The 72,089-nt window shown below is 42.9% G+C and overlaps 1 protein-coding gene across 1 annotated transcript; it reads left to right on the forward strand.

Moving 5' to 3' along the window:
- Positions 1–10,072: 10,072 nt before the first annotated feature.
- Positions 10,073–25,380, forward strand: DBX2 (developing brain homeobox 2). The gene is made up of 4 exons (XM_061582747.1): positions 10,073–10,394; positions 17,786–17,881; positions 23,137–23,318; positions 25,081–25,380. Exons 1-4 carry the CDS (start codon positions 10,073–10,075, stop codon positions 25,378–25,380), a joined length of 900 nt encoding a protein of 299 aa, XP_061438731.1.
- The last annotated feature ends 46,709 nt before the right edge of the window (positions 25,381–72,089 follow it).

Below are 72,089 nucleotides of genomic sequence, written 5' to 3' on the forward strand. Positions count from 1 at the left end.
CCCTGTTCCTCCTTTTTGCCCTTTTTGAAGATAGGGACAACATTAGCTCTCCTCTAGTCATCCGGCACTTCACCAGTCCTCCATGATTTTGCAAAGATAATAGATAGCGGTTCTGAGAGTTCTTCAGCCAGTTCCTTCAATACTCTAGGATGAAGTTTATCGGGCCCTGCCGATTTGAACTTGTTCAAAGTGATTAGGTATTCCTTGACTATTTATGGCTTGGCTTCCTTACTACATTTTTATGAGGATTGTTACTGGTCCCTATTACAGCTGATCTCGCTGTTCCTGTGCACAAACCTTCATCAGTCATTACCACCAAATTTACGTCTCCCTCCCCCTTAGGATTCAGTTTAAAGCCCTCCTGATGAACTTCTCCATGCTGTGGCCAAACACATTCTTCCCAGTCCTTGTGAGATGCAACCCATCACTTGCCAGTAATTCATCTTCCAGGAACCATAGCCCGTAGTCCCAGAATCCAAATCTCTCATGTCAGCACCACCTTAGTAGCCATTCATTCACACCGAGTATTTTTCTTTCCCTTTCTACTCCTCTTCTAAGTACTGGAAGGATGGATGAAAAAACTATCTGGGCCCCAAAGTCCTTAAGTTTCCTTCTCAGAGCTTCAAAGTCTGATGTGATTTCTTCATAGCTCCGTTTGGCAGTATTGTTTGTTCCCAATGGATGAGGAGAAAGGGATACCTGTCGGTGGGCTTGATGAGTGATGGCAACCCTTCCATCACATCTCTAATCTGTCCTCCTGGTAGACAGCATACCTGGCGAGTCCACGGATCTTCTTGGCATACTTGGGTTTTGATCCCACGCAGTAGGGAGTCTCCCACTACTAGTACTCTTCTCTTCTTGTTGTGGGGTGAAGTTTCATTGTCCCTGCTTGATTGAGCTTCAGCCTCTTGCCCATTGTCGCATGGGATCTCCTGTAATTCTTCCTCCACAGGCTGTCCTCCAGTCTCATCCTTGAGTGGTTGAACGCTGTTCTATAGTTCCACTGGTGAAGGGTCTCTTCTGCTCCTAACTGTCACCCTTTCCCACGGAGTTTCCTCCACTTTGTTGTTCCTCTCCAAAGCAGTCTCCTCTTCTGCTACCACATGCTGTTGCTCTTCCACCTCCACATCTTTTTGCTGCTGTTGTTCCAGCGTTCTGTCTAAGAACTTTTCATCTTCTCTTATAGTCCTCAGTGTGGCCACCTGCCGTTCCAGGCCTCTCACTTTTTCTTCCAACAGTGCCACGAGCTTGCACTTGTTGCACATGTACACCATGTTGTTCTCAGGCAAGAAAACAAACATGGCACACACCTTGCAGGTCACAACCACTGGAGTATCCTTCCTGTTCATATTGTTGTGAATTTGGGGGTTGGAAAGGATGACCCCTGTGGGTCCCCTTTCCAGCCTCTGATTTGGAATCCCGTGCCTTGGAATGAGAAACTCACTCTGCTGGTCAGATGAGTCTCTTTTGTTAAACTAATAAAGTGGCCAGGTAGGATAACGGGTTTATCAGTTACCCAGCAACTGGTGAACGGGCCAGGAAGACCCTTTTGTCATTGAAACTCTTCAGGAGGGCCTTCCCTCCCCCCCGGGCTGCTAGGAGAGGCTTGTATTTTTAGTCATGAGCAAGAATTGCTGGGGACTGGAGGCAGGCAGAGAGGCTGGCTCTCTGCATCATGGCTATAGGATGCCTCCTGTAACACTGATGGAAAAACTGGATATTGGACTGCTGATGCCTTGAACCCCTCCATCCTAAGCTCAGGTTGGAATGTGTGTAAATAAACAAACCATATTTCATAAAGACACCACAGTCTCCGCTGATCTTCTTCCCAAAGGAAACCAAACCCTGGATGAGCGCAGGGACCCCTGAGATCTCACCGCTTGGAGATTGGGGAGGCGCGCAACAATATTCTCTTCTACCTTTTGTTTCTTTCTAACTACTTGTTTTGGAGTGGCCTGTTCTTTGTCCTGTCCTACTTCAGGGTAAATTTGAGAGTCCCACTGGTATGCGGTGCGCTGTACAAGGAAAATTAGTAATTTTGGGGGGGGTTAGGGACCTCCCCCTTGACCTCCCCTGTGGAACTCCTTTGTCAGACTCCTGTTTGCTCTCCCTGTTCGCTCGCTCTGTTCACTCTCTCTCTGAAAGCTGGCTTGCTTATATGTCCTCACCTGTAGACCAACAGAGACAGCTCCCTCTTCTGTTAGAAGTCAGAAATCAGAATAATGTAACTACTCATTGGCTTATTTCTAAACTGGAAAATTCTGAGGCTGAACCCTGTTTCAGAATCATTCCTTTTCCTACTGACAGTTCTTATTCCCAGGAATTATATAGGACTGAGGTAGAGGACCATTTTCAGCTCAAGAGCCATGTTCATATCTGGGCAGCCTTCCAGGGCAACATGCCAGTGGTAGATGGAGCACCCAAGACAAAAGTGGGCAGTGAAATGAAACAGCAGGCTGGTTTCTACACACACTCCACTCTGTCCTCCATCCAGGCAACCAAGAGGCATTATCAGTGTTTAAGGACATGTTTCAGCCAAGCAAAAACACTCAAGCAGTATATGAAATAGGGCTTGTGGGGGCATGGCTTGAGATGAGAGGGTGTGGCTTGAGATGAGAGGGTGTGACTTGAGATGACGGGGCGTGGCCTGGGGCAAGTCCTTAGGGCCAGACACAGAGGGCTGCATTTGGTCTCCAGGTCTGAGAATCTCCAACCCTAATGTAGGGTAACATTGCCTATCTGGGGTGAATAAAGGTAACTGGGAACCAGTTAGATACTTTGAGACTAGTTTTAATGGTCTAATGTGAGGGGAGATGGTAATATGCATTAGATCATTAATGTGTATTTCTTCAAAATGTGGTAAACCTGCTGCCTTTGGGGACCCTCCTGTTCATTCTGCTGAGTGGGACGCTGGAATTCTGATGCAGAGTTCTGGTGCCACTGCTGCAGACTGTATGTTTGCATACCTTCACCAGAGACCAGAGGAAACGGTAAGCATCTTCTTACATTTTCCCACCAAAGACCTGTTAGCCTAGCTGAGCCTTAACATTGCTTGAACCAACCTGGAGATAAAAGCATATGGTTTGGTGCCTTGTGGGCTTCTTAGTTTGGACACTGGTTAGGCTTGCAACCTGCTCTTTATTTCAAAGAAAAAAAATGCTTATTTAGTACTAAAACTTGGTATTCCTTAAATAGGGAACAGGTGGTAAGTCTAAAGCTGGCAGGGAAGCCTCTGGTTTCTGTGTTACCATTTGTAGATAAAGGAACATGGAGCTTGAGATGGAAAAATCTGAGGACCTCTCTAGTTCCCCCATGTGCGCAGTTTCCAGTAAACAGTTACTTGGGAGTAAGATCCACTGAATGCAGTGAGACTTATTTCTGAGCAAACATGCTTAGGATCATGGACTCGGTGAATCATAATTTTTGGCCTACTCTGAAGTCAGTACAATAAGTAATCAATACACATTTGAAATAATTTCCAAGGAACCTTGAACTGATCTTTACATGTACATAGTCATATTTAATTACCCAGTCCTAAAGATTCTATCAGCTCGTTATCTGCAAAGGCATTGCTGACTACACGGCTTTTGACAGGTTTATTATATCCCTATCCAATGTCTTTCTTTGTTCATGTAGCCAATGTAAGAATTTGATTGTGATGCTTTATAACATAGAAATAGATTGTGTTCTTTCTACAATTTAGATTTTTTAAGCAGTAAGAACAGGCTAGCATTTCTATGTGCCCACTTTTTTTCTTTTTCTTTTCTTTTTTTGTTATAGCTATTCATCTTTTATTCCTCTGGGAACCTTTGTCTGCAGTGTATTTTGCTTCACCTTTAAGAAAACTGCCAGCTCTCAGTTAGTCCATAACTGTCTTTCCATCTGACAGTCAAAGAGATCTGGTCTTCTGCAAGGAAAAGTCAGGAAACACTTTTTAGCAACAACAAATTGAAACATTTACAAGGAAGTAGCTCTTTTGGAAGTGATGGGAAACTTCAAATTTGATTACAAGCAACCTTTGGCTTCCTATCTGTTGAACAATAGGCCATGTTGTTAAGGGCAATTTCCATGCACAGCATGTGGGTCCCATTTTTTCATCCTTAGACATGGTTGTTTACTGTTCAGAACTGTTTATGCATTTTAATCAGGCTTATTCAGTAGTCCTTAATAAATCACCCCTAAGTGGATGTTCCAAAACAAAAACTGTTGTGCTGGGTTTCTTGCTTCCACCCTTCCCCTTTCTTGCATTCCCAGTGTTTAGTGCCTCGGGGACTGGCGGATATGAAAATAAAAATCAATGGCTGACGGAGTCAATGAAATGATCGTTAGGTGCATGACTTTAATGCCTCCCCCCCCCCCAACGTTTGCTTCCAGCAGCTTTTCTTTAGCCGCAGGAATCTGACTTTAAATTCAGCCCAGGCAAGGATGATTTCACAATTGGAACCTACCATTAGCTCCTGGAACTGCAAGGCTTTTAAATGGGGCTGAAATGGATGACCTAGTTCCTGCAAGAGAAAAGACTGTCTCTATAAACAAGCAGTTACAGGTATATTGGTTGGACAGAAGTGAGGGGGGAAAGCACAGGACAAGTAAGACTATAGTCAGTGGCAGCTGGTGGCTCCATGTCAGTGGGGCAGCGGAATCCACTCTGGGCTTTAGTCTGAACCTTGAAAGTTTGGACTAAAATCCGGAGCAGATTCCACTGTCCCACTGACATGGAGCCACTAGCCGCCACTCACTATAGTCTTTCATTGGACAGGTGGTTGCTCTCAATTCTGGAAGTGAACATTTGACTGACACAGCGTTGTTTTTATGCATTATTCATTAACATATGATAATTCCGGATAACACAAATAAGGAACATATGGTATGTTCCACAATAAGCTTTGGGCCTACACCCACACTTCTCGGACAGTCTCTTCTACAAGACACCCCAGCTTTGTCCCCAGCCCAGTGCTTTGTTTTGGTACAAGACCCTGCCAAATGTGCCATATCTATGCCAATAACTGCCAGTATATTTGTAAATCATAAGAAACTGACGGTGTGCACCCCACAATAATCTTTGGCCCACCCCAAATCAACCAGGATACCATTGACTTAAAGATGGCCTTATGGTGGCTGGTCCTTACAAAACCAGTTGCCCAATCCTCCCTGCTGCTCTGACTGGATAGAGAAAGGATGAGCAAGTCAGAGGAGAATCAGGAACTACTCTTGCAAAAGGAGACAGCCACTGTCCTGCTTCATCTGCTCACTTGCTCATTAGCACCAGTAGCATAGGGGCAAATGCAGAAGTGCAGGGTCCCTTCATAATAGTCAAGCCACACACCCTCACAGCCAGGCCCTCTTTCCTACCTTCCGTCATCTCTATTGCTCTCCCTGTTATCTCATGAGTCCATGCTGCATTACAACAGATATCCCCAGGAGCCAATCAGCATGAAAGTGGAGGCTGTGTGTTAGCTACTGAGAAGAGTCTTCTCAGTAGCTGAATCACCTCCTTTCATGCTGATGGGCTCCAGTCAGCACAAAAGGACAAAGACTCTTCTCAGTGGCTAACATGCTCTCTTTTCATGCTAATTGGCTCTTACATAGGGACCTGGCTGGGACCCTGCTCCCCCCAAAAATGCATCTATGAATCCCCCCCACGACCCCAAATGACTACAGCCCTGATTAGCACTCTCTCTCTGGATAGGACAGTGATAGAGATTGGGCCCACTGAGGCCAGTGCTCCCTTGTACTCTGCTCTTCCAGTCCAGATAACCTGTTTATGGATCATTCAGCCTGATTTGTTTGCATAAAATTCGCAGGGAGATTATACAGCATCCACTGTAAATTTTTAAAATTAATTTTGTAAAATACAAGGTTGCAAATCATAAATAATAAACACATCGGAGAAATCTCTAGAATTACAACAAAGGCAAGTAAAAATAAAATACAGAAGTCAGTGTTTAGTGTGATTATTTTCTGTCTCTTCACAAGTTCCACAGTGTGCAGCATAGAGTTCCCAAGATACTGGTCACTAATCTTCGTGTAGAGTCTTTTAGTTATTAAGAGTTCCATAAACTTTCATATCTTGTTCCCTCATTTATATATTTAATAAAGTCAAACCAGACTGGATAAAAAGTGTGTTTTCTTGACATCCCTCTGTGTAAATTACTCTTTTGCATTAGCTTTTCTGACATGGCCAGAAACCAGACTTTGTCATACAAATTTCCACAATGGCTTTATCCATGTACTTTCAAAAGTGTGCAATGGTCAGTTTAGCTACCATTAGCAAGTTACCAGTTAGTTCTTAGTTTTTAGAACCTGAGATGTTAAAAATGGCGAGGGTGGGAATTGGTACGATGTCTTGGTGGGTAATTGCTGGATTTCTTCAATACCTGACTCCCCAAAACTACCACTTTAGGGCAGTTCCACCATAAGTGGAAGTATGTTCCCTTTTCTTGTCCACATCTTTATTGAGCACTTATTCTGATTTGTTTGCAGGGAGGTTATATGATATCACAATTGTTATCTCACACTTCCCAGTGCAGTTCCCTGTCACTTTCCTTACTGCAAAACATCCCATTTCTTATGGAAGCGGGTTTCTTGTGCAAGAGTGCCAAATTCTCTGTAATTGTGCAACCTGAATGTGGTGATACATGCTTGAATCTCACCCATAAAAGAGTAAGAGTCAGGAAAGGGCCAGGGAGACACCGGTCTCTTCCATTAAAAAAAAAAATGGAAATGGACTGCCTTCAAGTCAATCCCAACTTATGGCTACCCTATGAATAGGGTTTTCATGGTAAGGAGTATTCAGAGGGTTTATCATTGCCTCCCTCTGAGGCCTTCCTCCCCAAATGGCTAGGACCTGCTCAGCTTGCCACAGCTGCACAAGCCAGCCCCTTCCTTGTCTGCAACTGCCAGCTGGGGGGCAACTGGGCTCCTTGGGACTATGCAGCTTGCCCATGGCTGCACAGGTGGCAGGGGACGTAACCCCTGAGCCACTCACTGTGGGGGTGATTTTTAGCTGGCCCTTTATACCCAGGAGACACAAGTGGGGATTTGAACTCACAGACTCTGGACTTCCAGCCAGGCTCTCCTCTCCACTGTGCTATAGTCTTCCATATGACCGGTTTATTGAGCATTCACCCTGATTTGTTTGCAGGGAAGTCATAGGATATCTACTGTTTATTGAGCACCCCTTTGGATTTGTTTGTGGGGAGATTATACAACATTGTCAAATCAATTGTAATTCCACACTTTCCAGTGCATTTTCCTGTCACTTTCCGTAAAGAGTCGAGTTTCTTTTGGAAGTGAGCTTGTGCAAGAGCACCCAATCCAGTTCAATGGCTCACCCTGAACTTCCTGATAGGTGATTGAATCTCACCTGCACAAAGAGACAGTCTAGAAGCAGCCAAGGATGTGTGCAAGGAGAAGGGGTGGCTGTTCCTGCAAGGAGCAGCCACAGTAACCTCTTCCTTGCTAGCTTAGACTGGGCAGCACCTGGAAGGTGACAGTCTCCCATTTGTGTGTCAGGGTATGACAAGTGGCAGCCCAAAGCTTATTTTTGGGTGCACACCTCTAGTCCCTCATTTATTTCCTCATAATGCTGGCAGAGACTGGCACGGTGTCCTGTTCAGAGCGGGATTCATGAGGCTGAGATGCAGGTGCAATCAAATCTTGTTTTATTAAAGTAATGGATACATCAAAAGCAGTGCGCTTCATAGAAATCTCTAAGCTAGCTCACTAGAAGTCCCTAACTGCACTCTAGACATGCTCTGCAATGCGTGTAGAAAGTTGACTCAGCAACGTAACCCAGAGAGCTGTAGTCTAAGTAGGGAAAGTTTTAGATTGTAATCTCTGACTCCTTCACAAGTCCTGCCTCTGTCCTGTCCGCTTCTCGCGGTGTCGAGAGCTGGGTGACGGGGTGTGTGCTTCCAACGGTTCGTCCGAAAGAAATGTCTCCTTAGCAACCGGCTCGAGGTCAGGGGGCGGTGACGCGCTTGGGGCATTTCGAGAACCGCTTGGTAAAGGGGGAGTCAACACCCCTGCTATGACATCTTCCAACGGCTCCTCCAACCTGTCGAAGGGAGGTGCGCTCTCCGCTTCCGAGACCGTGCCATCCGTGGGAATTGGCCTGGAGTCAAACTCACTCCCCCTCCCAAGGTCTTGCTCAGACTCAACAATTCCTTGGTCTTCCATGCCCTCTGACAGCTGGGAAACCTGGAACTCATGTCTCCCCCCTCTCTGGCCCTCGTGGGGCAGCGGAGGCTCAACGCACGGGAGAGTGGCTTGAGCAAAAAAGGAAGCACTGGGTGGCCAGACAAAGGGCTAGGAAGTCCGATAGGATCCCAGTGGCATATGCCATTTGAGGTATCCCACTGCTGCTTTGGGGTGTGTGTGTAAACCACCCAATTCTTTATGTTTCATGATGGCCCCGGGATCAGTGGAGGCTGGTGGCTCCTATGTCAGTGGGGTTGGGAATCCGCTCCAGGTTTTAGCCTGAACTTTCAAGGAACTGTCCAAGGTGTTTTAACAGCTCCTTGAAAGTTTGGACTAAAACCTGGAGCAGATTCCCAACTCCACTGACATAGCAGCCACCAGTCTCCACTGCCTGGGGTATCATACTGTTATAAGCATGGGGGTTGGGATGGATGATTCCTGTGGGTCCCCTTTCCAGCCTCTGAATTGGAATCCTATGCCTTGGGGCTGGCTCTGCTGGCCAGATGAATTTCCTTTGTTAAACAATAGAGTGTCCAGGTAAAATAATGGGCGTATCAGTTGCCCAGCAATGGTGAATGGGCCAGGAAGACCCTTTTGTCATTGAAATTCTTCTGGAGAGCATTCCCCCCCCTTCCTGGAGCCCAGCAGAGGCTTGTAGTTTGGGTGTGTCTAGAAAATGCTTGGAGACTGAAGGCAGGCAGAGAAACTGGCTCTCTGCACCATGGCATTTGGGGTGTCTCCTGCAACCCAGATGGAAAAGCTGGATATTGGACTGCTGATGCATTGAACCCCTCCATATTAAGCTCAGGTTGGAATGTGTGTAAATAAATAAACCATATTTCATAAAGACACCGCAGTTTCTGCTGACCTTCTTCCCAAAGGAAACCAAACCCTGGATGAACGCAGGGACCCCAGAGATCTCACCGCTTGGAGATTGGGGAGGCGCACAACAATATGTTAAAGTACACTGTGGCCACCAGCTTGGATGGCTTTAAAAGAAGATTAGACAAATTCATGGAGGACAGGACTATCAATGGCTACTAGCCATGATGGCTGTACTCTGCCACCCTAATCACAGGCAGTATGTTTCTGAAAACCAGTTGCCGGAAGCCTCAGGAGGGGAGAGTGTTCTTGCACTCAAGTCCTGCTTGCGGGCTTCCCCCAGGCACGTGGTTGGCCACTGTGAGAACAGGATGCTGGACTAGATGGGCCACTGGCCTGATCCAGCAGGCTCTTCTTATGTTCTTATGTTCTTAAAAGGGAAGCCTTTTGACCAGAGCAAATGCTGGTGCATCTGGAAGGAGGCCGTCTCCCTGTCATGGGAAAGGATGGTGCTGGGTACTTAGCGTTGCAGGGGCATAGAAACTTCAGGCTGTTGTTCCAGCTCTCTGTGTGAGTAAGGAACTGGGAATAAGGGACTGAGAAGCAACCTCAGCCCTGGCCAAGGGGTTTTTAGGAACATGAATGCCCATCCAATGACGGATGGCGCCCCCCAGCCGGCAATTGGCCCCCATCAGCCCCTTGTATTGTCGTCCTTGTCGATCATTCCTTAAGTCTACTTGACATAATTAATGAGACTGGACACACCTTCCAGCCTGGAAGAAACCCTCTCCGGATATCGAGAGGGACCCTCCGATCTCGCAGCTGCACTACAGGAAAGAAGCCATCGGGCAACCTCCTCGAACGCCAGGCAGGCCAGGAATAGAAAGTGGGTGCCTGGAGGGGAGGGGGGACCTATGTCCCCCCCTCCAGATCACTTTTGAGTGGCGTGGGAAGGGGCGGCGGCGGCGACGACAGGAGATTAAACTTCGGTCGGTGTAGGGAGAGCCCAGCACGTCGGATCCGGGCCAGGTTCCCCAAGTCTCCAGCTATGCTTCCCAGCGCCCTAGCTTGGCACTGCGGGAGCTCCGCGGCGCTCCTTAGCTTGCCCGCGACTCCGGGATTTGGCAATTTCGGCAAAAGTTTCCTGATCGAGAACTTGCTGCGGGCCGGCGGAGCCCCGCAGCAAGCCCCCCACAGCTTACCTGCCGCTCCCGTTCCACTCAAGCTGTGCCCCTCCGCTGCGGAACAAATCAGCCCCTCCGGAGGTGCTTTTCCGAGCCGTGGCTGGCCTTTCCAAGCGCTTAACTCTTCGGCAGCGGACAGCAGGGCTCCGGCGGACAGAGAAGGCGGTTTTCAACCAACAGCCACAGGTGAGCCAGCTAGCTAGCCAGCCAGTTCCCCGAAGCCGAAAAGGATCGGGGCTGCTTCAGATCCCGTTCTCCGGTTGCGCAAGCTGCACTCCCCTGCAGTTTCTTCTAGTCGATTTCAGGCTCTGGGACTGGTAGATTTCAAGCGCCCGTAAATTCCAGGTTTCAACTTCCAGGTCTTTTCTTCTCTCTAATTAGGATTCCCTCTGGGGCGCCGGGAAACGCAAAATTTTTACAGGCAGACACCGCGCGCAAGAACTCAACAATCGTGTACTCCTCATCAACTGAGCTGAAGTAAAAGCCACTCCCAGGATCTAAATAAGATCAGATTCTGGACTTCACTCAAAAGCCTGCGCTGTGAAGCTATGGGAAAACCTTGCACTTAAACCATTTCTAACCAGATGCTTTTGCCCCATTTTTGCCCTAAGACATTATATCTATTAAGCTATTTATATCCTTCCCTTAATCCAAAGATCTCAGGTAACAATAAACTCAATAAAATAACTAAGGCTGCAAGCCAATGCATATCTACTCAGAAGTAAGCTCCATTGGGTTCAACGGGAGTTACTCCCAGGTAAGTGTGTATTGGATTGCAGCCTATGTCAACATTCATACAAACCTCTACAATGCATTTGAAAGCTCAGTAAAAATAATTCGTGAGCGTGAGTAAGGAATAGGGAGTGATAGTTATTATTCCGGATGCACTGATGATGAGCATAGGGGTGTAATGTATATTATGTAATATTTGTGGTGTGATCTCCTCGGTATGCCTTGCAACTTGCGAGGGGCAACTCTGTACCAGCTACCTGCTATCTCACCATCAGGACCCGCACAGCAACCTTTTCTACGGGTCTACTACTTTATGGACCTATTCAGCTGTCCCTTGCCCTAGCTAATCTTCAAAACAAGCGTTGCATGACGTGTGCAGGCACTTCTGTATGATGAACACACCCATACAGAAGTGGCTGCACAAGGAATGCAATGTTGAGCTAGTTCCCTAAATGGATATCTGGAAAGAAAATTTGGTGGTAGAGCTACTGTCTTAAAACTACCACTTTATATACAGAGCAGACAAAAGTATCTCTTTTGTTTCAGTGCAAGGTTTATTCTAACGTTTAGCTAGACACATTTTGTGCAGTGTTTAAAAAATTGTGCAGTGTAAAATAAGTTTTTGTGCTGTTGATCATATCGGATTTAATAAGGAGCTAGGTAGTTTCTAAGAAAAAGGTGAGCAAAGAGAAAAAGAAATAGAAAATGAAGATAAGTACTGGTTCCTTTCAAATCTTCATAACTTTATATTCCTAGTCAGTGCTTTTTCATTAAAAAAAATGAGGTGCGAGTATTCGTTTATTGGTTATGGTATTGTGGATGCCAGCACAAAATGGCTGGCATGGGCAGTAGAAAAAGAGGTGTTGGTACTAGTGAATACTGTCACCAAGGAAAGCCCTGCAAATAGTATATTATGGAACAAATTCCTTGACTAGTTTCAGGGTGGGCAGTGTGCTGGCTGCTTGTGCAGTAGGAAAAAAACTTAGAACAAACCCTGTTTCAGTGGACTCTCTTTAACTCACACGTACAAACTCTTGATCTGTTTCTCTGTGTCCTCCATCCATGATCAAACTCAACTCAAGTTTGACAATAAGAGACACTGAATTATGAGGTTCACTTGATAATAGGTGACTGACAGTTTATAAATCCTGAATTGGTTATGCATGCCAATATGGTTATATGTAATTATTGTTAATACTAATGTGTAGTATTTATATACCATTTTAAAGAGAGGGATTTACATACATTATCTCAGCACTTTAATTAATACTGGTGGCTTGGTGGCTTGCCTTACAACCATGTAAGACAACCAGGTAAAATTGGCTACCATTATTAATTAATTAATTAATTAATTAATATGTGGCATAATATTTGATTGACATCAGAGTGGCATAAATCTAGCAATTTAAACTGGTATCACACACAAGTGCGCACATATTTATTTATTTATTTTCACTGTTATGCTAGATTTTTATCCCACTCTTCCTCCAGACTGGAGCACGGGGTGGTATACAACAATTGTAATAAATGCTAATACTCATAAGAAAACAATTTTTAAAACCAACAAATAAAATACAATACAGTGAACAGCAGTGATAAAACTCTCTGAAAAACTGCCCTGCAAATAATACTTCAGGATCCAAGTGCACAGACTAATAAAAATGAATTCAAGCTTGCTTGTTTGCTTGCTTATTTATTTATTTATTTATTTTGCAGTGAGGGCAGATTAAATATTGTTTGGGAGGGAATTCCAGATGTGAGGGGTCACCACTGGGAAAGCTCTGTCTCATATCATTGACTCCCAGCCTGTCATGGGAGGGAAAAGGAGCCGGACTTCTAAGGATCATACCACGCAGGTTGGTTAATAACAGAGGAGATGCTCCCTCAGGTACTTTGGTTCCATGTTATTCAGGGCTTTATATGCTGAATTGGATCCAGGAGCTCACTGGCAGCTTGTGTGGTGCTTTCAGGATCAGGATGATATGATCCCTCACTTTAGCATCTGCCAAGATCTGAGCTGCAGCTTCTGGACCATCTTCAGGGGTAGCCTCTACATAAAGTGCATTGCAATACTCCAGAGGTCACCAATCTTTTTAGACCAGAGGGCACATTTTAATTTTTGAGAGCATGCTGGAGGCATGTCACAAAATGGCTACCATGGAGCCTCAGGGCTCCTCCCAGACCACTCTCCCTATTACCATCCCTGCCCCACACTCTCCGCGAGTACCTTTGCCTGGCTGAAATATGCTGTGGAACTCTGATCATGCCTTTTGCTTGCTGGGTGGAGGGATGACTGTGCTGTTGTGTGTGTGTGTGTAAAAACCCAGCAAAGGTCTTCCACATCATTTCCTAGCTACTGATTCTTTTAACTGGAGATGACAGGGATTGAACCTGCATCCTTCCACATAGAAAGCCTGTATTCTGCCACTGAGCTTTGGCCCATTCCTAAGGCGAGGTGCCTCCCAAAGGTAGTTCCTATTCAATGTGGCATGGGGAAGGCAATGCTGTTTGATGGAAACAAATCCCATGCCACACTGAAGCTACTATTTGAAATTTAGGGAGCTCCAAAGGCTACATAGCTATAGTCTCCATACCAGAGTGGGGAACTTTAGGCCTGTGTGCCAAATGTGGCCCTCCAAGCATCTCTAACTGCCACTTGGAACTTCTCCGTGGTCCTGCCTTTTGCTTGACTGGAATGTGCCTTGAACTCCAATCATGCCTCTTCCTTGTTTGGATGGAGTGGTGGGTATGTGAGCATGTGTTGAAAGTAGCCTCCTGGATGACATTTGCATCCATTGCTCTGCCCATTTTGCCTTTGGCTCTATCCACCACTGCCATGTACCTCTTGCTCAGGAGGGAATGCGACCCTTGGGCTGAAAAAAGTTTCCCGCTCCAGCTACATGCACACACTTAAAAGCAAGCTACATCAAGGTTTGTGGGGTACTGAAGTCAGCATTATTAGGAGTGGGATACTTTGCTTTAGCTGGGTTGTGGGTCAGGCTGTGCATGGTATTCTAATTCTAACATACTACAGCATCAACCTTGCATGAGTCTAATTAGTGCGTAGATGGGAGATTGTCAAACAGGAAACCATGTGCTTTGGGCTATGTTGGAAGAAAGGTGGGATAAGCCTAGTAAATAACGAATTACTAGCTAGTCAAGGGTCACTGAGCGATAAAGGGACAGGGGAGAGCAAGATGATCAGGTTGTCATTTGTTTCCTTGCTTAAAAAATAAAAAGGTGGGTGTTTTCATTTCATTCCTTTCTATAAACTGTGGCTGCGCTGTGGAGAGCTAAAGCAGTGGCTCAGTGCTAGGATTTTTTTAAAAAATGAGGGTCAGAACAGAAATACAAGAAAGAGGGAGGATCAGATAATATGCATGAGGAATAAAACAGAGAAAATTCAAGGTTAGATGAAAATCAGAGCACTGCTCCATCATGCCTTTACAGCAGGAGACTCATGGCAGTGTGTGTGTGGCTTCTTGCAGGTCCACAAAATTAGGCAAGCAACCTTCTTGTATTTTTAGGACCCACCTTATTCTTGTGTCTATAATTTGTTTAAAGCTGTATTTGATATTGTATGTTTTAATTGCTGTAACCTCTCTGGGGATCTTATGGTGAAGGGTGAGTAAGAAATGCTGCTGCTGCTGCTGCTGCTGCTGCTGCTGTTGTCATTGGGACAGGATGCTTTAGAATTTGTCCTTCACTGAGAGATCTCCAGAGGTTGCTCATTCCACTACATGCAACATTTCATAAATGTCTCTAGAGTCCCTCTTCACACTTTGAGATGGACTGATTTTACTTTAAGATGGATTGATTTGTACTTTAAGAACTATTTTCTGATGTATCAATCAGAAAATAGTTCTTGTACAAATCAGTCCACCTGTCTGTCTGGGACAGTTGTAAAATCATTTCTTCTGTATGTTTCTAAGTTCAGCTTTTCAAAATTGCCAACTGAAAGACTTGGAGGCTCTTGTGATGATATATAATGATTCAGTTCTTGAAGTCCTTTGGTGGAGGCACTTTGAGAACTTGTGTGCCTTTAAATAACAGCAGGCTCTCAAGCTTGCAAAAGCTGAGAGGCACTGTCAAAAGCATATGTGGAAATCCATGCTCTACTTCAGGTTTAGTCACTTGGAACTGTGAAATGGCTTTTGGCAGATCTGCTGTAAAATAAATGTCATGGGACTTGCAGCCTGTCTTAGTTGTTGATTTTCATCTATTTATGTTCTCAACATTGCAAGTAATTAGGTTCAATGGGAGTCCTACTGCTTATTAAATGAGAGCAGATCTGGGTTATTTGTGGGTGCAGTGTTGGGGAGCATTTTTGAATGCTTTGTCAAGTCTTATCTGGGTGCTGCACTGGACATAACACATTTTTCAAGGAGCATGAACTTTCTTATTCAATACATCAGCAGTTGGCAATATGATACCCTCCAGATGTTGTTGAATAACTCCCATGGACCCCAGCCAGCATGGTCAGTGGTCAGAGATTATGTGAGCTGCACTCTAGCAACATCTGGAGGGCCACATGTTCCCCTCCCTTGCTCTAGCAGTCTACAAAGCAGTAGAGCCAGAGTTATTGACTTGGACCTTAACTTTTTGCTCCACAGACAAAAGGAGCTTCAGTTAATGGGAGGAGAGATGTGCAGATTCTTCACTGTCTGAACATCCTTCTTTGGGTGACAAGTTAGAATTCATGCCCCTGGATTTAAACTGATTTAATTGGTAAAATATAAAACACTTAAGAGCACACAGGAGCGCTAGAAAACCTGTGGCCCTCCAGATGTTGTTGAACTTCAGCCCCCATCACCCCAGACTGTTAACCATGCTGGCTGGGGTTGATGGGTGCTTGAGTCCAGCAACATCTGGAGGGCCTCAGCTTCCCCACTCCTGGTGTAAAAGCTAATCTGAGAAGAAGCCTGGTCTTTTCCCTGGCACCCTGGAGTGGGGTGGTGATCACATTGTATCTGAATGTGCTGAAAGGAATCAAGACATCAGGATGAGCACAGAGCTGCATGTTGAATCCATATGTAGGGGGCAGAGTCAGAAAGAGCTATATAAAAGCCTGCACTGCCATTTTACCAGCCCTCTTTGTATTGCCTCAGCATCCATCCGATTTAGGGATGCAGCACAGGAGCAGCTGTTGCTTAAGAATGGAGTAGAAGTGTTTTTCTTGCAGACCAGATTGGTGGAGGGAGCCTAGCTCTTCCCTCCCTCCCACCTACTATACACTGATGCTGTCAGAAGGGAACCTTGATACAAGGTGGCATCATATAATTAGGTAGATTGGTCACAATAGCAGTGCCGTGCAAATAGATCATAAAGAGAGTCACTGCTGGTCATTGCCCCGAGGCACTATTATGATGAAAGGAGGTTTCCCTAGGCTTGCCACTCAGGACGTTGGGACCTGGGGCGGGGAAAGGAACCCCCTTGGGGCTTTCTGGAAGCACACACCCAGAGTCCTGGCACTTGAGCACTGTTGAAGGAGATATTTGATTCCTTCAACATTTTAAAAGTGTGGCCAAATGGGGCAGAAGCAGACAGGGCCAGGCTTGCCCTTAGGAAGTTAGAAGGAGAGCACAAGGTGGATCCTGCCTGCTAATAATTTCCTCTGGAGATCTCCTTCTGCCTTAGTTTACCTAATCTATGTGTCTCAACTTTTTATTCCAGGCCTTGGCACAAATGTTATTTCTCTTATAGAAGTTTAGCTTTAAACAAGTTCTAGAGGGAACTACAGTCAGCCTAACTCCATCATATTGATCATGTTGATATTAGCAGTCATCTTCCAAAGTGGCTTCTCAGTGCATGACAAGGGAAGATAACTGAAATGGAAACTCAGTAACCACAAATCAGAGAAGATAGTGCCGACAAATAGCCTTCCAACATTATGTCTCAAACTGCTTTTGAAATGTGGTGGATATTGTGGGGATTATATTTGGAAAAGGCAAGGATGAACACTGCAATCAGTTCCAACTGTTTGATGCATCATCCTAAAGCATCCTTATTTGGAAGTTAGATGAACGGGAACTCACTGAGATTTCTCAGTTGTAAAGTAGCTGAGCAGAGGCAGCTTAAATCTGTCTGTTGCAAGCTATTTGCCTGCAACAGCTCACTACGTAGGTGTTTTGCCAAGAGTGGTTTGCGCAGTGCCATGGAGAACATTCCCCAATCCATGTGGCAAGTCACAGTGCACAAATGACTTGCATGCAAACAGCCCCTTTCATCTGAATAAGCTATTATTTCTAGGTGTATGTATTTAGGGTTGAAGTACCAGTAACTTTCCTTTGAATTATTAAATTTAAAATGCACCCAATGAGTATTAAAACAACCTGCATGGTTGGATTTCTTAATCTCAAATGCTGGTATTTTAGAACCACTAAAAATCACCCAAAGAAAACAGTACATTGGCTTAAATGGGCTGTCGTTTGGCTATTCTGAAAAACCAGTTATCAAACTGGAGATAATGTCACTCCAGCTTCTGGAACTTAAGAAGCATTCATGTTCTATAGAAGTGAACCCAAGCAGCATATGACTGACTAAATAACAGCCATGAAATAAATGCATTGGGATGTTTTATCTGCTTATACTTTTAAGTAATCAATGAGATGAAACAGATTTTGATGAAGTTTCTTAAATAGGAGGTGGCTTATCATTTTTCATTGATTGCATTTTGGTAGAGAAAATCCTTCACAGTACATTTGGAATGGAATCCTCTTTTACTGAGAAATCAGTGGCAAAACGCTAATTGGCTTTAATAGATTTCTATTGTAGCATTACCTATACTTAGAAGTGTTGTGAATACCAGCAACATTCATCGGACTCACTCATCACTGTGTTTGCAGCTCTTCCGAAGCACTTTCTCTTGAGAGCCCCGCCGGTCTATTCAGTATGCTGCGGTGGGTCCTGTCAACACCCTGCATCTCCCACTGCTTTTCCAAGTAAGTTTTTTATGCTTCATCAGTAATGCTTGAGTTATCCTGTAAACCAAAGCAGCAGGATTTAATGTGCTCTGGGGGAAAAAACTAATTGGTGATGCAACGGCAAAGAGCTCAGTCCTCTGTAAAAATCACAGCAATCCCATTCAGAAGGTTTCCAAAGATTTATCAGACTTCAGTACACTGAGTAATTGTGAGAGATTTTAAACCCCATTGAGAGAAAGTGCCAGCCAGGGAAGGCTTCTGGCTTTCAGATAATTGGGAAAAGATTCTCAGTTTGCTTTCAAGACCTGAATCAATGCTCGTTTGCAAATGGGAAATGTAAAAACAAAACACCAGTCTTTTTAAAAAATCTGTTACAGTTTAGGGGAAATATTGCAATTTTGTTTTGTAAAAGATAATCCCCCTCTATGTTTTAATTTTGGGGTATTATAGAGCCAAAGATGAACACATTTTAAGTCCCACTGATTTCAGTGGAAGAGTTCTACATATGAAGAAATCTCAAAATCGGTAGGACTTAATTTTTTTAAACTGTGTGGCTGAATTATGTCTTTTATTTCTTTGAGTTTTCCATAAAACACAAAAAGCTCACAAATAATTCACAAATAAACAGATCTGTATCCAAAATGGCAAATTACAGATCACAAAAGTATCAGAGTAATTTGGAATAATACATTTTATATCCAATTAAAGCCATCACCATTACTAGTACTATTTGTCTGTACCGTCAGGGGTTCTTGAAATAATGTATCAAGCAGTCTGCATATTTTTGAGAAATCATCATTTGCTGTATTGATAAGCATTAGTTTAACTAATCTGATTGAATCCTAGACCTTTTTCAAAGTTATTCAGATTTCATTGATTTTCATAAGCGTTTCCAGTGTTTTTGGTGCATACTTCTAAGTAGATGTAGTTACCAAAAGTGACCTTTGAATGTTTATAGGTGTAATATAGTGTCTTATAACATTTTCTGGTATTTGGGGGCTATACTACAATATGCCTTTTATTTCTTTGTTACATCTGTAAGCAGTGTGTTAACTACTGCAATGTCTCTTTGTTATTGATCTATTCCAATGCTTTCTCACTTAGACCCCATCTGCACCATATATTTAAAGCAGTTTCATTCCACTTTAAACAGTCATGGTGTCCCCTAAAGAACGAGCTGTAGTTTATTAAGAGTGCTGAGAGATGCTAGGAGACCCCTATTTTCCTAACAGAGCTATAGTTCCTTGGGATGAGGGATTGACTGTTAATCTCTGGCAATTGTAGCTCTGTGAGGGAAAATAGGGGTCTCCTAACAACTCTCAACACACTTAAAAAAAACTACAGTTCCCAGGAATCTTTAAAGTGACACGATACTGCTTTAAATGTATAGTGCAGATGGGGCCTTCATCTCACTTTTGTAACAGTATGACCCAATGCAGTTCATGCTGAATTCACACAGAGCAGGGGTGAAGTGATGGAAAATTAAGATGAAGCATGAGTGAGTGGGATAGAAGAGCTGAACCTTTCGTCAATCACTGCTTGTCCTCCTTAAAATGCTTGTCCCCGGCCATCTTTCTTTTGATGGGTGCCTTCTGGTCTCAGCAGGGGAAAGCCATATGCAAAGGAAAACATTCAGATCCACCTTCCCATGCTGGGCGTTATATGGCCCACGATCCTGAAGCTTGAAATGACTTCAATGGTATTTTTACACAAGGGCTTGCATCCTAACATGCAGTTTGGTCCCCAGTGTCTCAAATGTCATGTATAATATTTTATGGTTTTTCATGTGTTCTTCAATGCTGTTACAGTATTGTACCACTTCAGTTTTACTTGGGGTGCATTTTTTTCCTGAAACTATTCCAGTGTGATAACTGCAGGACTAACTTGATGATAATATCTTTTATCCCAAGCCTTTTCTCTAAAGAGGGACTTTCCATGATTTTAATTACTTTTACACCACCACCCTGACTGTTTTTTTTGGGGGGGGCACTACTCCAATAGTTTGATGGGTTCTCTTTTCATGACATTTGTTTAGTATCCAGATGTTAGGAATCCAGAAGCTACCATCCCAACAATGTCTGTTGATTCTCACTAGAATATCACAAGAAAATGAATTGTGATCAAATGCTCTCAGAAAGATATAAATTAAACAAATGTAGTGGAATAAGAACATAAGCAGAGCTCCGCTAGCTCAGACCAAAGGCTGATCAGTATTGTGGTGGTCCCAATTCTGCGGAATTCCCTCTGGGTTAATAGGCACCCCTCCCTGTTTGTACTTCTTGACCTTTCTATTTCAGCAGGCATTTTAAGTAAGTTGTACAATGCCTATTTATGGGACTTACATATTTTCTGTTTAAACACTGTTTTATTTTGATTCATGGATTATTTTAAATATTGTTGTCTGAAAAGCTTTGTTTCTGTGATGAAAAGCGGTCTATAAATATTGGAAATAAATAAGTATGGACTGGATGAGGGCTAATAAACTGAGGCTCAATCCAGACAAGTCTCGGTGGCACAGAGTGCCTTCTAACAACTTCGGTTGGTGGCCCAGCTATGCCCCATTCTGGACAGGGATAACCTGGCTTCACTTGTCCATGCTCTGGTAATCTCCAAGTTAGATTACTGCAATGCACTCTACATGGGGCTGCCTTTGAAGACGGTTCGGAAACTGCAGCTTGTGCAAAATGCAGCGGCCAGATTGGTAACAGGGACCAGAAAGTTTGAACATATAAAACCAATTCTGGCCCGCTTGCATTGGCTGTGTGTATGTTTCTGAGCTCAATTCAAGGTGCTGGTTTTAACCTATAAAGCCTTACATGGCTTAGGACCACAATACCTGATGGAACGCCTCTCCCGACACGAACCCACCCCTACACTATGCTCAAGATCAAAAGCCCTCCTCCAGGTGCCTACTGCGAGGGAAGCTGGGAGTCTGGCAACAAGGGAGAGGGGCTTCTCAGTGGTGGGCCCCAAATTATGGAATGATCTCCCTGATGAGGTGTGCCTGGTGCCAACACTGTTATCTTTTCAGCTCCAGGTCAAGACTTTCCTCTTCTCCCAGGCATTTTAGCATGTTTTAAATTGTTTTAAGTTTTTAAATTGTGTTTTAAATTGTTTTTAAAATATGTGTTTTAAATTTGTATATTTGTTTTAATTTTTTTGGTTGCTGTAAACCGCCCGGAGAGCTAGTAGATGCCAATGTGAAGCCCACAGGCAGTAATCTAAACATATGACTGCTGGTCCATCTCCTTGTGCCATTAGAGAATTGTAGGTGGTGGCTGCCTATGTGGTTGGGGGTGGAAGAGGTTTCTTTATGAATGTTTCAGAAGGCCAGTGGCTAAGTCGAATGATTCTTGACAAGTGAGGCAGCAAAAGCTGGCAGTTTAATGAGCTGCAAGTTTCAGAGCCCCTCTTTAGGGAGTTGACACTTTCCCACAGAGCATTTTACATGGGCCCAGCTATCTCACAATGGGTGACAGCACCGTGACCAATCGCCACTTTCACTTTACTCATCCACACGCGACCTCACCACCATTTTTCACTGTGCTGATGAACTTTAGGAACCATTTCAGGCTGAAAAGGCCTGGCCAAGGGTCAGTTGCCCTTTTGTGTGGCCATAAAGGGGGGCTCTGTGCGCCAATCTTTTCTCCTGTCTCACATTCCGTGGGGATTTCTGGACATTATTTAAAACACTTGACTGAAAAATAAAGCAGTGAATGAAACTGACTTTTATAGACTCATTCTAGCTCATCTTCCCATATAACCCTGTCTACCTGAAAAGGGATTTAGTGAGCTGAGCTGAGTGCATACAGGGACTTGCTGAATACACTGGGCCCATTATCAACTGCAGCAATTGTTTATTAACCAGGACTGATACACTACTATTTTGGAAGTGACCTATTAATTGTCCATTTAACTAGAGTGTATTGAATTGCAATGGAAAAAATGGAAACCATGACGAAAGCCTTTACTCGCTCCTTCAAGGTGGTCTGTGCCACAAAGGCAAATGAAGATTGTTCCACAGATTAAGGAGACATTTATCACCATATACTAGAATACGAAGGCTTTCCCCCCAAAAAAGTATTTGGTACCATATTAGCGTTTGTGTCAACATGGTATTACACCCTTCAGGGGTGGAGTTCATTTGGATGGGGCTGCAAGCTTGTTGCAGTTTATTTGTTTTGACAAAACCATTGGAATCTATAGGTAAGCTTATTCTTCCTCCTGCAATAGATCAGAGGAAAAATTCCATACATTTCACTGCTACGATTAGGTCATTGCTCAGAATGTAACATCCTTTTTAAACCTGTAATTTATGTAGTGCTCAACAGTTAGTTCTAACATGACTAGTTCTCTCTTTCATGATAAAACAAGTAAGATGTCCCCTTTGTCTGAACTAATCTGAACCTATCAAAGTCAACAGGATTCTTGTGAGTTATGACTGTGACCTGTGTCAAGCACTTTACTGGACTGGCATTCTGATTCATGGGTTAGATATGCACGTCTCACTTAGGAAAGGGTTGTAGCTCAGTCGCAGAACATCTGCTTTGCATGTGGAAGACCTGGGTTCAATCCGTGACTTCTCAAGATAGGGCTGGGAAACATGCCTGTTGGAACTCTGGAGGACTACTGTCAGTCAGTCTAGACCACTATTCTTCAATCTTGGGTCCCCAGCTGTCAGACTACAACTCCCATCAACCCTAGCCAGGTTAGCCAATGGTCAAGGATGATGGGAGTTGTAGTCCGACAACAACTGGAGACCCAAGAATGAAGAACAGTGGTCTAGATGATACTCAAAAACAGAGAGCGTAGAGGGAGATGGTTCAAACTGGACCATCATGCAAATAAGCCTCTGGTTGAAGTGCTTGCATCACACATTAGTTTAGGTGGAGGGCCCAATAAAGCTGGGCCAGTAAGGCAGCAGTCTTGTACACAGTTACTTGGACGTAAGCTCACCACTGAACTCTGTGGGACTTACTTCTAAGTCATGTATATGAGTGTACCATAAGCGTCTAAGCTGACCCTGTATATGAGAGTGGACCGTGATACATAAGAACTAATGCAAAGCTTGGGACACCTCTCAAAGTCCAAAAGGTCTCAGGACGATCCACATCAGTTTTTTGTGCTGCACCAGCATTTCTGAAACAAAGTGGCATGAACTCTGAAACCAACTAATCAGCCTGCCACATTATATACAGGATTTTTTTAAAAAAATCTGGCAAATTCGATTAATAGCACTGGTGTGGAATGTTATCATATTTCTCTAGCTCTAGGACAGGATGGTGTTCTGCCTCTTCTAACCCAGGATTCCAGATCCCGGAGAGGCATTTTAAGAAGAGCTGTCTTTTCTGAAGATCAAAGAAAATCATTGGAGAAAATGTTTCAGAAACAGAAATACATCAGCAAAACAGACAGGAAGAAACTGGCCCTCAGTCTGGGTCTGAAGGAGTCACAGGTACAGTGCACCACTCATGGTGCAAATATTGAAACTTTTCTTTGGGAAGGGTTTTTTTTTTTTTTTAAGAGATCTGCACCACAAGTGTACAGGGACAAAAATCTTAGCTGCGCTGTGGAAGAATGAAAGGAAAATGAATATTATGGTGACAATTACCACAAAATGTCATATAAAAGGGAAAACGTGTATCTGATTCTGAACATACTGGCTTCACAATGGGCCATCTGAATCATTCAGTAGAAAACCCCAAGTGTGACTGTGTGATAACATATTTATTTAATTGAAAACTTTTAAGTTGCTTAATATTTAAAAAATCTAAGCGATGTATAAAATTCAATATACAATACAAACTAACAATAGAAAGTTACTAGTCAACCCAACAGTTATAGAAAATAAAATACAACATAAAAATACCTATATAGGGTCCAGCTAGGGATAGATGAATCTGACAAATACAGTTTCCCTCAGTTACTCATTTTTCCCCACTCTTAAGTCCAGTTCCCCACATTACCACATCAGTTTGTGTGTGTGTTTTTAAGTCTTCATGAAATTCATCAGCATTTTAGTGTGAATTCCTCCTAATTTACACACTTTTATATGAAAATCTCCCCAATATACACATTTTTGCAAAGCAATCTCCCCTTATATACTGGATGTTATTTTTTTACTTTATATGCATTTCTATGCACACTTTACCATAGTATATGCATTTTTGTAGACATTCCTTGGCTGGACAATTGCATTGCAAAATTCATAGAAGTATAAATTTTGAAGGATAGCCGTGTTTCTGTTCTTGTATTGTTTTGGGTAAGTTTGGATAAGTTTGCCTTTAGATGCAAAATGAATCAAATTTCTTCCCAACTCTAAGTCCAGCTTCAGCAACCAGGGAAAGCCAGAGCAAAGAAATAGGTCTTTAGAAGACATCTAAACCAGATAATAAAGGACACCATGTATATGTTTGATGGAGGGGCTTTTCCAAGTGCAGGAGCAATGACATAAAACACCCATTTCTAAATCACCATACAATGGTAATCTATAGGGCATGGTGCCACCCATAAGGTTTCTAACAGCACTTTACTGGGACATGCCATGTTTCACGTAACCTGGTCTGGAATTGTTCAGGGTTTTATATGTAAACAGCAAGACCTTGAATATGGCTTGATATCTAATTGGCAGCCAGTGTGGTTCTCTCAGCACAGGTTTTATATCTGCATGCCCAGGTATACCACTAGACATGCTTGCAGAGAATGATTCAGATGACCCATTTCCCCCAAGTAAGGAAGGTCTCACTAATTCTATGGTTCTTTGGACCTCTATGGGTAGGTACCACTGCAGATCTCAACAGAGGATAGCAATATTCAGCCACCCAGTGTACAAAATATAGATGACACACAGAGAGGGCTACTTCTGAAGCTTGATCACATGTGATCTGAAGGACAAAGAGGGACAACTGCCTCTCTGCCCTAAATGATACATCTGCTTGAGTCCCACCCCACAGCTCAAGCTTTTGGGACTCCAGTATCACAAAAAATGTCCATCAGCCTCATCAGCTATGGTCTGAACCTCATTCCTGATGCACTACTTCCTTGTTTGAGCAGCTGTATGACAGAATATTGCTAACCCTTTAAAGTGGGGTTCATGTTGGTGCATAGCAATGCTTTTGGATTAAGCTCAGAGAGGGGAATGTATAACTTAAGATGTATAATTTTAGGTGGCTGTATCTGAAGAAACCATCAATAATAGTGTGAAATTATCCTGACAGGTCAAAATCTGGTTTCAAAATCGAAGGATGAAATGGCGAAACTCCAAAGAAAAAGAAGTGCTTTCAAACCGATCCCTGCCAGAGGAACGTCTTCAACAGACCTACCTTTCTAAATCTTTGAATTTTACCTCCTCACCATGTCCTGCCTGGGAAATATCTCAACCACAGCCCAGTCCAAGATGGCAGAATCTTCCAGAACATTCAGAGAGACAGAATAGTAGAAGCGGTTTGCGGCTATCTACCCGAGCAAACTTGTGTTCTGACACGTTGCATTTGTATCAGGAACAAGACACCACATAGAAGGATGTTATATTGTAAGGGAGGTGGGTGGAAACTGATGGGGCAAAATGATACTTGACCATTGATTGTGAATTATTCCCCCTGCCTCCCAAGACTAACTGTATTTTATATGGACACTGAACTAGTTTCTATGCTGTGCCATTTGCTAAAACAAAAAAGTAACAAATTTATATTGGCAAAAACTAATGCTTTAAGAAAGATTCAGTAGTCAGTCTTCCCTCATGCCCCTTTTAGCCTTGAACATTACTTATAATTGAAATAGGAAGGAACTGATGGTAAGTGAAGTTGAAATGATGAAATTTTGTGTGTGTGTGTGTATGATACACATACATGCAAATAGTTTTTACAATAATTCCCTCCAGACCATTTAATTTAATATTTCATATTCTTTAAAGCTGGGATGGGGAACCTGTGGCCTTCCAGCTATTGTTCGACCCCAACTCCCATCAGCCTTGTCAGCATGGCCAATGGTTAGGAATTATGGGAATTGCAGTCCAACCACATCTGGAAGGCCCATCTTTGTGGTAGAGTATCAAGTCACTTATAAAGCAGTGCAGAGGGACAGGAAGTAAGATCCTAGCTTTCTCTTTGTCTTTCACACTGAAAAGGGCAGATAATTCTTTGCCATGTTATGGCTGCCGATATAATGGCCTTATTGCATTGCTGTATGATGAGGTCAATGTCATCAGTGCAATAAGACTGCCTTAAAAAAAGCAGCTACCACATGACAAAGTGTTCCATATCCCATTCCTGTTCTAAAGGCTATAAGGGTAGTGAGAAAATCTGTTGTGGACTCATCATCTCTACTAAAAAGGTGATGTGGTAGAAGTTGTGGGGTTGAGGTTACAAATGGTGGTAGGATTAGAGTCCAAGCAGCAAACCCCATCACAGGCATTTGCTTATTTGCAATTAAGTGGGCATAGAATCATCTGCACATCTATAGTGTAATTGTGCTCAGACACAAAATGAAAATGAGAAGCCATGAAAAAACAAATACAAAAACAGGGGAAAGGGCTGTAGGCCATCCTGACAGGCCCAATGATGTGTGCTTGGAAATAAGAAAGAATGACGCAGAAGCACAGGGAATTTAAATTGGAAGTTGGTTGAAGCTGATTTGCATGTTACCACTTCAGTATGTAGACTACCAAAAAGCACCTATCTCTGGTTCCATTCCATAAGGAAATGACAAATGTTTAAAGGTTCCCCTCAACATTATGTGCTGAAGCAAGGCTCAAGTCCTATAGTGCCTGACACACACTCATTTCCATATCACACATTTCCTCTTCTTCTGCTCTTCACATACGTAATACCTGCTTATCACACATCACTGATTTTATCAGACAAACACCCTTTGCAATAATTTGTCACTGCACATGGTTTATGTACCTCTTCTTGTATTGAACATTTATGGCTTTTCGTCAACATGCCCCTGCAGAAAGATTTCAGTGGAGTTTTGAAAATTAGACACAAAACTAATTTGGTAAAGGCGAACAATGGCTGCTGCAATCCTATACTTACCTCAGAGCAAGACCCATTGTACTCAGTGAGAATTGCTTCTGAGCAGACATATATAAGATTGCGCACCACCTGAAATCCAATTGTTCATCTGTCCTTACTGCTCTTTAATAGATCAAGTTTTACATTTAAAAATGGGTATAATAGCATACAAAATCTCCAGCTTTTAAACAGTTCTGAAAAGTTGAACGTACTACAGTTGCTTACGTTGTTTTTGAGGCTGATGATTTAATATGACTTCCAGTTAAATTGTACTAGTGTATATTTTCTATACAGAAGTTTCAAAAGTAACATCAGCTTAATAATGAAGTGTTGTTGTTATGTGCCTTCAAATCAATTACGACTTATGGTGACCCTATGAATCGGTGACCTCCAATAGCATCTGTCATGAACCACCCTGTTCAGATCTTGTAAGTTCAGGTCTGTGGCTTTCTTTATGGAATCAATCCATCTCTTGTTTGGCCCTCCTCTTTTTCTGCTCCCTTCTGTTTTTCCCAGCATTATTGTCTTTTCTAGTGAATCATGTCTTAAAATTTATCCATTCTCAGAAATTACATTATCTTGAAGAATCAATTATAGTTGGTCTATGAATTCCACAGCATTTTTTTGAACTAGAAAAACAATATTCTGTATTTTTTGCACCTAAAAGTTCCAAATACTGCAACCACAACACCTCTAATGTTGATTGTGCAGATTATTAAATTCCACTGAAATAAATGGGGTTTACATGCTGAACTACAGTATTATATCCAATTGATTTATCTTCTCTGACTTCTGTGCTAAACTACCAAATATTAGGGGGGGAAACCATGTTGCAGTCAAATAGCCATATAGATTGATCATCTGGTCAGGCCTCAGATGGATCACTTTGTTCAATCCTGGGCACTGCAGGTTACAAAGGATGTAGATTCAGAACAGAACAATGAAGAAGGTCAGGAGTATGGACAACAAGTCCTATGAAGCGAGGTAGAAGAAACTGGATATGTTTAGGCTGGAGGAGACTTAGGGAGACATGATAGCTGAATACCTGAAGAACTGTCAGATGGAAGAAGACTTGTTCTCTCCTGCCCCAAAGAGTAGGGCTTGCTCTAAAGGGCTTAAGTTACTGGAGGGTAGATTACAGGTGAACATTTGGGGAAACTTAACTGCAACAATAGTTTGACAGTGGTACCAGTTACCTGGGAGAATGGACTCCCTCCTCACTGGAGAACTTCAGGCACAGGCTGGACAACCATCTGTTGGGGATGCTGTAGCTCTATGATTCCAACTCTTGTACCAGCTGTGTTTTATACTGATGTGAAAACTCAGAGGTATGGAGGACCTGCAATTGCACCATGTTCTTCAACTTGAAAGGCCATTTGCCTTAGGTCAAGTGAAGAAAGGAGAAGTATGAAATTACCACAGTTATATGTAATAGTATGACCTTGGCTAAGACACCTTCCAGTCACTAATACCACAGTGTTATTTTACAAATCTGTCAAAATTTCCTTTCTCATTCATGTACAAGGAGAGGATCAGTCTTCAATCACAGTGAATTGTACTCCTGGAAGCAGGGAGAGGGAGGGGGGGCATCTAAGCATGAAGAAAGGTATACATCACAGCTCTTCACAAGTAAATGACAGCCTATTTCTAAATGTTATGGAATACAAAGCACACATGCCCAAAAGAAGATCAACAATAAGTGGCTATGAACTTCTAAGCAAGAGAATTTAAAAATATGAGTAGTTTGATTTATTTATAGTTCCTTTTGTTATCATTTATTGGAACTTTTCCGCATTGCATGTATATTGGCACCCATCACAGCTAAGCCTGATTCAGATTACTAGAGCTTTAGAGCTTGATATTCACTAAGAACATGACAGGAATTCCAGTGCATTTACAGACAAGTGGGGAGAGTGCTGTTGGACTCCGGTCCTGTTTGCAGGCTTCCCAGAGACATCTGGTTGTCACCGTGAGACTAGGATGCTCTTCTTATGACCTCATCACCTGCAAAGGGCAGGGCTCCACCTTCACTTCATATCTTCTTGTCCAAAGGGATGTGTGTCCTATGCACAATGTCTCTTCCACTGAAGTGAATGGACAACCCTGGTTCTGCAAGACCTCTGTGTGTCTTTCTCTCTGTGCCAGGAGTATAGTGAAGCCAGTGCTTTTTTGTGATGGTACTCACTGGTATGGAGTACAAGCACCTCTTATTTTGGCTCCCCATGTCACTCACAGCACTTTGATCAAAGTATGAGTACCAGCATCTCATTTTTTTTAACCAAAAACACTAAATGAAGCTAAACCATTTTTAACCCCTAAGCATCTAATCCATCTGATATTATGTGAAATATTAATACAAACAAGAAAGACAAAAAGAAAGAAAAGAATATTTTATTTAAAACCAGGTATGCTTTCCAGTGTAGTGATTTCTTATCAGTTATGCTCACATTTTAAAAAATGAACTATTTAAAATAAAATTTTATGCAGCATTTGATTTGTGAACTATTACCAAAGTGCATTTCATCTGCTCTGCTGAGCACAAATATTCATAATTTGTCTTCTTTAATTTTTCAGCTGATTACATTCAGGGGTGTAGTCGTCCAGGGTCTCAGGGGAGTGTTTTAGACCCCTTACTTTTTTGGGAGCAGGGTCCCAATGTCCCCAGAACCATATCAGCATCAAAGCGGAGTGTGTTCACCACTGAGAAGAGTCTTCTAACTTGCTTCCTTGTCCTTTCCTGCTGATTGTAGCCAATCAGTGAAAGGAGCTGACTCAGCTACAGATAAGACTCTTTAGCGAACACTCTCTTCTTTCATGCTGATTTGTTCTTAGGGATGTCTGTTGTGGTTTGAGAAGGCATTAACAAGGATCTCATTCTTAACCCAACAGCAAAAGAAAAAAAAGGGGGGGGAGCATTCGAATACTGTAAACAAACTACAGTACCCAGGATTCTTTGTGTGGGGAGGGATGCACTTTAAATGTACAGGCAGCCTAATAAGGGAACACGGAGGTGCAAAGACACAGCCAAGAAATGTATCAGATCTAAGGAGACAGCTGTGGCAAACCTGTAGACCCTGTTGGAGTGCTAGATTCCACGGTTGAAGAGTTCAGACTAGGGTTGCCAGGTTCAATCCCTGAGACTGATCCTATATCTTTAGGAGAAAAGAAAGTCAGCCAAGTGCAGGTGTTCTTGCAACCCTGTAATGGGAAAAACCACATGGTGGAATTCTCCCTCCCCCCTGCACGTGTTTTTTCCCATTACAGGGTTGCAAGAACACCTGCACTTGGCTGACTTTCTTTTCTCCTAAAGATACAGGATCAGTCTCAGGGATTGAACCTGGCAACCCTAGTTCAGACCCAGGCAAAAAGCGGCAGGCGGAGTCTCCCTGGGTACATTAGGCCACTGAACACCCTCCTCTTCGGGCTTCTCCAGCGCCCACAGCAAGAGGAGAACCTGCCAAGCGACACTTGCAAAGAGCAGAGATGAGAAGTGGGGCGCACTAATTGTGCAGCCCTGAGGCTGGAGATGCACCAATCGCAGCCAAGCTGCTCAGTTTCATCCTGTTTCCTTCCTTGCAGACGTTCTGCGCAGGCTGCATGGTGTAGCGGTGGCACCCCATTGCAATCCCCTCCTGGAGAGTCCGTTTATATGCATACGAGCGGACTGGAGAGCAGTGGGTGAGCTAAGGCGACGGGAAGGGAGGGGAGAGGTAGGTTACACAGCATCCGAACAATGTTTACTCATGCCATGACTGCCTGTCTTGCAAGGGTCTCTCAGGCTGACTGCCACCACACTTCCTTTGTGCTCCTTCTAATCCTGGGCAGAAGTGAAACCCGAGGGTGCAAGACAAACACCTATGAGGGGAGGCAGACAGAGCATCCAGCTTACTCCTCTCTCACCAGAGCCCAAAGCTTTGGTCTGTTAAATCCCACTGACACACACATAGCTTGAAGTTAGGTGTCTTGGCATGTGAAGGGGAACTCTTCCTTTGGGTCTGGCATGAAACATCCAAGAACCCCAACAGTCATCTTTTAAGGGCAGAACAGTGAGTATGCTTCTACTCTTCTCAAGAAAGCTGGAGGGAGCATGGTATGTCACTGCATTACTCCACTTCTGGAAGTAAACATGGGTAGAGAGGCACAGAGGCCTGCTGGGCACCCATCCTTTTGCTGCAGCTAAGTAAAAAGCAGTCAGCAGGAGAGGAGGGACAACTTTGCAGCCAGAGAGAACACGTCAGCAACGGGAAGTGCTGAGCTGTGGGATGCCTCTCACACCAAGCTCAGCTGCAGCCAGAAATTAAGCGGCAATTAAGAGCATTGTACTCTCTGCCTCAGGGGATGGGAGAAGTAGCACAGGAGAGGCACGCAGAAGGGTGATGCCTTCAGTTTCTACAAGAGACTGGTGGCAGCATAGGATCCCAGGAGGGGTAGATTCTGGGACAAGGTACCAGAGGTGAGCCAGATAAAAGGGGGAGAAAAGAGAGTAGCGAAAAGGGAGAAGCAAACCTGGAATCTAATGATGGAAAAGGATCCCAAGCTCTCATAGTAAGGGACTCCCTGGGTTTACTCTGAAGTAAGAGTCCTCTTGGGGCTCTGAGGATCCTCTCAAATACAGAATAACAGGGAAGAAAATAGATGAAAATTTGAGAAATATATTAGCTATTTATCCTATAGAAGATCATTTAGCAAATTACCTTTTCTTGTACTCTTATTTTTGACTGACTATGTTGCTTTTCCTTTGTTCTTGCTTAGTGCTCATCTTATTCTGTGTTTCTACTTTGGTGGCTACTGATTTATTTCTTCCATTAAGGCTTTCAACAAGTAAGAGGGCTTAGAGAAAATCAATTTATCTATGTGAGACAGGAAGGGTTTTCAATGTTTTGTATGGCATTTGTCAAGAATATGTTGCCTGTGTTTCTGCAATTTTGTTTTGTAAAAACAAAAATACAAAGGGCGAGTGGTATTCAATTTTATCTCAGCTCTGAGGGCAGACAAAGCAAAATTAATATTGGGGTATGTATCATGGATGAAGGCAAACAAAGGCGGGGGGTAACCAAAGAAAGTAAAATGGTCCCTAAAAGCAGGCGCAAGATTTTGAAAGTTTACTATGGCCCTATATTTCTATGTATTTTCCCTTTCTTTCATCCCATTATGGCAGCATCATGGTTGGATAAATAACTTGATTACTCATGGAAATGTTGGAGAAGAACATTTATAGTCTGGCACACAGAAATAAGCAATAACTGTGTGTCATCAGATATCAGTGAGCTTTAAGAACAAACAATTCCTAATCAGCAGAAATAGCCACAGACTTGTTACTGGAATGAGCCATTAAAGGCAGAATTATTACCAATATTCATTTCTTTAAATTATAGACGGAACATGCTGATGAGGAAACTTAATTGTCAAGAATGATTGAACCAAGTAGAGAATGGGAAAGACATTTGTAGGGAAGTAAATTTTCCTTTACTTATTTTGAATTAGCTATACTATGCAATTCCTCCACCTTTTGACACTTACAGAAAATTTATTTATTTTATATCTGCCCTTCCTCACAGAAGAAGTCCAGGGCAGCAAACAAAAACACTAAAAGCACTTTGAAACATCTTAAAAACAAAAAACTTTAAAAACATATTAAAATAAAACATATTAAAACATTTTTAAAGAACAACTTGAAAAACCTCTTAAAAAGCAATTCCATCACAGAGGCAGTCTGGGATAAGGTCTCAACTTAAAAGGCTTGTTGAAAGGGGAAGTTCGCCAAAAAGATAACAGAGATGGTGCCTGTCTAATATTTTAGGGGAGGGAATTCCAAAGGGTAGGTGCCACAACACTAAAGGTCCGCTTCCAATATTGTGTGGAGCGGACCTCCTGATAAAATGGTATCTGCAAGAGGCCCTCACCTGCAGAGCTCAGTGATCGAATGGGTATATAAAGGGTAAGATCTTTTTTTAAAGCTTGTTCATACTTAATTTCAGTGCATTTTTATATGGTCATATTTCATTGTGCTTGCCCATCCTGCAACAGTGGAGGTTGGAAGTGATAGCAGATTGTGAAAGTAGAGGCAATGGGCATAGGGCAGGTGGTGAAGGAAACAATGTGGTCATAAAATTAGTAGATTTCATAGAATTGTAGAGCTATCCCATATCAGTGGCTCTCTGTATCTTTGCCAGAATCTACAAAATCATTGTCACGGAGAAAATGCCTAATTTAATTCATGGGTTGCCAACACAGCATCCACAGGCACCGCTGTGCCCACAAGTATCTCCTATGGAGCCCATGAGAGAACTCAGTAAATATCCCTTCAAAAATCCACAATGCACAAGAGATGCTTGCTCTTCCTGTTTGCACTAGCTCAGCTCCCCTATATTAAACACCCATCCTTAAACATGCCCATATTTCATGGATGCCAGGATTGGAACCTTTCCTCCCTCCCATTCTGAACAGAGGAGAGGTGCAAAGAGCTTGTCTCTGCAACCAAGCATGTTGTAGCTGGCATGGTCCTACGCATTCAACTTTTGGTGTAAGCTATCTTATGGCCCAGTAAGTGGTTTTTTAAATGCAATCTGGAACGATTCATTTATATCTAACTGGACGAATGCATTTCATTCCAAACTGCCAAAATTAGGGTACTCATTGGCATACATATCCCAAATAGAACCAGCAATGGCAAAACATATAATTGGAACCAGACTCAGGGACATAGATAGGCAAACCGCAAATGCAGCAGCCACTAAAGTATGCTCTCCGCTTTACCACAATCTGAGCTTTGTTACAAATTCTCACACTCATTACCTGGAATTTTTAACTATTCCCAAATTTCGACATGCCTTTACTAAGGCAAGATTTAACTGTCTCAACTCAGCAGTCCTGGATGGAAGATACCGAGGCATCCCGCAAGCCCAACGGATTTGCCCTTGTAAACTGGGGGAGATAGAAACGTTGTCCCATGTTTTATTTGCATGCCCAATATATCTTATGGAGAGAACCAAATTCCTTTATCCCTTTACTAAACGGTTTCCTAACAGTCCCCTTGAATGGCTGTTGGAACAATTACCGAATGGCTCAAATAGGTATCTCACTCTATCGGTGGCCAAATTTATCCATGTAGCACAACTCAAACGCGCTAACTTTGTGCCCTGATGTCCTATCTGACAGCTATAGACTGTTTAGTCTTTTTTACTTATTTGTCTTTTAATATTTATTTTACCATTTTTACAATTTTCTTCTTGTATTTTATGTTCTGTTCTGGGTCTTTGACTGCAAATAAAGATGTTGTTGTTGATCTAGGTGCCATTTTCCTCATTGATGAGGTGGGGGGCCTGCCTCTTTTTCTGCTCTTTTAGATGTGCTAGAAGTGCACTGATTTATCTCCAGCGAATGCTTTAATATATTTCCAGTGAGTATTTGGGTAATGGGAGGTATGGCGTTGTGAGGAGGACATGCCGGTTGAGGAGAACTCGGCACAGACAATTGGTGGCTGTACCGTGTTCCGGTCCTCCCCACATCCACAAGATTGCTGGTAGTTCTATCAGCCAACTCTCGGATCTCCAGTTGCTGCTTCTTAATGCCAGATCGGTAAATAATAAAGCTTCCCTCATCCATGATTTAATTGTGGATGAGGCGGCCGATCTGGCGTTTATTACTGAGACATGGGTGAGCGATCTGGGAGGCATTAATCTCTCCCAGCTGTGCCCACCTGGGTACTCGGTTCAGCATCTGGGTAGATCCGAGGGTCGGGGAGGGGGAATCGCTGTGGTCTATAGAAGTTCCATCCCTCTCATTAGGCATCCTATCCAGGTAGCTAATGGTCTGGAGTGTCTCCATATTACGTTGGGCCAGCGAGACAGACTGGGAATACTGTTGGTGTACCGTCCACCCTGCTGCCCAACAGCCTCCCTAACTGAGCTGACGGAGGTGGTCTCGGGTTTGGTGTTGCAATCCCCCAAATTTATGGTATTGGGGGATCTCAACATTCATGCCGAGACCACTTTGTCTGGGGCGGCTCAGGACTTCATGGCCTCCATGACAGCCATGGGGTTGTCTCAATTTGTTACTGGCCCTACGCATATTTTGGGGCACACTCTAGACTTAATTTTTGCTACTGGAGCAGGGGATGGTGATCTGGGAGTGAGGGATTTTACATCTATTCCTCTGTCATGGACAGATCATCGCCTATTGAGGTGTAGGCTCACAATGTTTTCTCCCCTCTGCAAGGGTGGAGGACCTATTAAGATGGTCCGCCCCCGGAGACTAATGAATCCTGAAGGTTTTCAGAAGGCTCTGGGGAGTTTTCCGGCTGATAAAACTGATGCTCCTGTCGAAACCCTGGTCAATCTGTGGAATACGGAAATGACCCGGGCAGTTGACACAATCGCCCCGGTGCGCCCTCTCCTCTGCAGAGCTCAATTGGCTCCGTGGTTTACCCCGGAGCTAAGAGTGATGAAGCAAGAAAGGAGACGGCTTGAGCGCAAATGGAGACGAACTCCCGACAGCTGTGGTCTTGCACTTGTGAAGATCTCTACCAAGCTCTATGTGAAGGCGGTGAGGGCAGCGAAGAAGCAGTACTTTGCTGCCTCCATTCAGTCATCTTCTAACCGCCCAGCGGAACTTTATAAGGTTGTTCGGGGACTTTTACACTCTGGTCCTCAGAACGCAATAATACCATCAATAGCCCGCTGTAATGAGTTTGCGAGACACTTCCAAGATAAGATCGCAAACATCCGCCGGGACCTTGACTCCAATATTGTAGCAGTTGAGCCTAATGAGGTGTCCGGAGCACAGTCCTGTCCTGTTTTATTGGATGAATTTCAGTTGGTTCAGCTCGAGGACGTGGACAAGGTGCTTGGACAGGTGCGGGCGACCACTTCTGCTCTGGATCCTTGCCCCTCATGGCTAATAAAAGCTACCAGGAACGGAACAGCCGGATGGGCCAAGGAGGTGATCAATGCCTCTTTACGAGAGGGAGTGGTACCACCCTGCCTGAAACAGGCGGTGGTGAGACCGCTCCTAAAGAAAATCTCCTTGGACCCTGAAAATCTTGACAACTATAGACCGGTAGCAAATGTTCCGTTCCTGGGCAAGGTTTTAGAGCGTGTGGTCGCTCACCAGCTCCAGGCTCTCTTGGATGAAACTGATTACCTGGATCCATGTCAATCGGGCTTTCGGCCGGGGTTTGGTACAGAAACAGCCTTGGTCGCCCTGTATGATGACCTCTGTCGGGAGAAAGACAGAGGGAGTGTAACTCTGTTGGTTCTCCTTGATCTCTCAGCGGCTTTTGATACCATCGACCATGGTATCCTTCTGGGACGTCTTGCGGACTTAGGAGTTGGAGGGACTGCTTGGCAGTGGCTGTGCTCCTACCTCAAGAATCGTCTCCAGAAGCTGGTGCTTGGGGAGCATTACTCGAGTCCCTGGATACTCCAATATGGGGTCCCACAGGGTTCAGTTCTGTCCCCCATGCTCTTTAATATCTATATGAAGCCGCTGGGCGAGGTCATTAGGAGATTTGGAGTGCGTTTCCAGCAATATGCTGATGATACGCAGCTCTACTTCTCCTTTTTATCTTCTTCAGGTGAGGCTGTTAATGTACTAAACCACTGCCTGGCTGCGATAATGGACTGGATGAGAGCTAATAAACTGAGACTCAATCCTGACAAGACTGAGATGCTGTTGGTGGGGGGGCTCTCTGCCCAGATGGTTGATGTCCGACCTGCCCTAGATGGGGTTACACTCCCCCTAAAGGAGCAGGTCCGTAGTTTGGGGGTCTTATTAGATCCGCTCCTGTCACTGGAGGCTCAAGTAGCCTCGGTGGCACGGAATGCGTTCTACCAGCTTCGGCTGGTAGCCCAACTACGACCCTATCTGGACAGGGAGAACCTCGCCACAGTTATCCATGCTCTGGTAACCTCTAGATTGGACTACTGTAATGCACTCTACGTAGGGTTACCTCTGAAGACAGTTCGGAAACTTCAGCTGGTGCAGAATGCTGCGGCCAGAGTTCTTACTGGGACAAAAAAATTTGATCATATAACACCTGCCCTGGCCCAGCTTTACTGGCTACCAATATGTTTCCGGGCCAGATTCAAAGTGTTGGTTCTTACCTATAAAGCCCTTAACGGCATCGGACCGCAATACCTGGCGGAATGCCTCTCCCGCTATGTACCTACCCGGTCGCTGCGCTCGACGTCGAAGGCCCTTCTCCGTGTCCCAACGCATAGGGAGGCACGGAGAACGATAACTAGAGCTAGGGCCTTCTCAGTGGTGGCCCCCGAACTATGGAACGCCCTCCCTGATGAGATACGCCTGGCGCCTTCTTTGCTATCTTTTCGGCGCCAGGTAAAGACCTACCTCTTCGCCCAGGCATTTAAAAAATTTAAAAATTTGAATTTAAAATTGAAAATTTTTAATTATGTTTTATTGTGTTTTTGTATTTTAACCTGTTTTATCATGCTGTACACCGCCCTGGGAGCTTATTGCTATAGGGCGGTCTAAAAATGTAATAAAATAAATAAATAAATAAATAAATAAATATTTATTCTTTGTCATCCAGGAACAAGGTGGCTGAGAGAGTCAGATTAGGACTATAAACACATTAGTCGCCAGAGCAAATCATTGTCATTAGCTACACCTGGAGGGGGAATGGGTTGATTTGCTGATGAGCTACAAAACCTCTTTGAAGCTTTTTTTTTTTTTTAAACCCACTCAAGCTGCTTCCACCAGGTTTTACAGTAAAAAGGGGTGGGGTTTGACTAGCTTTGTGTGGCCCTGTTTTCAAAAGAGGTGGAGACACACTGGGACCAGCAGAACGATGAGTGTGTTTCTACCCTAGAACTGGGAAGACTCAGCTTCTACACTCAGCCACGGTCCTTAACGAGTGATGGGACCAGCATGCAGAGGCACATGTTACCAAGTTCTTCCAAGCTACACAGGAAGTGGATTGGACGAACACAAATTGTGTTTGCATTTTTACAAATTTGTTGGGCAGTACAATATCTCGGAGAGGAGGTCAGTTCTCCTGCTCCCCTGGTGCATCCACAATAGCTGCCCAATTACCCTGCTTTTTAAAGTTTGATAGAAATAACTGTTGGCTATAAATATGTTCTTAAACTGTAAGTATTTTTGCCCGTTAGTGAACTTCTCTGCTTTCTAATCCAGGAGGTAAAAAATGGGATCCTGTGTAAGTTTGCTGAAATGGATTGATCATTTGCATGCTTATTGAGTTCAATGGGATTTACTCCCCTGCAATAATGCTTAGTATAGGTGAAACTGAGCATGGGGGGTTGGGGGGAGGAAGAAGGGAAGGGGGAAGGAAGGAGAAGGAGGGGAGGATGAGGGCACATTTGATCATTGGCATGCTTATTGAATTCAGTAGGATTTACTTCCATGCAGTCGCGCTTAGGATAGGTGAAACTTACCATGGAAGAGAAGAGGGAGGGCTGGATTGGGCAGTGGAGGAGGAAGAGGGGAGAGGAGGAAGAGGGGAGAGGAGGAAGAGGGGAGAGGAGGAAGGAGAGAGGAGGAAGGAGAGGAGAGGGGGAGGGGAAAGGCAGGTCTTATCATTTGCATGCTTATTGAGTTCAGTGGGATTTACTGCTGTGCAATCATGCTTACAATAGGTAAAACTGACCATGGAGGAGGAGGGGGGGAGGGGATAGAAGAGGGAAGGAGGGGGAGGGGATAGAAGAGGGAAGGAGGGGGAGGGGATTAGGATGGGGAGGGGGGTGAAGGAAGGGGGAGGGAAGGGGCAAAAGTGAGGGGATATGAGGGGAGGGCAGGTTCAATCATTTGCATGCTTTTTGAGTTGAATGGGATTTACTCCTGTACAATCATGCTTAGGATAGGTGAAACTGACCTGGGGAAGGGGCAGGGAGCGGGGAGGAGGGTGAAGGGGGAGAGAAGGGGAGGAAGAGTGGGGGAGGGGGAGAGAGGGGGAAGGAGATTGGGTGGGTGGGGACTGGGCAGAGGGGAAGCCCCTTTCCTTTCCAAAAGGAAAACATTGTGAACAGTATCATTGTTTTTCAGCATTTCCCCATCTTTTTATTCTACAGCAGGCACTTGTAGTCTCCCATCCAAATTTAACCCAAAGCTATCCCTGGCCACATCCACACCAGAACTTTATTTCATTTTAGACAGACATGGCTTCTCCCAAAGGATCCTGGGATGTGTAGTTGTGTAGGGTGCTGAGAGTTGCTAGGAGATGCCCTGTTGCCCTCACAGAGCTACAATCTCCAGAAGAGGGACTGACACTCTGGCTACTGGAGCTCTCTCAGAGGAATAGGAGTCTCCTAACACCTTTCAGCACCCTTCACAAACTACACTTCCCAGGATTCTTTGGGGGAAGCCATGATTGTCTGAAGTGAAATAAAGGTCTGGCATGGGTGTGATCACTTGATTAGCCAAACCAAACAGCTGTGAGTCTGGCTTTTAGAACACTGACTGTTGGTTCTTACTGAGCGTGCCCGGCCTTATCATTGAGTTCAATGCTAAATTTCTTAAATTAATTAAAAATCAGCCATGCATTTTTTTAAACCTTTAAACTGCAGAAGATGAAGGTCAGAGTATGGGGCAAGGTCAGTAATAGGATTACTGTGAACATGGCTGATTTTTAATTAATTGCAACAAATTATGAGGCCACTGACACAGAAAAGTCCAAAAAGTCTGGATTTCCCCCCTCTCTTTTTAGACGTTGAACTCCCGATTCTCTCTGGCTGTTGTGTGCATCACCATGAAAACTTAGAGGGTTGTTAAGCAAGCATTTCTGAGTTCAGGACTATAGGTTTTGTAAGGTTTTGTTTTCAAATATGGTTATGGGAAGCAGCAGAATGTCATGGGGGATATTTTAAATTTAACATAGAGGAATGTGAAAAATCTATGTTGGCTATAGCATACAGCCACTCTTGGGGCTGTATAATCTTCTTTTAACATGTTTTTGAAAAGGAGCAGCCTCAGATTCATTTTAAGCAGGGTCACACCCCAGATAGGAGGGCACAGGGAAATTCATCATGAGGCATGAGGGATACCGGGGCGGGGGGGGATGCATGAATCTGTACTGAGCCATGTTGAGTGCACCTGATTCCTTCATTCTGGATTGCACTTCACCTGTCTTTTAATTATATACGCTGGAACATCTTCAGCAGCTGGAATTTTGTGATGTCCCTTCATATGTCACAACAGCAGTGCAGGAGCTGCTTCTATGTGTTTTCTTTCCATGCTGCTGTGGGAAGGATTACAGCACTAGTAAAATGGATCCTTCCCATCCATTGACCTCTCAACTGACATCGCTAGAAACAGATACTATTTATTTTATTATTAAATTTATAATCCACCTTTCCTCCAAGGAACTCAAGGTGGTGTAATTGGTTCTGTTCCTCATTTTATCCTCGCAACAACCCTGTTAGGTAATTAAACGGAAAGACTGATGTGTCCAAGGTCATCTAGTGAGCTTCATGGCCATGTGGGGATTTGAACCCTGGTTTCCCAGGTCCTCTCCCAACACTCTAGCTTTGTAATTAATTGCCTTTTTATTAAAGGAGGAACTGAATGGAAGAGCAAATAGACATAAGCTACACATTAATAAACTAACACCCTGATCCTAAATATGGTCAGGGGTGTAGTGGTCCAGGGTCTCAGGGGGTCTTAGGCCCTTCACTTTTTTGGCATGAAGGTCCCTATGTCTCCAGCATCCTACGAGCCAATCAGCATGAAAGGAGAGTGTGTTGGCCACTGAGAAGAGTCCTTTCATGTTGATTGGAATCAATCAGAGTGAAAGGAAGTGAGTCAGCCATTGAGAAGACTCTTCTCAGTAGCTAACATATTCCCCTTTCATGCTGATTGGCTCCTAGGGATGTCTGTTATGGGGGAAGTTGCACGTGGAGTGTGGAGATGACAATGGAGAGCAAGAGAGGGAGGGGGCATGGCTGTGAGGGGACGTGGCATGATTATCATGAAGGGACCCTGCAATTCTCAATTTGTCAGTACAATATTGAATATGGTTACTCAGAAGTACACACTTATTAAGTCAGAGTTATGCTCATTTGAACTTTGTCTTTTCATACCAGCCCCTGTGCTTGGTGTAACTGTACAAATACTGTCTGAAATCTGAGTTTACTGTTCAACAAGTTAATATTGTCATTTTTGCCCATTAGCAGATGTGTGACTTACAAGTCATTAAAATTCTGCTTCAAGCTGGTGGGAGACATATGTGCAACTAAGTTTTGACTAGGTGCCTAACTATGTGATAGGCTTTTAATATCTAGAAGGCAGAGGTTAGTGCATGTCACAATGCAATGTAAAATTAAAGACAACTAAAGGTCATTGTAATCAGATTCAGCAAGCGGGGTAAGAGGGGGGTCACAGTAGAGGCCCGATGATATCCTATTTAATAAATTGATCTTAACTTGACTTGAAACTCTCCACCAGAAGGATCAATAGATATTTTAGCTTATGCTCATTAAACTCTAGACCTCTTTTTGTCCCCATGCTGTTCATCCAATATTTATAGTTATCCAATATAACATGTTTGGGTGGCTAATTCAGTAAGAATCATCAAATGTGATGTTGAAAGCCCTACCCTTAGGGCTATTTTTACTAGAGGCTGTTGGAACATATGTGGTTCAACTCCAGCTTGTGGGTTGAGGCTGCATGGGGTTAAAAAGGGTAGCTAGAGAGGAGACCTCTTGGTTGCTAGGCTATACCTGTCCTTTGATCTCCTGCTGTCTCTTCCTTCCTGCTAGACTGATATGCAAAGGATGTCGATCACAGTTCCTTCCCTCCTTCTTACTTCTTCTTTCTCTTGAGAGGAGAGCAAACATATTCCTTTGTCTCTCCCTCTCCTCCAAGCATGAGGGCAAGCACTGGGCTCAGTGTTTGCAGCTCCAACTTAGCTAGTTAGCTAGATATAGGACTCTTTCCTATCAAGTATGTACTTCCAGAATAAAGTAGGTATTTCTTATTTTAAAGCTTAAAGTCGCTGTCTGACTAATTTGCAGGGAAGGTATAATCTTTAGCAAGGATTCAAACACACACACACAAGCTCGCTTAGAACTCTCCATTCCCAGCATTGTGACTGTCCGAAAGAGGCAATATAATTTTTTTCACATGTAAACTTTATGGCAGAGATTTTCCTGGTAATGGAATCAAGTCTGGGCTGGGAGATGTGAGAGACTGGTGGCGAGATCAGATAAAAGAAGGCGAGACCTGAACTGGAGTCCAGGGTGGACCAGATGAAAAAGCAGGTAACTTAAGAACTGACATCTAGGCAGAAAATCAAATCAAGTTAATGTCAGGGCTGGGTTGGGTCATAGGCAGCAATCGGAGCTGAGGCAGGAAGATCAAGTCCGAACTAAAGGACCACCAGGAGGCAAGATTGAGGAGCGAGCCAGAAGTCACGACCAAAGATTCAGGACCAAGACTGAGGGGCAAATCAGAAGCCGTTCGTTTGATGGGGCAGAACTGCAACAATAACCTTCTGGCAGCATTGGTGCTGCTTCTTACCAAGAAGGAGAGAGGCAATGGGGCAGTGAGCTCAGGGTTGTGCAGACACACTGGTCAAGCCAATCCAGTACTCCCACCAGTGCACCTGCATGCCCCCCCACCTCACTGCTGCCTCTCCTGTCCTGGTACGTGACAGTGGCAGCATTGCCAGGAGGCTATTGCTGCAGTTCTGCCTTACTAGGAGAGCTGCTCCTGGTTCAGGAATATGCCAGAACTCAAGAAGACCTTGTTGCTTAAGCAAGGCTTAACTGGAACAGGAAGCCCTCTTAAACGCCTTCCTGTCAAGAGGCTTCCAATGACCAGCCTGGATGGGGCAGGATCAGTCTAGGACCCAAGGATACTAAGCTATCCATACAAAGTCTGCCACGCTGCCATTCAGGGGCTGAACCAATGAAGCTGCTGCACACAAACTCCAAAGGATCCCTGTTCAAGGAGGCCCAGTGGCTCCTAACAGTTAAGGAACTGGCAGGTAAATCCAAGAATGAGGAAGGAACTGCAACATGGTGCGAGAATGAGAAAGGAATTGTAGCAGAATGGGAGCAAGAGAAAAGTGGATGTGGACTGCAGAGCTTCTTCCAGTGTTACATTTTACATGCAGAGGTTCACTTTATTGAAGAGATCTCAAAAGCTGAATAGGTTACACCTAAAGAGTAAAGTGATACTGAAGATGAGACAGCTTTAGCCTTGGAGCTTGGGTCTTGTGACATGGCACCTGGCCAAGGCCAATCAATTCTTTGTGGGTGGTTTTTGTACTCACCATGGCTTGAAATGATGATTAAAGGACTGTTGGGAGCTGAATCCAGATCTGTTCTGTCAGGATAGTCAGAAGGCTAACAGGCAAAGAAAATAATAATGATCAATTGTCGCCTCAAAAAGAAAAATTTGGATAACTGCTTATTATTTTTTTTAAAAAAGATATAGACTGCCTTTTATGGTCTAATCCTCTCAAGGTGGCTCTACCATACATTCACAGTATAATCATAATCAATTTAAATCCAAACAATAAAATGAAAAAACAAGAACCAGCAATAATGTTAATCACAAACATTTAGCCAGTGTGAACTACAAAATTAAATACATAATTAAAACTTAAGCAGTACCATATCATGTGGCAACTCAACTGAATCCCCTGGAGGAGACAGTTTTAAAGAAGTGGGTCTTTAGAAAGCTCATAAAAGCTTAGTTCGGACAGATAGTTCGGACAGATAGGCGACTAACAAATAATTTTTTTTATTATTATTATTATTATTCCATTTCATTCATTCATTGGCGATCACCCGTGACCAAATAAGGTTGTCTTCCAAGATAAGATCTTTAACGTTGGGTCTGTAGGTGACTGTGGAGGCCAATCCTAGATCCACACAGCCTCCCACAATGAGGACATAGGTTTCCAGATGGAAGACAGCTGCGATGAGGATTTGCTTGACATGCCTTCCACTTAGATTGTCTGTCCCTTTTGCCCTGTACTTGTGCTTCTTCAAAGTCCATAGCACCTTTGATAATATCCGACCTCCAGTTGGGACACTCATGGGCCAAAACTTCCCAGTTCTTGATGCTAATGTTACATTTTTTAAGATTATCTTTAAGAACAACTTTAAACCTCTTTTGCTGTCCACCAGTATTCCATTTTCTATCCTTAAGTTGGGAGTAAAGTAGCTGCTTTGGAGGATGGTAATCAGGCATTTGAACAACATGGCTGTTCCAGTGAAGTTGAAGGATCATTGTTTCAACATTGGTGGTCTTTGCTTTTTCCAAAATGCTAGCATTAGTCTGTCTATCTTCCCAAGTAATTTGCAGAATTTTCCGGAGGGAACGTTGGTGGAATCTTTCAAGAAGTTGAGAGTGGCATTTATAAATGGTCCATGTTTCACAGGCGTACAGTAAGGTTGGTAGTACAATGGCTTTGTAAATAAGCATTTTGGTCTCCCAGTGAATATCCGGATCCTCAAACACTCTACACTACATTTAGGAGAATGCGGCACTTGCAGAGCTCAGACGATGTCAAATTTCAGCGTTGATGTCGGCTTTTACAGAGAGATGGCTGCCAAGATAAGAAAAGTGATCAACGTACTCCAGCATTGCACCATTAAGCTGAATTGATGGTGCTACAGAGGGACTAATTTGCACCTGCCGATGAAGCGCTTTCATTTTTTTGATATTAAGCAAGAGCCGAAGCTTTCCATATGCTTCTGCAAAGACATTTAGGATAGTTTGAAGATCTTTCTCTGAATGTGCGGAGACTACATTATCATCGGCATATTGAAGTTCTATGACAGAGGTTGTAATTACCTTACTTTTTGCTTTCATCCTACTGAGATTAAATAGAGCACAGCTTGAATAATTATTTGAAACTAAGGTGGAGCAGAACAACAGCAACACATATTCATCAGTTCCCATATGAACCAGAACTAAACCAGTTCAGGTGTGACAGACACCCACATTCTTTTCTTTACTCACTTACAGAACTGACTGTGTCCTGCTAAACCAGAATAACTTTGGTCACAACTGAACCAGAACTAGAACTAACTAATCATTATGGTTTGTCTTCCTGCTCTGATAGAAGTTCCACTCACATTATTTCCCTAAGTGAAAACTGTTCTACTACTTGACTGTGGAAAATAAAATTCCTTTAGGCTTACATTGCAACCAGACAGCATCATATATATTTCCCCCCTGTGATGGATCTCTTGGAACAACTAAAAACTTTGTGTCGAGGTGGAAAATGTATTTTCATCATGTAGTTCAGGGTCCTTTCTATCTGCAATAAATGATTCATGACACTAGCTTTTTAAAAAAAATTGGAAAGGATCAACACTATTATCCCATGCTCCCTCGAAAATCTTAGATTTAAGACATCATTTGGGAGAATCTGTGGTCACAGCCACAACAATTCAGATGAATCCAATAATTTATGGCTACAAATACTAGAGTGATAAAAAGATTACATTTAACAATGAAACTCAAAGCTTTTTTGAGAGGTGATTAAGAAAGCAGAGGGCAGATGATTAGTTACAAGTTGAAAGAGATGCTAAAATGTAATTTGGGAGTCTGGCCATGGCACTTTTAACAAAAGTGACAATTCTGGTGCAGTGGCATCACTAGGGCTGGTGTCACCCTGTGCGGTAACTCCTTGGTGAGCCCCTGGGAGGGCGCGCACCGGAGGGTCACCCAGCCAAAGAAGCAGGCCTGGGAATGCCGGTGCACCTCCCTTGCCCCGCCGACGCTGCTCACGGTCTCGCCCACCCGCCTGCCTGTCTCTGAGGAGGAGTTGGCTGCTCCGACGCCGACCCGGAGCGCTTCTCGGCTCCTTTGCTGGGCAATGGCACGGGTGCCCTGCCCCGCAATGGGGCGGCTCTGGGTGTCACTCCCCTCATGGTGTCACCCAGGTGCGGTCCGCACCCCCTGCACCCTGCTAGTGATACCACTGTTCTGGTGCTAGTTAAAGAAATTACTGGTGAGAATGATAATATGAATATGTACTGAGTAGCCAAAGAATTAGATGGAAGGTTGCAGATGTGGGAGAAGAAAATGATGGAGATATTATTCAAAGTCTTGATGAAAGTGGAGAAAGTGGGCATCCAGCCATGTCTGCTGATGAAAGCTGTTGTAGATGGAGGAGAAATATTATTTTCAAGGACTTCACAAGGACCCAGATGCTGTGAATGTGGCATTTTGCTGGTGATCATGATGAGTGAGGGCCTAATTCTTTACCAGTTGATATCTTTGTTTATATTGCAAGGAACACTTCTTCCCACATGAATCAACCTATGCACTACAGTAATTAGATAGAACATTTTTTCAAGTAATAAACCCATCTGATGTCAAGATGATTAGTGTGGGACAAATGGCAGGGCCTTTCGGGTGGTGGTGGTGGTGGTGGGTGCCCTTTTTATGGAATTGTCTTCCAAGAGTGATTTGACATGCCCACTTTATACTAGTTTTTAGGAAATTGATAAAGATCATCATGCGGGAGTGGGTGGAGAGAGTTTATTTAGTTTTAGTTTATTTACGCAGATTTTTGTTTGGAATGTTCTACTGGCACACACACACAAAAGTAGGTTTTCCTAACAAACGGATAGATAGACTTTTACCCTAATATCCATAGCTGTTTTTTAAAAGTTTTTAATGCTGATATGTAGAGAGATTCAGGTTGTAATCCTATAACCCTGTGCCTGGAAGTAAGCCTTATCAAATACAATAGGACTTAATTCTAAGTAGACATATATAGGATTGCGCTGTTATTGAATCAACCCTAAGTAGTAAAAATGCAAACAGAAAACAACCCTCATTGTGTTTGCATCCATATGTCACTCAGTATTTCATTTACAAATGCATATGAGTGCATAATAGTACTCCAAGGGCTCGTCTACACAGTGGTTTAGTGTGTGTTTAGTGCTAGTTGCTACTTTTAATTTGCATAGTTCACATGACATTACTGGCAAACAGAAGCTATTACACAGTTTCCCCCCTATAAATCCATATAACTCAGTCCACTGATAATATGAAAAGTTTAGAACAATACGGCCCCACTCCACTCCACATCTTTGCAGATGGTTTGCTTTGATGCTTTTTAGTGGGCAGGTGAATCGTCACTTTCAGATGTTCTTTCTCTGCCCACTAACTCTCCCATGAATTCAATTTTGTTTCCGGTGGTTTATCTGGCAACTTCTGACTGCACTGTCCTCCCCCTTCACAGTTTGCTGCAGCTGTCCCTTCTTTCCTCCCTTTCTCTCTGAGCAAACTTCCTTCACTCTTTTTGTTTCCTAAAAAATCTAAAGTGGATTTAAAAAAAAAGTTGAATCAAAAACATCAATATCAATATTTTCAGAAGATATTGATATAATTTTTTTAAAAAAATGATATTATGTTGATTTGTTTTTCCAGTGGGAAGAATTAACTCAGAATAAGCAACGGGCAACAGAGAAAGGGTGGGGGAAGATTACCCCACTTATTTTCAACCACCAAACTTTAGGAAGCAGAGGGGGCAGGAGGGAGTGGAAATATTGCTCAGGTCAAAAATATTTGCACATGCCCAGTAACTGAGCAACCGGAGGGAGTAAAAATGTAAAATTAGAGGGCGGGGCCACAAGGAAACAACAACTCAAATCCTTCCCAGAGGAACGCCTACTTGTGTGAATAGAAAACAACAGATTTGAACTACCATGGAGCACGAAGTGTGGACCTTGCAAATCTATTACAATGGTAAAAGCAGTGTATTTGCTACGAAGAAATACTCCCATGTGGATAAGCCCTAAAACATTAAAACTGAGAACGTATTGCTTTAATTGTTCCTGTCCTTTCTTCCATGTTGTGCATTACTTTGGGTGCTTTGAGAGCAGAAAAGTAGTACAGAAAAAATTAAAATTAGCAATAAGGCAGTATCCATAAGAATAACAAATATTCCAGGCACTCAGAAACAAACATATATAATTCAATTAACACTCCATTGATATCTCTTGTTGTTGCTGTATGTATAAGAATAAGCATTTAGAGTTATGAATGGTTATAAGTGTTGTAACTGTGGTTAAATACCTCAGCTTTAAATGAAACATGAGGTGAAAACTGTATCCAGTTAGACCTCAGACTTCTGCAAAGGTTGTGTATGGTGGCCTGAGTGCAAACAGAAACCTTGGTTACAGTTACTAAGGAAAGCAGCACCTTAAATTTACCAGTACTTGAAGTGGATATCCTGGGCATTTATACTGGTTGAGGCATTAGAAGGGTCTAAGCTGATTGGTGTTTTGAAGAGCCCTCTAAAAACTTATTTTGGTCCTTGGGAAAGACCTATAGAAGGTGGTCCTCCTGCCAGACTACCACATTGTTATTGGTGAGAGGCTATAGATAGCATAAAATAAAAGGCCAGGTGATGCAGAGTCAGGAGTCAGTTGAGGCTGGGCAATGGGGAAAAAAGCTAGAGAAAAACAGGAAGAAATTATGGCAGCAGGGGCTCTGAAAATCCTGAGCCTGAAGAAAGGGGGAAGGACCACAGGCAACATCTTCATATGGTTCCGCAAGAGTTGTGCTTCAGGAAGCAGAAAGTTTTCAATAGCATGGAGCCAAAAGAATGTTCAGGGTACTAGTCTGGACTGAGGTGAAAACATCTTGTCAGTAAGAAGTTCTCACAGCTGAAAATACATTAAGCCAGTGAGAAATAGAACAAGGGCTGGACCTGAGGTAAGACGTACTTCAGAAACCAACCCTGATCTACGAATCCTGGTTGAGGTGCAGAAACAGAGAAGGATTGGACCATATATTTAAATAGGGGATTAAATACTCAAAGAGTCTTTGATTTCCACATTCCCCTGTTAACTATGCTAACTATACATATTTTTTTATTTTTTATTATTTGATTTATATCCCTCCCTTCCTCCCAGTAGGAGCCTGGTGGGCAATTTTGAAATAGCATCTTTATCTTGCAACAGTGTATTAAATTGTCATTTTCAAATTAATCCTCTATGTGTGTGTCACTGTATAATATACTTTCTTTTTTAAGCTTTGTTTCAATTGTGTGTCAGTCCCACATATGTCATCTATTTACTGTAAACCGCCCAGAGAGCTTCGGCTATGGGGCGGTATATAAGTGTAATAAATAAATAAATATTTCCTTCACTTCTGCAGCGTATTGGTCCATTCATTTGTTTGGAATTATACCTTAGTCATGTGTGTGAGCTCTCCTAGAGTCAGCTCCATGGCCTCACTCCTCAAAGGGGGCATCACTCAAGGCTAAATCACTTGTTACATGCAATCATGTCTAATTTAACCCAATATTATTTTTAAAGGAAAAGAAGTCATGGGATGCTGAAATCTTGGGCAGGGCACTGCCAGAGCAGGCTACACTCAGCTAAACTCTGCTGATTTTACCAGTACTCCAGCATGCTTAATTTTCCTCTCAGAGCATTCTCTACTGAAAATCCACTCAGCTCCTTTCCCTAAGGTAGGAGGGGGAACCTGAGTCCTGGGAGCCAAATACAGCCCTCTCTGCCTGTCTGTCTGGCCCTCATAACTCTCCTCAGGCCACATTCCTCTCACTGTTTTGCGTCATTATTGTTTTTGCCTGGTTGGAATGTGTCCTTCAACTCTTCTTGCTTGCCTGGATGCAGAACAGAGCAATGTGTGAGTGTGTTCAGAAACTAGCCTACTGTACAAAAGTAAAATTTATATCTGTTGCTCCATCTACTTTTATATAATAATAAAAGCTGGTAGTTATACATCCATAACATTGTATGAGATGAGTATGCGTCCATGGGTTGGCTCCAGTGCAGTTCACAAATCGGACTCATCAACAGCTATGAACCTGCAAGTAACTGCTGTGGAAGGAAGCACTTTTTTTCTTCCTTTTCCTTTTTTCCCTCCCAAGAAATTGATCTTTTGGAGAAGGCAGATTGGACTTGGAGAGACCGTTCTCTGAGCCCAAGGGTCATTCCTCAGCTCCCATTGGGAGGGGGAGAGGAAAAAATGGACTTGAACACAACACATTATCTCTCACTGAGCCAGACACTACATTTCAACCGTGGTCCCTTCAGGTATGATGAGGTTATGATGAAGGTAGGCTTAGTCCTCCCTTCATGGTAACCCCCCTCAGCTGTGATTTTGAAACAGCCAAATGGACTGGTCTCCCATAAAGGTGAAGAGGAAGTGGTATCTTAACAATATCTGATCTATTTTTCATACTAATACGGCTTTTGTTAAGAGTCTGGCTCTTGTTATATTTTCAATGTGATTATATGCAGAACATCAATTATCTACAGGGGAATAGAACCATACTATGATGTTTATTCTGGATTCAGGATTCCAGAATAGGAATGTAGAATTTGATGCAGATTCTCATTTAAAATAAAAAATAGTGTGAATTATGAGGTAGAATTCAACAGGACAAAAAAGATTCAGGGTAGATTTGTTTATCCTAATTTTTGCAAAAATGTTGCATAGAATTTTCTCTCAAATGATTGTACATTTTATGTTCTTATAGGGTATTATACAAGGATTCTGATACTTAGTGTCAAACAGCTCCATGTGTTTCTTCCATTTGTTCCATATATCATGCCATCTAAAATTTAATCCACCTGCTCATAAAGGTTTTATTTATGATGTTACCTGCAATTTTAAAATCAAATTGCTCCCACAAGATGGCACTGTAAACCTTTAGATAGTAATCATAAAATAGAATCTCATCCTTTGACTTGAAATGTGCTTTTTAGGACCACTTAACATATGACAGGAGACGAGGAAATGTTTTAGGGATGTACACAAACTGTGAGGTGTCCTGGACAATCATAGTCCTGTTTGTGTGTGTGTGATTCACTTACAGATTTGTCGCCTCACATGTTTGGTGAATATACATGCGCGCACACACATATGCATCAATGTTAGCCTGCAAATACTAGAAGGAAAATTCCTGTGGTGGTGTAGCAGTAGTAGCAGCAGCAGTTTTATATAAGGATGTATCAGTGATTGGCCCAAATTAATAAATTCTGGTACCATCCTGTGTGTGTGTGCATGTGTGCTAACTTCCATTGTTTTCAACGAGAAATGTGTACATATTATTTACTGCAGCACTACACCAAAGTTTAACCTGAATAGGACAGTCAGTGGCTGTTAGGTGAATATATCAGGATATGCAATAAGGCACCTTAGGTAGCTCAATATCTGTGGCTTCCATATACTTGAAGAAAACTGCTGTATTTGAGTTTCCTGCCTATGTAATGATGATTTTGCTGTCTATTGAGGGCATGCTTTTACTGTTGAAGTTTTGCTGTTTTATTGGGTCTGTTTTGGGGGTTACTATATGACTTTTATTGTACTATATTAATTCTTTTTCTGTTTTATTGTTGTGCTTTATGTTCTGAAAATGTTGTAAGTCGCTTGGAGACACTTTATGGGACAAGTGACTAATAAATTACTGCTACTGTACTAATGATTTTCAAAATGATAGGTAGGTCCACCTTGCCAGGCATGGAAAACAGCCAATAAGCAATAATTGAATCAAAACAACCAAGGTGCTTCAAGGCTAACAGATACAGATCTGAAAAAAACTTCTGTGGACTAAAATCTGTCTCATCAGAAGCATTGTCCCCATGTATGTAACTATGGAGAAAAGAGTAGGAAACAAGGAAATGAAATACAAGAGGTATAGTCTAGGTCAGGGGCTCCCAAACTTGTGGTCTGCAAGCTTCATTCAGGTGGTCTGCAACATATCCGTAATAAATATTCGTATTGATTTTTAATTGTATTTTTGTTGCATCTTTTATTTCTGGTATTGTATTTTATTATATTACCTTCTGAATTCTATGGAATGCAAATTGTAATATCTTACATATATTATGAGAAATTCATAGAAAAATACAACTAAAAATCATACAGTGTCTAGCACAGTTCATTACAGTTGCTACAAGATGCAGAAAAATCATTAAGTGGTTCCCCCCAAAAAAGATTTGTGGCACAATTGGTCTAGGCAAAGCCTAAATGTATAGAAGATTAGCAACGTGACCATCTACAACAGCAGTAAGAGGTCATTCTGTCCCCAATTATTTTTCTGTACAAGCAAAGTAACTGCACTATGAGTAAAGACCCTCTCCTATGCTACCCTCTTATTTTTATTTATTAAATCTATAGCCCACCCTTCCTCCCTAAGAGCCCATTTATTTAAAACATTTATAGACCACTTAATCATTTGCATTTCTAAGTGGTGTACATGAAAACAAGGTATACGTAAAATAAACAATAACATTGTCATAACACCAAATATTACCTTAAAATGCCTGCTAGAACAAGAACATTTTAGTCCTTTTCAGAAGTTCCAGGAGGAGGGTGCCTGTCTAATCTCAGCTGGGAAGGAATTCCACAAGGTTGGGCCCACCACAATGACAGCATAACTTCCAGTCGTTACGAGCCATGCATCTGAGCCATGAGGGACCAACAGAGACTTCCCCAAAGATCTCAGTGATCTCAGTGAGATATAAGGGATCAGGTGGTCTTTAAGATATTCTGGACCCAGGTTGTTAAGGGTGTAATGGGCCACCCCGGATATTGGCTTGAAATATGCATAAAATTTGCTGAAATCATTTCAATTTGCTTATAATGGCTTAGCTTATAGCCTAGTACTGCATAAGTGGCATAGAGGAAAATGTTCTCTTTTGAAAATGGGGTTTTTCCAACCCTCCCTTTTGAACAAAGCAATCTTTTCTTATAAAACAGAGTTTAAAAAGATAAAGAAGTCTAGGCAGTCAACCAACATTCCGGCTGTTTAGGAGGAAGCTCCTTATATGGTATCATTTACACCACAACATTCAACTGTGGAATTGTGGAACAGTCTCCCCGAAGAGGTGCGTATGGCGCCGACATTGTTGTCCTTTCGGTGCCAGGTTAAGACCTTCCTCTTTGCTATGGCGTTTTAATATGTAACTTGTTTTAGTTTTAAATTTTGTTGTAATTGTTTTCTGATTTTTTTGTTTTTATATATGTTTATGCTGTATTTATTATGAGATTTTGAGATGTTTTGTATTTTTATACTTTGTTGTACACTGCCCAGAGAGCGAATGCTAGTCGGGCGGTATAAAAATCTAATAAAATAAAATAAATAAATAAACTAGTTGTTGACACTGGTCATACTTGCCATCTCTAGGAGAAGGCATAGAGAGGCAGCTAGTGCTGCTTCTAACAGGCAGCATAACTGATAATGGGCCATGGGAACACGCCTTCTCTGTGATAAGAATATGTATAAAAGGCCAGGTTTTATAGCATGCATGACCCCACAGTTTTACTGGAGTGAGGGGTCAAAGAAAGCAGGAGAACCATCCATCTAATCCATCCATGACATCTGATTAGTGGTGTATCATGACATGTATTTCCATGTACTTTGGAACTTTGGCTCTGTAAAACAACTTATTTATTTATTTATTTATTTTCATTAAACTTATAGACCGCCCCATAGCCGAAGCTCTCTGGGCGGTTCACAAGACAAGAAACATCAAAAATACAATAAAAGTATAGCAATATAAACACATTAAAAGTTAAAAAATTAAAAACAATATCAGCGCATACAAACATGTTAAAAAGCCTGGGTGAAGAGAAAAGTTTTAACCTGGTGCCGGAAAGATAGTAACGTTGGCGCCAGGCGTTAGTGTTTAACTCAGTCTCTCATCTTTTGTAACTTGTTTTAACTAAGATGTGCCTTCAAAGTCTTACACTTTGATGTTAAATGGATATCCAACAACTTCTTTCATGCTGATTCGTATTCTGATTTTTCTGTTTCTACAATGTTGGTTAAGGCCACCTAGAATACAGTTTATTAATTATAGTGTGCAAGATATGAATAAAAGCATATATTATAAAGACTGTTCTGCTGTCTGAAGTCTGGCTCCCAGATAGAAAACTTCTGGTACCTCCCAAGATTCAAAATTCTTGAGTGTGGTCTCCTCTACTCTCCGCCTGCACTGGATGACTGCTGTTGATAACCTGTGAGTTTAGGTAAACTTATGTTCAACATACAAGGACTCTATGTGGATACAGAGGAAGGGAGAAAGCAAGAACCCTCAACCCTGTGCATTCACTGGCAAGGGGGCTGTCTTTGCCAGTATCAAGGGCCTTATAAATTAATGAAAGAACCTTGCACCTGGCCCGGCAACATATGGGCAGCCAGTGCAAGCTTTTAAGTGTCAGAGTTATGTGCTGGCAATACTCGGCCCTCTTTAATCAATTGGCAGTCTTATTTATTTATTATTTCATGTACCTCAGTATCTGGGACATTGTTGGATGAGGTGAAAAAGGAATGCTCGTGTTTATAGCTGATAAAGTTCGACAAACGTTATCCCTTTGTAAAAGCTGCTACAAAAATGCTCACATAACCTTTTCTAGTTCTCACCAACTGCATTTTCACAATGAGTAAGCAAACATCATAAAACAAATAATCAAAGGCTTATACTATTAATAGGCATACATCATTGATCATTTTTCAAGCCACAGATAGTACAAGTAGAGAAGGGTAGGAACACACACACACACAAATCCAGTAAATCAAATCCTGCCCCTCCCCATTTACTTGTCTGAAGCCTCTGCCATTGCCCCAAAACCTGCTTGGGGACTGGGGAGGGTTTGCTATACTAAATAACTCAGGTACTATGGAGTTCTTACATCACCTGTTCACCACCAAAAAAGGATTGCAAAAAGCAGCTTGCCAAAACCAACTGAATTCTGGGATCAACATTATTTAATTTTAGAGAAGTAAATAAGTTTTAATCATTGCCTCCCATGGATCTTAATTCTGAATGGTACCTTTGGACAGCAGTAAATGCATATGGTCCCATACCTTCATTCAGGGTTCTCCTTTGGTTGGGGAAATCCTCACAGCAGAATTCTTTGTTTCTGCAAAAGTCAGTATTGCCTCCCTAACACCACAACACACTCAACAATAGTGTGGCTACTGTGCTTCATGGATACTTGTATGCTATAGCATGGTGTGATTTTATGATGCAACTACCAAATATTTGTGGTGATATAATTAGTGACAACTGATACAACCCTTCCCCCATCCTTAAATCTATACTATTTTGTTTACTGTAAGGAAGAGAAACTCTCCTATTTTAAGGCATTCTCCATAATTTTGTAAGTCTTTAGCATTACTTTAGTTCTCTTCAGATGTTACTTTAAATGGTTAATTAATATGTGAGGGGGAGCAACAGAGATGAGTGTGCTGTCTCTGCCCTCTCCACTGTTGTTTCAGTCACCTTGTAACATGTGGGGAGCCTTTTTTGTCTGTGGAAAGTCCACATAAACTTTAGAACCCTGTATAATCAAGGTTCTGAAATGTGTGGTGAGCCTCCCCAAATAAAGCAACATTTACAAGGTTACAAGGTTAGCAACCCCTTCTGTAGAGTACTGCCTGAAGAGGGCCTTTCTTTCTTAAATCTCTCACTTTTGGGGTGGGTTTAAATTTCCCCTGTGAAATGGGCAGCCAGTACAGATTTTGAAGCATTGAAGTTATGTGCTGGCAGTAGTCTATCCTCACAAACAGTGTAGCCATAGTATTTTGCCCCAGCTGGAGATTCCAGATCAGGCCCACAGGCAGCTCTACATAGAGGTCATTTCAATGATTGAATCTTGAGGTTACCTGTGCATTGCATATCCAGAATAATTTCAGCGAAAGCATTATCTTCCATTAAAGTTACTTGTACCCATTGAAGTGAATGGTGCTAAGACAGGGCTGGTTCACATATGAGCCAAGATCCGCATTAAAAATGCTGCTTTTTCCACTGCGATTGATTTTGAAAGTTCACATACGTCCGCCCTCACTACGATTAAATTGGCTGTATTTCTTTGTAGTATTCACATGCATTCGTGTTTATTGCTATCAGTGTTTCCTTGTTGCCACGCCCACACATTAGAATGTTAACTGCAGAGGCAGGGAAGGGGCGGTGTTTCCCTAAAGGAAGGGAAGCATGGCCACGCCGCGGCGCATCAACAGCAAGAAGGAAGGATTAGGCTTTCACATTAGCCCTGTGATGCAGCCTCACAGAGGGAGGGCGCTTGAAAGAAGGGGAATCGCCTACAGCCACCCCCCTTCCCTGTGGTGTAGGCTTTCTCCCATCCCCCCGGCTCCCTCCCGTGGCTGTAAATGTTTATAGTGCGCAGTGTGTATATTTTTATGTTTGTGTGTGTGCGCACACAACCTCTTTGTGAACAAGAACTTAGTTGCAACAGGGCTTCTGCAGGAGCATTCCCCGGGCTGTGTCCCAGCTTGAAAGTATTAGATGGGGGGGTCGGGTCGACCCCTCTCTCCTCTCCCTCCAGAAAACCAAGCAGGCTCACCCTGGCGCATCCCATGGCAAGTCCTGCTCTCTGGGCTGCATCTCTTGTCTCCTCCTCAGTTGCAGGCAGCTTTCATGCTGGCTGTAGAGAAGGCAGCCTTCCCTGGCCAGCAGGACTGCTCGCTGCTGCCTCGAAGGAGAGGGGAGGGGCTTCTCACCCGCCCGCCTCCTGAGCACGATCCCTAAATACCTGCCTGGTCTCTTGCCCACAAACTGGTGCAGAGCCAAGCAGCTCCTCATAGAGGCACAGGGGAGAGTGGTAGCGCAGTGCCCCTTCCCTTGCTGCCCCCACCCAGCTTCGTTTGCTGCTGTGTAATGCCAGGTCTGTGGTACAGAAAACATCTTGCATCCATGATATGATCTTGGATGAATCTGCAGACCTGGCATGTATAACGGAGACCTGGCTGGATGAAGCCTCGGCACCTATTCTAGAGGCGATGTGCCCGCCAGGTTTCCGTTATGCACATCAGCCGAGGGAAGGAAGGCGGGGAGGGGGAGTGGCTGTCGTCTATTGGGAGTCCTTGGTCTTTGCCAGGTCTCCTCTCCATGGGACCAAGTTTGTTGACTGCATGTACTGGAGGTTGGGCCCGAAGGGCAGTTTAGGGATCCTGCTTGTGTACCGCCCACCTCGCTGCACGGCAGAATCCCTGGCCGAGGTGCTAGAGGTGGTCTCGGGTGTGCGCATGATGTCCCCAGAATTGTTGGTGGTGGGTGACTTCAATGTGCACACCGAGGCCACTCTCAATGGAGCCCCTCGGGATTTCCTAGAAACCATGACTTCCTGGGAACTGCACCTTAGTAATGCTGAGCCCACCCATGTAGCCGGTCATGCTCTCAACCTTGTATTTGTCCTGGGAGAGGAGAAAAGTGCTCTGAAGTTAGGGGCCATTACTTTTACCCCTGTGTCATGGTCAGACCACTATCTGGTAAACGTAGACTTCTCGATGCCGCACACCCTGTGCAAAGGCACAGGACCTATTAGAATGGTCCGCCCCAGGCGCCTGATGGATCCAGAAGGATTCCTGACTGCGCTGGGGGATTTGGAACTTGCTGAAGGTCATTCAGTCGATGCCCTGGTGATGGAGTGGAATACAAGGATCACCGGGACTTTAGACCGAGTGGCCTCGAAACGTCCTCTCCCCCTGAATAGATCCCAGACAGCACCATGGTACACACCACGGTTGCGTGTTCTGAGGCAGGAGGTGAGACGACTAGAACGCCGGTGGCGTAAGTCCCGCTCCGAAGATGCTCGGACACAAGTTAGAGCAGCAGTAGCTGCCTATCATGTGGCAATAAAGGCAACAAAGAAAGATTACTTTGCTGCCTCTATTGCATCAGCAGAGTGCTGTCCCAGGAGGTTATTCCAAGTGGTCCGAAGCCTGGTCGGTCCAGTTGCTCAGGAACCCTTGGAATATTCGAAGGCCTCCTGTGACAATTTAGCAAAACACTTTGCTGATAAAATCGAACATCTGAGAAGCTCGATTTCGCATATTGTGAATGCAGACAGTGGACCAGAGTTGACCAGTCATAATGTGATCCAATGGGATCGGTTTCGGCCTCTTCCTTCTGAGGATGTGGACAAGGTGTTGTCAACTGTGAAGCCTAACACCTGTCTCCTTGATCCATGCCCATCATGGCTCGTGATGAGCTGTAAAGAGAGATTGGGCGAAGGGATCAAGGCGGTGGTAAATGCATCCTTGAATGAGGGTGTATTGCCATTAGCCCTCAAGGAGGCAATTATAAAGCCCATCTTGAAAAAGCCCTCCTTGGATCCCCAAGATCTAAACAACTTTCACCCAATTTCAAATTTTCCATTCTTGGGCAAGGTCATTGAACGAGTGGTGGCCAATCAGCTGTCAGCGCACTTGGATGAAACGGATTATTTAGATCCATACCAATCGGGTTTCAGGACTGGACATGGAACTGAAACAGCCTTGGTCGCTCTGGTGGATGATATGAGGATGGCACTAGATAGGGGAGAATTCACCTTTCTGGTCCTCCTTGATCTCTCAGCGGCTTTTGATACCGTCGACCACGGTATCTTGCTGGACCGTCTGGAGGGATTGGGAATAGGAGTCACAGTATTAAACTGGTTCCGTTCCTTTCTCTCCGATAGACACCAGCAGGTGGCATTTGGAGATGAGGTTTCAGACCCTTGGCCCCTCAACTGCGGTGTGCCACAGGGCTCTATCCTTTCTCCCATGCTATTTAACATTTATGTAAAACCGCTGGGAGCTATCATCAGGAGGTTTGGGCTGCAGTGCCACCAATATGTGGATGACACTCAGCTCTACCTCTCATTTAAGTCCTCACCAGAGTTGGCTGTGGAGACCATGTCCAAGTGCCTGGACTCCGTAAGTGGATGGATGGGAAGAAACAGGCTAAAGTTGAATCCTGATAAAATGGAGGTACTGCTCGTGGGAGACAAAGGAGGGTTGGGAAATATTGACCTGGTGTTTAATGGGGTAAAACTGCCCCTGAAGGACCAGGTCCGCAGCCTCGGGGTGATCCTTGATTCCGGGCTGACCATGGAGGCTCAGGTTTCATCGGTATGCCGGGCAGCTTGGGGTCAATTGCGTCTCATCCGAAGGCTGCAACCCTACCTTCCTGTCCACCAGCTCCCACTCGTAGTACATGCTCTGTTCACCTCTCGTTTAGACTACTGCAATGCGCTCTACGTGGGGTTACCCTTGAAAACAGTCCGGAAATTACAACTGGTACAAAACACGGCAGCTCGTTTACTTACGAATAGCCGCCGTTATGATCATATTACCCCAGTGTTATACAATCTTCACTGGCTTCCAGTTATTTTCCGGGCTCAATTCAAGGTGTTGGTATTAACCTTTAAATCCCTATACGGTTTCAGCCCAGTATACCTGAAGGAGCGCCTCCAACGTCATAAAGTGTGCCGCCCTACAAGATCTGCCACTCAGGGCCTTCTCTCGGTTCCGCCGACTAAAGTGGCTATGTTGGTGAGGACTCGAGAGAGGGCTTTTTCTGTGGCAGCCCCCACGATTTGGAACTCCCTCCCAATGGATCTTCGACGTGCCCCTTCCCTAGATATATTTCGCCGGGGCCTGAAAACTTGGCTTTTCCATCAGGCCTTTACGACCTTTGAGACTTCCAAGGTGAACTAGTTCTAGAACTGTAATATGAACAATCTACTGAATACTGCAATTTTTACATTGTACTGTACTGGCTATATTGTTTATTGTATTTTATCATGTTTTATTGTACGCCGCCTAGAGTGGCCACTGGCTAGATAGGCGGCCTATAAATTAAAGTTTATTATTATTATTATTATTATATAAAGTAAAATAGCACGTAAAGCGACCGGAAGTTTGTCCATCAGCTGATGGAAACAAAATGATGTCCATAGACATTGTAAGGGGGTGGAGAATGGCAGGATCTAAAATGGCAAACAGCGGAGAATGCAGCCACACAGCAGGTTGGCACTGAGGTAGGTGCAGATTTTTAAGCCAATTTTGGATTTTTATCACATCGATTTGATCCAGATTTAAAAGCAAAAGCAGCTGAGTGCCTTTGCGTTGGCAACAACATCATGTAAACGGTCCAAATTAAAAGGATCTGCAAAAAGCATCAGATCCACATTATACCAACATCTGATCAGGCCCATAGTTTAAGTACAAACACAGCCACTTAACTGACATGAAGGTGGCAACTTTAGGCTTTGTTCACCTCCCTTTGGAAGGATTTCTGCAGACCAAAATAATTTTATCCTTCATTTTCTTTCCATTACATTATTAGTTTCAGAAAGGCAATTAATTCAATTGACAAAAGTAGGATTGGTAGTTTATTATGTTACCAACACAGGCTTTCTTGATAATAAAGAAGATTCAGAGAGCAGACAGAGATTATGTTTAGTGCTTAATACCTGGAAAGGCAGCACCTTTCATACACAGGAGAGGTGTTTCCAAAGATGCTGATGGTCAGGCTGCAAAGATTAATAGGGATCTTATATACTGCCACTTATCTTGCCCAAACTGAATACATTTTAAAAAATCCTGGACATTAAAAAGGGTTTGAAATCTAGCTTTCTGCAAATATGTTAGTCAGTTCCCCCAAATACTTATGAATTGTCACAATCAAAACACAGAATAAAACTTCAGAGTTCCCCCTTGCATGCCACATATTTCAGATGGTGTTTTTCAAGCTATTAGCTTGTTTTATCAGAGGTTACTGATTAAGCAGTGATGAATGTACTTCATGGAAAGACAGCTTGCCTGCCACTATTGATATTGAGGGGGCTTCCGGCTGCTTCCGGGTAAGTCGCATTGCTTTTTCGTCTGATCTTACCCACGTCAAAAAAGACGTTTACACATACCCAGCGTCTCTATAGTCTTTATATAAACTTTCCAAGCACTTTATCAGGTCTTAGGTGAAACTCCCAAGTCAATCAAGTGTTTTTATAAGCTTTTACAACCGGGACACTATTAACCTTGCTAGTAGCCTTAAGCCACCGCCATTATCTTGAATGTCTAAGACTGTTTTATTGCATTTTACTACATAATTGGCTTTATCTCGAAGACACAAACGTTCTAATTGATTTATAATAGCCAAACTGCTTAACTCAAAACAATAAGGCACTAGCAGCTTGTTGTTTTACTGTGTCCCAGCTATTTTATATTCTTTTTATTTCCTTTTGCAAATTTTAACTGTTCAAATTATTACTTCTCTTTTTTTCCTCCGTAACTTCTCACGGACACCCCCCCTGAGGGTGTCAGCATATTTAACAATGACTTCGAGGAACTCGTCCCAGAATAGTGTCACTGGGGAAGTTCCTACTTCTAAACAATCCACACAAACTAAAATCTCCAACTTCTTCACACCTATGACTAACTTTTCTGCCTCACCGAAAAACCCTACACCAAATCTTCACTTACCTTCGCTGAGTTCTGCCCACCATGAATGATCTGCGGATCGGCAACTCTTTGCAAATGCCCGACCGAATCCTCCCATCTCCAAGAATCTTGTGGAAGAACTCCAAGATGCCGGCTTTCACAACTCGCTGAGCCTGCTCAATGAAAATGAACTGCCTCCATTATCCTTCTTCACAATTGATTCCTACCAGCCGTCAAATGACTCGCTACTGCCACCTTCTGTTCATAGAAAAGGAAATACTTTTAATGCAATGCCCCTGAATTCATCTAACCATTTAGCATAGCTTGACAAAATAAAACTTATCAAAGATTACATTATAAAAACAAATCAGCTGCTCAACACAATTGTTCAGACTGTCCAATCACTCTTACCCTCCTCTTCCTCCCAGAGCTCTACAAAAGTGACTTCAGATGACACGAGTAAGAACCTGAAAAAAACTAAACAATCAAGGCGACACGCTAAATTCTCCAAGAAATCCAAAAACATTAAAAACCAAAAAGTCAACTTTTCTAATGAAATGAACTACAAACCGCTTTTCAAACTCCTTGAGCATCAAAAACCTAAACCAACGCCCAACCGCCTTTACAAAAAAAATCCTGAAAAAGACAACACCCCTGGCCCTGGGGATCAGTGCCACCTAGCTCCTGTGTTCCCTCAATTGACTAACACTCCTGAAGTGGTCGAAATAAACAACTCTCAAGTTTCATGTCACCGTGACTCTGCACTGATGATTGAGACCCAAACTTCCTTTCAACCGTGGAAATAACAATTACAACTAAATAAATTGGTAATCTCTTACAAAGGCAGATTCAATGAAACCAGACTGATGTTTCCCAGTATCTCTTTCCTGGACACTTGCTTTAGCAAATCTATGGCGGCCCCTAGATGACGAAATTTCGTTAGGTCTATGACAATTCTAGTGCAATCATCTCATGAATGGAGGTTGGTTATCACATATCACTCGAGAGATATGGCCAATCAAATCTTTCAAAAAAGGAATTCCCTATCCAAATTTGGCCTTGCAGCTCAAAGATACTACATTAACACAGCACCTCCAACTTCTCTAATGGACCCATGCCTCCAGTCCAGTTTTACAAACTCCTCAGTGTCTCTAGAAAACTCTAACAACACTGTTCCTTCTACGATCTCAAAAGACTTTTCAATGCGATCTACTAGTTCTCAGAGGCTGGTCGCCCCAGAACATCTTAACGAGACCCCCTTTCAGGAACTGGATCCTGAAGAAAGCCAACTGGCTGAACTTTATCCTACTCTACCAGAACCCGAAAGACTATCTCTCATCAACAGACTTCGATGTTTGATCTCTCGTCTCCAGTCGTCTTCACAGTCCAATTCCCTGCTAGAAACTCCTGCTTTAAAGGTGGCCGCTCACTCTTCTCACTGCAATAAAGGCATGGAAATTGTGGATGAAAAATCTACTACCCATTCTCACCTCGAACGCTGCCCTAATACCAGTTCCTTGCGGCCCTCTGCCTCCACCAATCTAAGGAACCCCTCCTCAGTCCAAATAACCTCCTCAACTAAGCATAAATCCTCCATAAAGAATGGAGCAATCTTCAGTGATGCTAGTGGTTCACTCAACCTAATTGATGAACTTAATTGACCACCGTATTTATCCCCTAACGACGATTCTTTAGTCGACTCCACCCGACCTGATAATACAATCAATCCCTTGCAACTCATTTCCTGGAATATTGCAGGTTGGAATTCGAAGGTAACAGACCCCGAATGGTTTCCATACCTCTCCAGATTTGATATAATCGCCCTACAAGAGACTTGGGCTATTGACAAACCCTGCATAAATGGCTTCTCATCCTATGATCTCCCCGCCCTGCCCTCCTCGAGTGGTAGAGCGAAAGGAGGGTTGTTGTCTTTAATATCATCCTCCATTAATATTAAAATACATCCCCTACAGTCTCTTCCCCCATTTGCACTCTCCGTGCTTCTGGTAATAGGCGCCCCTTCAATTATTTTTGTAAACGTGTATATCCCCCCCGCCAAGGATTATGCTTCCACCGACCATAATTGGGAATTGTTTGATCATTATATCTCCAATCTTGAGAACTCCCATCCCAATGCAAAAACGCTAATTATGGGAGATCTCAATGCAAGAATTGGTCCTAATAATAATGAACTACTCTCTTCGCCCCTTTGGAGAGGCGAAGAATGCCACCATACAGCCTTTCATTATGAAAGGAATTCGAAAGACACGGTCACTAACTACAGCAGAATTAATCTAGCCCGCTTCGTAGCTTCCCATCACATGACCATTTTAAATGGCCTTAAGAACATTGATGATTGTGCCAAATTTACATACATCTCCAACCACGGCTGCAGTATAATCAACTGTCTTAATTTCCCAAAAATTGCTAAGTATGATTAATTGATTCTATATTGGAACAAAACTAAGTAGTGATCATCTCCCCCTGAATGTTATATGCATTATCCCTAGAGAGATTCGCCTGGCCCACAAATATAATCTCATTGAAAATTTTACTTCCTACCGTAAAAGACCCATCTGGACACTTTCATTAGTTACAAACATAGGAAAATATTTGTCCGCCCCGAGTACTGTAGCTACTCGCTCCTTGTTGATGAATGCAAATTCCTCTGATGAGATCCTCACTGTTTACGACTCTCTATCTTCAGCGTTACGCTCTCTTTTATCCCCTCGACCATCAACCGCCAATTCTAAGAATTTTAATTGCCCTAAATGGTTTGACAAGGAGTGTCAAGCCTTAAAACTACGCCTAAGATCCATCTATCTTAATTACCGTCGTCAACATCTTATTTCCCTCCCCCCGGAGTATTATTTAACCAATAATAATAATATAATAATAATAATTTTAATTTCTGTGTCGCCTATCTGGCCGATGGCCACTCTAGGCGACGTACAAAATCGTTAAAACACAATATAATAAAATACAGTAATACAATATAAAAACAGTATAAAAGCAATACAGCTGCAACAACAATATTAAAACAGGGCAGGAGGCATTTCAGTCATAACAATTAACCCTCCCCGGAGAGTTAACCAAGAGACTGTACAAGACAACACTTGCCCGTAAAAAACAAGCACTCAAATAGGAATGGAACAATCTCATTGTTGCATCAAGACAGAATAACTCGGAGAGATTTTGGTCTATTATTACGAAGGCCTTTAGATCCCACCCCATAGCCGTGCACGCTATTTCTCCTCAGACATGGGAAAGTTATTTCACCTCTTTGTATCGGATTAAACACCCAACCAATCCAATAAATTCTTTGTCCTTTGAACTTTCCCTTCTTCCGGATTGGCCGCCTGTCAATCAAGCCGAAATAAGGGATTTGATTGCGGACCTTAAGAAGGGTAAAGCACCAGGCCCAGATAACATCCCTGCTGAACTTCTGCAAGATAACCAGGATTGGTGGGCCCCCCTACTAGCAAAGCTTTTTACCAACTTTAATAAATCGGGTCATTTTCCAATATCGTGGCAAGAAGCTACCATTATACCCATCTACAAAAAAGGAGACAGGCAAGACCCCTCCAATTACTGCCCAATTAGTCTGCTTTCCATTATTGGAAAGCTATACGCCTCACATCTGAAAACAAAACTTCAGTCATGGCTTGATGACCAAAACATTCTGGGCTTAGAGCAAGCAGGATTCCGGAAAGGTTGCTCCACTTTGAATCATTGTATAATCTTGCAACATCTTGCTGAAAAATATAACAAACATAACAGTCCTGGTCTCCATGCTGCCTTTATTGATTTAAAGGCTGCATTTGACTCCATACCACGGGACAAACTTTGGCACAAATTAATAAATACCACCATCGATAAAAGACTTCTTTTCCTGATATACAAATTACATCAGAACACTTCCCTCCGAGTTTGCTGCGGTAATGACGGCGGCCTGTCAAACCCCATCCATACATTCACAGGGGTCAGACAAGGCTGCATTTTAGTGCCTCTCCTTTTCAATTTATATCTAAATGACCTGGCAGAACAGTGTCTCTCCAATGATTTTCATATTCCTAAAATTGCCTCTACATCCTGCCCATTACTACTATATGCAGATGACGCTGTGCTCTTATCTTTTACGAAGATTGGCCTTACCCGTATGATAAAGGCGTTCATGTCCTATTGCAATGACAACCAACTAGTCATTAATTTCGAAAAGACTAAAATTCTAGTCTTTTCCAATAGCAAATCCCTCCCTGTTTGGTCGATAAATGGACACCAAATCACACAAGTTGCCTACTACAGATACCTAGGCATAATTTTCCACGCCTCTCTGAGTTGGTCTACCCACATTCGAGCAGCAGTAACGAAAGCAAGGTATTCCCCAAAGAATTTACTCCGCTTTTTTCATCACAAAGGCGGCCGTTTTGTCCCAGCCCTTATTAAACTATTCACATATAAGATTATTCCCCAACTTTTATACGGCGCCCCCATTTGGATTCACTCCATAGGTCCATCTGTTGAAACCACACTTTCCAGTTTCCTTCGCAGCCTTCTAGCTGTGCCCCGATGTGTTCCCACAGCGGCATTAAGACTCGAATGCAGGCTGACCTCTTTGGACTGCCGAGCATGGATCATGACTTTCAATTTTTGGGCAAAAATTTCATTTAACCTTCCCCAAGGCCTTCTAGCCCCATTCTGGAACGACACCTATCCCTCTTCTTGGCTCACAAATATAGAAGCCAAACTGCTGAAAATTGGCCTCTCCAAAGACTATCTGGCCTCCCAATCTCAAAACGATGCACTCTCACAGATCTGTTCTCGGCTTATAGATATTGATTACCAAAACTCAATCTCTAATGCATCCAAAACATGCTCCCCATTGTCCCTAAATTTATCTTTTGCATCTGGTAAACTCGCCCCCTATTTATATTTTCTTACTTTTCCCAAATTACGTTCAGCCTTTACAAAAGCCAGATTCAACGCCTTAAACTCAGCAATAATGGAAGGGAGATTCCGACGAACCCCTTATGAGCATCGTGTATGCCCTTGCGGTCATGAACAGATCGAAACCCTTTCCCATTCCATTTTGGATTGCCCCCTTTATTCACAAATCCGAACTAAATTCCTTAACCCTATCTTGTCGAACCAGAAATTTAAAAGCTTTTCCCCTGAAGATATGATTGCTCTGCTCCTCACAGGCTCTGCCAAAGATATCACCATACAAGTATGAAAATTCGTATCTGCTGCCCAATCAATACATGCCTCTTTCTAATGCTTGTATCATGAATCTTGTTTTTGTTCTGTATCATATGTCAATTTCTTTTATTCTGTTTTAATTTTTGGGTCCTTGACCACAAATAAACTACTACTACTATGTTCCCCAGCAAAATGCAGCTGCAAGAAAGTGTCAGATCTTTCATACCCTCCATTCAAACAAGACCACAGTGAAGCTCAAAGTGCCTGGTTGCTAATCACCCCACATGAACTGTGTGCCCTAGAACATATGCCCTAGAACATGCTCCAGAACCTCTGCAATGTGCAGGAACCCCTTGGCAGACATACATGGTTTACTTAAAAAAGTTCCCTGTAGGCAGAAAATTTTGAGAACTCCTGACTTAAGACCAAAGTGCATGTTGTGCTTACTGCCAATTGGAATATTTTTGTAAAGCCCATAGCTAAACCCTAGCTACTTTTTGGTTCTGATTTGACTGGTAAGGAAATAGGTAAATCTCCCCTCACCACATAGTACATTAATGGTCAGAATTGCACCCCACGTGTCTATAATTAACAAAATAATGTCTATAATTAACAAAAATGGAAGAGACGGGAGTAAGTGTAACATGTAGTTTGGCCCTTAGAAACTTCATTTTTAGTGTCATTTCATTCAAAGCAGCCCACATCACAAGCCAATAAGTGAGCAAGTAGTTTATTCTGTTAACAAACAAAATCCTTCCTTCCTTCCTGTATGTATGTATGTATGTATGTATGTATGCATTTATTTATTTATTTATCTATTATCCCACCCTTCATCTAAAGGTCTCAGGGTGTGTTACAACAATTTTAAGATAAAGCATTAAAAACAAAAACATATTAAAATTACAAAATAGGGTGGGTCCTAAAAATATATGTCTCATATGTAAAAGGCCAGGGTAAAGAGGTGTGTCTTCAGTATTCACCAAAAATTGTACAGTGAAGTTGCCAGATACAACTTGGTGGGGAGGAAGTTCTACAACTTAGGGGCCACCACAGGGAAAGCCTTCTCCTGAGCCACTATCCCTCGTGCTTCTGAGGGTGACGGAACTACCAAAACAGTCCCCTCTGTGTAATAATATTTAATTAGAAATGTATATGCCACCTTTCACCAAAAGTCCAGAGGGAAGGTTTACAACATAATAACCATACAGCACCAGAACTTAAACGCAATTATTTCAATGCAATTCATAATAAAAGCAGCGGGGAAATTATCCATGAATTACTTGAGTCACAGTTCCCGTCATCCAAAAGCCTGATAGGAGTGTCTTCACCTGTTTGCTAAAATAAAACAATGATGTGGCTAGGTGCACCTCAGTGGGGAGAGCATTCCACTGACATGGAACTGCAATTGAAAAGCCCCTTCTACCGGCTGCAGTGCTATGCACGTCTTCCTGTGCAGAGACCACTAGTCAGGCCTCATCCACTGATCTTAAGGGACAGGCAGATTGATATGTGAGAAAGTGTTCTCTTATATATTTGTGGCCCAGGCCATTCAGGGTATTAAATGTACATCTAAGCACCTTGAATTAGGCCCAGACAAAAAAATGGCAGCAGTGAAGTTGTTTTAAGAGAGTTATAAGTGATTGGTCTGCCACCCCCATAAGGACTCTGGCCACAGCATTTTGCACTCATTCCAATTTTTGACCATCTTCAAGAGCAGCCCCATGTAAAGCATGTTATAGTAGTCTAACTTGGAGGTTACCAGAACATGAGTGACTGTAAATCTATCCCTATCCAGGAAAGTATGTGGCTGGTGCACCAGCTGAAGCTGGACATAGGCACTCCTAGACACCAAGGCTACCTGGGCTGCAAGTGGCAGTGATGATTCAAGCACACCCAAACTTCAGGCTGTTCAGCCAACTCCTAGACATGGGAACCCATAGCACCTCCATCTTATTTGGATGTAACTTCAATCTATTGGCCCACAATATAATATCACCCCTCTTCTCTGAGCAGTGAGATGCTCCAGGGGAGCAGGACTTATTGTAAGGAGGTCATATTATTTACAAATATACAGTACAGGTTGAGCATAGGTGGAGGAACAGCTTAAGCACTGCAACAGGCAACCAAAGTCCACCTCTCCCACATCTGATCTCCAAGGGAAACAGCCAGTGCCCTAAGATGGTAACAGAATCTAAACCTAGTTCTCTGTCTTTGTTCATTTCTTCATTTTTGTCTACCTAAAGTTGTTCTTCACAAGCAGACTTACAGGTCACATCATTCCCAGCTAGGTGGAGGAAGAGGTATCCCCCTTTCAAGTATTTCCTAGCCATTCAACAGACCAACTATTGAGAGCAATCGACCAGTAGAGGGACGTTCCTTGGCAACTTTGCTAGGAGTATTAAGGCAGTCTCCAGCTCTGTTAATATTCTCCTGTCCAAACCCTCTCCCATCTTACAGTATGTGTGTAGTATGTCACAGTTTTCATACTAGCTTATGGTTGAATTCATATACATAATCTAAGGCACAGATGTCTATATTTATTAATACAGATACAACACCTCTGGGGTACTCTAGCCATGCCAGAGATGGGGAAGGACCATAGCTCCGTGGCAGAGCATCTGCTTTGCATGCAGAAGGTCCTAGGTTCAGTCCTCAGCGTGTCCAGGTAGGGCTGGGCATGTCCCCTGCCCGAAATCCTAGAGAGCCACTGCCAGTTAGAGTAGGCAATATTGAGCAGGGTGGACTAATTGTCTTAGTATAAGGCAGCTTCCTATGTTTCTATGTTTATAAAACAGCTAGTCAGGCTAGCAGTCAGGATGTGCTTAACTTACTTCCTTATTGTGCCTTGCTGTCATGGCTATGGGGTTTCTAACATGCCTTGCTAGTGTAATGACACTAATTACAGGCCAAAAGTACCAAAGTAATTGCCCATGGGTTAGGACCTAGCTTCTCAGCATTCCCTGTTAGATTGATGTCCAGGATAAATGACCCACTTGTTCGACAGATGAGACAGCCTGATGTCAGGGAGATATAGACCTGGTGTTTAATGGGGTAAGATTACCCCTGAAGGACCAGGTCCGCAGCCTCGGGGTCGTTCTTGACTCCCAGCTGTCCATGGAGGCTCGGGTCTCGGCAGTGAGCTGGGCAGCTTGGTATCAACTCCATCTGATACGGAGGCTGCAACCCTACTTTCCTGCCCATCTTCTCCCACGGGTGACACATGCCCTGGTCTCCTCTCGCCTAGACTACTGTAATGCGCTCTACGTGGGGTTGCCCTTGAAAACGGTCCGGAAATTACAGCTGATACAGAATGCGGCGGCACGTTTGATTAAGAACGGCCGTCACCGGGATCATATCACTCCGGTGTTAGTAGATCTACACTGGTTACCAGTTGTTTACCGGGCCCAATTCAAGGTGCTGGTGTTGACCTTTAAAGCCCTATACGATTTCGGCCCAGTTTATCTGAAGGAGCGCCTCCAGCATCACCAATTATGCCACCTGACAAGATCAGTCTCACAAGACCTTCTCTCGGTCCCACCAGTTAAAACAGCTAGGCTGGTGCGGACTAGAGAGAGGGCATTTTCGATTGTGGCCCCCACCCTCTGGAATTCCCTTCCTTTCGATCTTCGCCATGCCCCCTCCTTGATAGGTTTCCGCTGAGCCTTGAAGACCTGGCTGTTCAGGCAGGCCTATGGGGTTTCTGGGGTGGGTTAATTTTTAATGCTGTTGATTAATATAAGAGGGGTGATTAGTTGATTATTGAGTGTGTTTTGTACTGGTTTTATATTGTATTTATTTTATTATGTTAATGTACGTTGCCTAGAGTGGCCGTTAATTCGGCCAGATAGGCGACTCAAAAATAAATTTTTATTATTATTATTTATTATTATATTCTGACAAGGCAATCCTATCCATGCTTACTCAGAAGAAAATCCTGTTTTTCTTAACTTTCCTACTGGAAAATGGGCAAAGAAATCTAGCTGAATGGCAAAAGAAGATCAATTAATCTATATAGAACAACAAACCACACAGAAGAGTCCAAGAAAATCTCTATCACAAAATGGAGAAACATGGATTAGGAGTACCAAACATAGCTTGTTATTTCTCAGCAGTTGAACTATCATTGATTCACCACTGGTACCCATAGGATTTGATAAAAGCAGAGCAATGGATATATAAGAAATAACTTTGGGAAACCTTTTGATACAAAACTAGAAGCCTCAGTATGAAGATGTCAATTTTATCATCTACTAAGGCAATTTTAAAGATCTGGATTAAGCTCTCCCCAAAAATAGCACCTGGATTCTTGCCTAATACTTCAATTTAAATCAGTGAATTTATAGAAGGAGATCTTATAACACAATTTGGGGAGAAATATTATGCTAACTAGATTGATCAAAGTTATATGACCTCTTATAATCAACTAGTTAGCAAATTTAATCAGACTAGACCTCTGTTGAATCAATATGACCCATCCAGAGCACATACATCATTTGAGTCATATCTGTGAAGTGTGATGCCAAATAAATCTATTAGCAAAATTTATACCATACTCGCAGATAGAAATTTGCATCAGATTCACTCAATGTATCAGATCAAATAGGCAAAAGATTGTAACAATCAGAAGAATGGTAGTGGCTGTTTGGAACAATTCCAATACTCTTAACAAATTCTACTCTCAAGAAAACCCTTTTTAAAACAGTTTACCAATGGTATCTCACTCCACATAACAAGTAAAATATATCAAAGCAACATTTCCAGCCGGAGATGCAAAAAATTCAGAGCAGATTTCTTGCATATTTTTTGGAAGTGTAAAAAAATCATAAATCCCTGGAACTTGGTACTTGCTACAATCAATGATATAACAGGATACAATCTACCTAAGAACTCTAAGATCATATTACTGTGCCTGTAGGTTTAGAAATGATCTCAGCTCTACTATCAACAGAATTTGTAATGCCCAGTTTTGGCAAGACACAAACAGTCCAACTTTGACCAACTGGTTAAGAAAACTGTGGGAAGTGGTCCAGATGGTTAAATTGATCTACCAAGAAAGAGAACTGAAATATCAACAATGTAATCAGTTCATTGAGAAATAGGCTTCATTTATTGACTTTTGGAATAAAGGAGTAATTTATTTACTTTTGTTTAAACATTTAGTATTTTGGTAAATAGCTTAATTTGGAATAATGTACTTAAAATTATAATTTTGAAATTTATCTCTCTTTTTTCTATTTTATGGGTCACCCAAATGCACATATTTTCTTTTTCTTTTTCCTTCCCCCCCCCCGCTTTCTCTTAAACATTAATAAAACAATAGGGATTTATAAATCAGCAGTGATGACAACTTAACCAATATATCTTGTAGCAATCAGAGAAAGAGTGGCTGGTTTCTGAGATTTTTTTAAAAAAATAATTAAAAAAGAAGGGTTGGGTTCAATGAGGCTTACTCCTAGGAATTTGGAATGCAGAATGTGTAATGCCAAGTAAATGCTTGTTTCCTTTTTTCTCCCACCTAAAAATAACTTTATTTTTTCCCCTTCTTCTAACCATAAAAGATTGATGAAAAAAATGCATGACATTCGTATCAGGAAAATGCACAGTGACATAGTTGCACAGGAAATGGGTTGCATGTTGACAGATTTTTGTTAGAAAACTGACAGTTTTGGTACACGCTGTTCCTGCCATGACTATAGGGAACAGATAACAAAGGAAAAAGTATAAGCTATACTATGCACACTTAAAATGGATCTGTCAGTATACAAGGGGCATAGCTGTGCTAGAGACCAAACCCTTGTCTTTTGAAAACAGGTTTCTTTGACTTTTGTTTTGGTGATTATATTCCGGTTGGGTC

The sequence above is a fragment of the Rhineura floridana genome, chromosome 8, assembly GCF_030035675.1.
Source record: "Rhineura floridana isolate rRhiFlo1 chromosome 8, rRhiFlo1.hap2, whole genome shotgun sequence".
NCBI classification, from domain to species: domain Eukaryota; kingdom Metazoa; phylum Chordata; class Lepidosauria; order Squamata; family Rhineuridae; genus Rhineura; species Rhineura floridana.

Bases quoted from the DNA above. Each gene is read 5' to 3' on its own strand.
- DBX2 (XM_061582747.1), top strand. From the start codon at position 10,073: ATGCTTCCCAGCGCCCTAGCTTGGCACTGCGGGAGCTCCGCGGCGCTC. The intron at 10,395-17,785 runs GTGAGCCAGCTA...CTGTGTTTGCAG, and splicing joins TTTTCAACCAACAGCCACAG to CTCTTCCGAAGCACTTTCTC. The intron at 17,882-23,136 runs GTAAGTTTTTTA...CTCTAGCTCTAG, and splicing joins ATCTCCCACTGCTTTTCCAA to GACAGGATGGTGTTCTGCCT.